This window comes from Choloepus didactylus, chromosome 18 (genome assembly GCF_015220235.1).
Source record: "Choloepus didactylus isolate mChoDid1 chromosome 18, mChoDid1.pri, whole genome shotgun sequence".
Taxonomy (NCBI): domain Eukaryota; kingdom Metazoa; phylum Chordata; class Mammalia; order Pilosa; family Megalonychidae; genus Choloepus; species Choloepus didactylus.
This window is the reverse complement of record NC_051324.1, coordinates 13,493,569-13,565,375: the sequence shown is the minus strand read 5'-3', so window position 1 is coordinate 13,565,375 and position 71,807 is coordinate 13,493,569. Positions and strand designations below refer to the sequence as shown.

The following is a 71,807-nucleotide window of genomic DNA, read 5'->3' as shown; positions in this document are numbered from 1 at the left end:
ATACACAAAAAGAATAAATAGAAGTTGGAAACAGAGTGAATGCAAATGGAGGGAGAAGGGGAAGAATATATGACACCATCTGGGTGGTGGAAATTGTAAGTTTCTGAATTGGGGTTTAGTCCCACGAAAGCATAAGGACCACCTCAGTAGACTCAGAATTCTGGAGGGACACACCCCAAGACATCACGAAACTCTCCCAAAGCAAAAATGTCAAAGTAGTATGTAATTAACTCCGCAAAAGGCAGTAAAATATAATTTCCTGATACATTTTGGGTCTGCTGATGAGACCGAAGACCAAAAGATCTCAGTGGAGGTTGAAGTTGGTGGGCAGTTGACCAGATTCCCATGCCAGCTGTGTGACTCCTCCTCCCATATCAGGCCAGCTCAGTCCCTACCAAGCTGCAGCCTGGCCTCTGCACCTCTGCCCCACTTTCTGACACCACTTTCCACATGTCATCAGTGCATCAATGATCTTCCCCATGACACGCCCAATGGTCCCTTGCCAGTCTGTCTCATTTTAATTCTCTAGAGCATGTGATACTCTCCATCACTGCCTTCCTGAAATGTTCCCTTCCCTTGGATTCTGCTTTGTGATTCTAAGTTGGATTTCCCTCCTATCTCTCTGAACATTTCTTCTTAGGGCCTTTCTCTGGCTGGTTTGAATTTTCAAGGAGGAAAATGTCGGAGACTGCAATAGAGGAAAAAAATATCTGGCAGTAAACAGTCCAAACATCTTTTGCCTTGGAGCAACTAGAGCTGCATGATAATAAGTGCCTGCTGTGATCTGGAATTGGGTGGATGGTGAGTTCATCTGGGTCCAGCTGCTTGTTTGAACAGTGACCTTCTTGGTCCCAATAATAAATGCAGACCCAGGCTCAAGTGCTATTGAACACGTCATCATTCCCACCCACCCTCTGAGCTGCTGGAGGTGGGCGTTGCATCTAAATCATCTGGGTCTCCCACGTGATCCTAGCACCAGGTCTGGTAGGTGGTGTTTATTTATTTACTTTTATTTATTTATTTATTGCAACAAGTTGATAATTATTGCATATACAGAGGGGAGGATGACACAATCTTGAATTAAAAACTAAAAATATGCTTCTCCCACATCATGACAACCTTCCACCTATTTTTCCACTCTATCTCTCCCCACCCATATCCTGCCTGCACACCACTAAAATTGCTCCCATAGTGATACGAAGGGACCTCCCTCCAGGTCTTTGCTCCTCAGTGCAGCCATTTATCTCCTGGCCCCCCACTCCCTCATCCAACAACGATCAGCTCAAAGGCCACTTCTTTCAGGAAGCCTTCCCGGATTCCCCAGCAGAAGCAACCAATTGGTCCCTGAACTCCCCTAGCCCTCTCTCAATCTTTTTCTGTATCTCTTCTGGAGCATGTATTACTGCCCCCTTGGTCATATTTAATCGCTGCTTGCTGCTTATATACTTCCCAACCTGACTGCCAGTGTCTTGCAGCAAAGAGTTTGTTTCAAGTTATGCTTCACATCAGTAGTTAGTCAATGATTTGAATATAGTAGGTCCTCAGTAAATAGCTGAGCAATAAATGGGTACGAGTGGCAAACTGGGAAAAAACCTGCTATGTTCTTAATAGCTCCTATCCCAACCTTGTAGTTTTGGAAAAGACAAGAATGAAATCAGTTTTTTATTGAATCCATTTTCTCTTTGCAGAATTATTTTGTGGTCTCTTTCATTGGGCCAATTACATTTATGTTGATGAGTTACGACAGGCGAGGACCCACTTGCATGGATTACTGGGTGCTAACTATGTAATTAGCGGCTGTCATCTAGGGGGGGAGTTGTTGGATATTTCCATCCGAGAGAAACACATTATGATCCATAAAAAACAATGAGAAATGATAATTTCATTTTTATTGGTCATTTAAAAACATTCATGATAATTCTCCCCATGCTTAATAGGCATATGTTTGCTTCCTTCAAAATATACCCATAAACTTGTTACAAAAAAAACCATATTCTTACATAATTGTTCTGCCTCACTTCCATAATACAAACCTAAATGAAAGGCTTTCAGAGACGGGACATGTGGAGTTCATAAAGGGCATTCAAACAGGTGGAGCTTGTCACCCTCCAATCAGCAGGTCGGTCCAAAGAACCTAGCCAGGCTGGGTACCAGATGCCACATTGTCCTCCAGCCAAGGGAGTTTTCACACCTGAGAGGATTTATCCTCTGTTTTATGTTTAAATTAGAGAATGATGAGCCCTGGCATCCTGTACCCATCCATTTTCAGGGCTAATAAAGAGAAGGTCTGAAGTTTTTTACAGGGACCTGAACTCCAAGTCCAGGTCAAAAGTAGACCATGACATCATAAATGTTAATGACATGAGTGAATGCTCTGAAGGCTGGATGGAGGGATGGATAGATGGATGGATGGGTGGATGGAGGGATGGATGGATGGAGGGATGGATGGAGGGATGGATGGAAGGGTGGATGGATGGAGGGATGGAGGGATGGAGGGATAGATGGGTAGAAGGATGGAGGGATGGATGGATGGATGGGTGGATGGATGGAGGGATGAATAGACGGATGGATGGATGGATTCAGTTGAATTGTATGGGACTTCCCACATTCCATGCCTTGGGTTCTGGCAGAGCCTGCACACCCCACTGCCTTTGGTTCCCAGCTCTCACGGAAAGGGGATCAGATTCTTGAACACCTGGGGACGTGGCGGCAACCTCCAGAGACAGCCTCTCAAGTTCTTTCATGTGCTTCCAGAATCACCCTAGGAAATTATTTCAGTCTTCCTTACTGGAAATTAAATTCTCCACAGGAAGTGAGTTGCCTTTTCCTTTTTGCTCCTTCTAGCCCTGCAACTCTGTTTTCTTGTCCCTGATCAACCTCTGGCCCGGAAGTCCACTTTCCTATCAGGTGCATGGATGAAGACAGAGATTAAGGAGCCAGTTGGCTGCCTCTCAGAGGGAGGAGCCCAGCCAACAGGCCTTCGGGACATGCTGGTTTCACTCCAGAAATGAAATCCACACCTTTTTCTTGTGCTTTGAAGCACTTGGAAGCCTGACAAGCCGTCCAAGTGTGTGTGCATGTGTGTGTGAGAGACTGTCTGTGTGTTCCCATGTCTCCAGAATTCTCAGTGTCTGAGGTGATGGGAGGAAAGGGTGATACAGGGACCCCTCTAGGGCTTGCCCTGTCCTTCTGAGAGTCAGGTGAGGCTGGGGTCAGCCAGGAGGCAGGTGGGCCAGGCACCTCTCTCTTTGCAGAGCCCGAGTCAGTGTGGCCCCTTCCTGAGCTACACATGTCTTCCATGTGTTCACCATCACCCAAGGCTTCTCTGGGACCGAGACCCAAGCCGTTCTTCCCACATTCCTACACCAGCCAGGTCCAGCACCTGTGACTGCCACGAGCAAAGCCACTGCCATAGCATGGCCTCCATGCCTGCCACAGCCTGCTCCCCCTGCCCTGCTCCTCCAGCCCCCTCTGTCTGCCCTCTCTCTTGCTTCTTCTTTGCTCTCTTCAGGTCTGCAAACATTTCCTGTCTGTACTGCTCTCTGAGCCTACATAGCAGCCTTGACACTGTGTTCCTGTTTGGAGGGTCATGCCAGGTGCATGAATGAACCAGATTTGCCCACCCCTACCTGCCTGGGCACAGCTGTGGGGTCTTGTCCTTCTGAGGACAGTCAGAGCGTTATCCTCTATATCCCTTCGGCACATGTTTGGAATGGCCCCACTGGTGTGGTCTGTATAATAGGGATTTTCCTGGGTGGGAGGAAGGCAACTATTGGATGGGATGATGAGAGAGAACATTCACTATCATCACTTGGTTTCTAGAAAATACCTTGCCTTAGTCAATGGAGAGGATGGTTTTTTAATCTTTGTGTGATTTGCTCCCCTAATTGCTCATTTGCTCGTTAATGTGTTTGTTAACCCAACAAACGATTAACAAGCACCTAATGAAGCCAGTGGGTCAGAATGGTTGGCTTGGGAACCAGGCACCCTGGCTTCAAATACCAGCTCTGCCATTTCCACATGACCTCTCTGAACCCCCATTTCCTTGGCTGCTAAATAGGGGCAAATAGACTATCTGCCTCATGAGATTATTGTTCCTGAGGTTTAAATAAAAGCATATTTTAAACCATCCATCAATGTTTGCTACTATTACTGTTGTTGAAGTTGTTATTGGTACAACTTGTTGGTACTATTACTTTGAGGCAGGTGTTGTGGGAGATGCTGGAGAAACAGGGGTGGGAAACAAGTTCTGTGATTAAGGAGCTTACAGTCCAGATACAAGAGGAAATATGGAAATACCAATGATGGTTAGAGGCAGAATAATGGAAATTGAACTGCAAGGATTTCTGAGGAGAGACCTATTAATTCTGCCCGGGTGGAGAGAGAAAGCTCCCTGGAGGAGGCTGCTCTATCAATTTGGGCCTTGAAGGATCTTTGACTTTGATGGCCAGATAAGAGGAAGCAAGTCATTCCAAGTAGATAGAAAAGCCTGAGTGTGGACAAAGGAGAGTCAACTACCTGGAGTGGCTGAAGCATAATCAGAGAGGTAAGAGCCACAAAAGGGATGGCCACGTGGCCCGGCTGCAGGGGGCCTTGAGCGCCAAGCCAAGTGGGGGCATTTGGGTTTTATTCTATTGGCCATGGGAGCAATTTGGGTATCTGAAGCAAGGGAGCAATGGGGTCTGATCATTGCCAAGGGTAAAACTTGCCATTATAAAAATAAACATGCTTACTCGGGGCTCTGAGAAAAACTGGCAGGAATTAGCAGCCAGATTTCAATTCTTTGCCTGTGTGGATCTGTTTCCCGCCACAGTCAAAGGGTCCAAGAAGAATGATGCCAAGGGGGCCGCGGGAAGCCTCATGTTCAGAGCCGGCAGCCAACTTGTGCTTACTGGGGGTGATGAGGCAGGGGAGGTGAAGAAAAGATGGGGTCTGCTCAGCCCTTAGCACTGCAATGAGCCCCCGCTGATCCCCATAGCCTGTCTTAGAGATCTGGGGAGATCGTAGATGTGAAACCATGGCATGGAGTAACCAATGACCAAGCAAGGTAGAGCCAGATGGACTTGAGTCCTATCCTTTTAACTAGCTGTGTGACCATAGGAATGCTTCACCTTTCTGAGGCTTGTTTTCCTCCTCTGTAAAATGGGAATATTAATGGTGACTAGTTCTCAGGGTCATTGTGGGACGTTTCTGGCATGATGCTGGGGATGCAGTGAGTGTTCACTCAGCGGTAGCTGAAAAGAGCCTGGAAATGCTCAGCACGTAGGCCTTCCAACCTCCCAGCACCCCTTCCTCCCTCTGTCCTTCTAGCCAAGTGCACCAGTCTGTGACCCATCCAAGGACTGGCTAAAGAGGAGCAGGCAGGACGAGTGCAGATCCCTGCCTTGATTCATTTATCATCAGAGAAGAACAAAGCGTAGCATGCATTTTTCCACCACTTCCTAAGAGGGTAAAATATGCATCATGTATCTTTTCTTTTCCAGGACCTCTGAAATTTTAGCTATAAATGGTAAAAACACATCAATGAATTTCCCCATGAATATTTATTGAAATAGCACTTTTAATACGGAGCCATTTGAAACGTGAACCTCCAAGGAAAATGCACTTTGTGCAGCCATTGATCTTAAAATATTTACTATGAATATGCTCATCCTGGAAATATTACACCCTGCATTTTATTATTTGTTCTGGAGGAAATTGCAGGGCTTTGGCCTAGATAGTTTTTACAAGCTGAACAGTGTTGGCAAGATGATCGTCTGGGCCGCATTCAACTTTCTTTCTTTCCAGCCCTTGATTTGTTGGGTTCTGGCAACTTTTCCAAAGATGTCTCTGGGATTCACAAACATCTAGATAAGGGGGGCTAAATATACACTTGCTAACAGGTGAGCTCTGAAAACAGATAATCAGAATCATGGGCCTTGAGCGAGAAGGAAGTTTAAATGTCCAATGCCCCACTTATACGTGAAGATGCCCCTAAACATACTCTTAAATTGGATGCCATTTCTCAACCCAGCCATTGTATTGGTGAAAGTGGAAAAAAGCAGTAACTTCCAAAAAGTCAGAAGGATGCTGTGACAAGTACATTTCATATATTTCTGGTGGGAAGATGAATTGCTCCAGATATTTTGGAGAGCAGGCTACCAACAGCGATTAAAATTTAAATTTCACATACCCTTGGAATCAACAATTTTGCTTTTGAGAATTTGTTCTATAGAACTAAAAGCAGCAATGTATAAATGGACATGTAGAGTGATGCTGTTTGCAGCATAGTTTGTAGCGGCCCCAACTAGAAACAGCCCAGACACCTATCAATAGGGAAATGTGTGAAATGAATTGTTCCCTGAATCTATAGATTGGTGGTCTGTATTATACTAAATGAGCGTTTTTGATTGCTCATTTAAAGCTAGCATGTATTAATATTTTAAGTGCAGTATTAAACAAACACAAAATAGAAAATTTTAAAGACTGACATAAAAATAGAGCTAGAAATTTGAATATTATTTTCCTTGACATCTATTTTGGAGACCACAACTAAAGACTTATGCTACTATTGCTAAAGGGATGAATGTGGTACATCGTCTAATGAAAAAAGCAAAACAAAAATTTTGCATTGTATGATCACATTTTTGCAAGCAGAAATGATTATTCTTCCAACTTTTTACTCATATCAGCTTTCATATATTATGTGAGTATAGAGAACAGCATGAATAGATCACACCAGGCTGTCACTATTGGTTACCGTATTGGGAGGCTGAAGAGGAAAATGGAGAAAGGAAGGGAATTGGGGGAAAATAAGACATAAAGAATCGTGTCACAATGTGGGAAAATATCAAAAAAGAAGAAAGTAAAATTCTATGTATTACATCCATTCAGACAGGTAAACAAGGAAATTAGGCAATGAAAAAGGACTATTAAAGCAACAGGGACAAAAGGGAGTATTTTTTAATTCAGTGCACAATTGTCTTGGATTTGGGTTGTCCTCTTAATATTAATATTGTTAATATTTGATATGTATGATGAATAATAATCATTAAAAAGGAAAATAAATGCTTATCCCAATTAAAACAAAACAAACACTGAGGAACAATGAGGGGCTGTCCTCTCAAGGCTCTTTCATTTTCGAGTAACGGAAGCCCACCCAACTGCTTCAGCTGAACACAGGGACAGGGTGGGAAATTTATAAAACTCGGAGTGAGTGGGCCAGCCAGGCGGGACCCAGGCCCTGGAAAGCCCACTCTTACCAAGACGGCTACCATCTTGGTCTCTCTCTCCCACTCTCTCTTTCTCACTCTCTAGGGCTATTTACTCCTAGATTCTCCTCCTCTCAGCACATGATGCCATTCTTTGTGGTCTCTTCTGGTCAGCTCTCTCTGCTTCTGCATGCCCAGGGCCAAACCTGATGGTCCCACATTGACATGTCCTCACTTCAGACAACGTGCAGACTGGCTGGTGTCTCTCAGGCCCGAGTCCAAATGACCAGGAGAGAGAATCTGATTGCTCCGGCTCAGGTTGGACAGCCCCCAGAGGTTATGAGTTCCAACCCGGCTGTCAGTGCCAGCCCCATGCTGGAGCGATGGCTCTCAGAGAAGGGGTAGAGTCTTCCAAAGCTGCATACCCAGTTAGTGGCAGAGTCAGTTCTAGAGCCCAAGTCCCCTGGATGCCAGGTCTGGTGATCTTTCTGCTCTTCAGAGTTGTCTCATTCTCTTCATACAAAGACTGGTAAGGGGAAAGAATTGTTCAGCGATGTGTGGGGCTGGGCCCAGCAAGAGATGTCAAAGTGGGACATCTATGTGGGAAAAGGACAGAGCAACTCCCAGACCAGAATGTGGCTTTTTAAAGGAGTGAAAACAGATGAGGGTGTCTCTGGACTATTTCCATCTGCTGTTCTTCTGTGATCTAAAATCTGCATAAGACATTTTGCTTGTGGCATCCACAGGCCTGGGAAGCTCTCGGATCTGAATCTTTGCTATTGTCTTGTGCATAGAGTATCCCCTTCCTGGGCTTGTCTTTGCCTGACCCTGAGCAGGGTATCAATGCTGAGATGAGAGAAAGAGAAGGTCCTGGTAGAGTCTGGCTGGGACCAGGGGAGCCGTGATGGAGACAAGCCCTGCTCAGTGTTCCGAGGGGGTGGGAGACAGAGCTCAAGACATTTCCTTTATCAGAGTATGATGAAGTCAGAGATGGCCCTACTGCCCTTGGCTACTGGTCCGTTGGCAGGGAAAATTGAATTATAATCCTAACACCCTTTGTACATCTGGAAATTTGTCATAGTAATTAAATGCTAATAAGGCAAGGGAGATTAAATGGATAGTTTCCTTAAAGACTACACTCTGCCACCCAAGGTCAGGTGGAAATTATAAGTAATGTAGTGGTGTAGTCAGATCACTCCGGCTGAATAAATGTCACGACTAAAGCAAGGAGTCATTCAGTTTTCTATATTTGAACATCTCATTAGAGTCTGTGTCATTCAAAGACATATTGGGTGGCAGAAAGGTGACATTTAAGGTATCTTATGAAAAGCCAAGCCCTTAATTATCTGATGGAGGTTAATGTGGTCTTGGAACAGGGGGAACCTGAGTGGAACAGAGAAGAAGGGATTATGTCAAGATGGGCCTCCACAGGAAGCAGAGAAGTGTCGTTGACATGGGTGGGCCCGTGGAGTGGCCTGTCCCTCTGGGATGTCTGGTTTGAGTTTTCCTGCCCTGCCGGTTCCCTGCCTGCCAGTCCAGGACAGTTCTTCTGGGTATAAAGAAGCAGGGCAGCAGTCCTAAAGGAGGATGATGATGGGCCAACAGAGTCTGCATCCCCAGCAATGATGTAGGTACAACCAGCTCCGAGTCTGGAGAAGCATCACAGGGGACACTGAAGGGCTGTGATGTGAGAGTGAGGCCAAGTGGAAGCACAGCAGGGTGCTGGGGCCTGTGGGCTGGGAAGGGCCTTCCCAGCTGGATACCCTCAATGTGAGTATGATGGGGAGCCCCTAAAATGGTTCCCAGTGATTCCTGCCTCCTAGTATTCATGCCCTTGTGTAAACTCCTTCCCTGAGTGGGGGCTGGACCTGGTGACTTGCTTCTCACAAAGACAATACGGTCAAAGCAATGGGACAGTACTTCTAAGATGAGGTTGCAAAAAAGTGTGACTTCTGTTTTGCTGACACTCTCTGGTTCTTCTCATTTGCTCACTCTGCCAAAGCCAGCTGCCAACTGGTGACCTGTCTGACAGAGAGGCCCATGTAGCAGAAGCTGGGGGTGGCCTCTGGCCAACAGCCAGTGAGAAAACAAGGCCCTCTGTCCAGAAGCTGGGAGAAACTGAATCCCACCCAACATGATGCGTTAGAGCTTGGAAGCAAATCCTGCTTGAAGGGCAGTCAGAGTCCAGGACATGGCTGGGAGTTCTGCCTTGGAAAGGTGGGGGTTTCCCACTGAGAGGGGGTGGAATCTGGGAACAGGAGTTGGCCCAGGGGTAACTATCAGGGTCGTCAGTTGGGGGCTCACACCTGGGGCAGCCAGGCTACTTGACTCCCGAACAATTCCCCTCTCCTCCCATGAACACAAAAGCACGACAATTTTAATGAAAGTCAAAACCACCAAAGAGAAAACAAATCAACAAATGGAAGAACTTACAGTCAAGGAAAGAGTTAATAGAGTAAGAAGTATATAGCATTTAGATAAGTATATTTAATAAAGTCAGAGACGTGAAAGGGTATCATATCCATGGAAACAACTTCAATTAGGGTTGTTATAAAAAAGCAATTGGTGGGGAGGGGATTGAAGATGGAGGATTAAGAGCAAGAGAGCAAAATTCTCCTCCATGAAAAACACTAGATAAAAGAAAGTACTCCAGAATAGTGGTTCCAGGGTTCCACCAGTTGGGCAGGGACTTATACATCCATAGTGATTGAGAACTTGGAGAAACCAAGAGACTGTGTTCAGAGTCATTTAAGTGTTTGATCCAGAAAGCCGCTGGGGAAACAGCAGCCAGAATCAGGATACTGTGGGCAGAAACTGAGAGACTGTGCTTGGAGACAGGTTAGAGTACAACCCAAAAGTGGCCAGGGATCCAGCAGCGGGAGCCTCAGTCAATCACGGTGGGGAGTGCCTTCCATACCCTGGGCACCCACCTCAGTATCTGGTGTCGGTGATAGCCCTTTGCACACCCATAACTAAAAGCCTCTGAGCCAGAGACAAGTCACTGAAGCAAGCAGATGATCGTGGAAGTGGGTAGTTTCCATGCCCTGAGCAGCCATCTTTGCAGTAGGCTGAGAGACACCCCTTCGCAGCGCTGTGGCAGAGAGCTTCCTTAAGGGAATTCAGGATCTGGCTGGCTTCTGATGGTGCACATTCCTCCTCTGCAGAAGCCTGCAGAGTACGCACCCAGAAGCAGGGGTGCCACACGGAAGTGCCAGGAGCCCTAAACCAAGCCCAGGGACTTGTGGGCCCAAGGCAGAGGGGGACTGTGGGGAATCAGAGCTGAAGAGGTAGACATGTGCTGCAGCCCCAGGGTACTCCAGCCACAGCCCTGAGAACAGCTGGGAGTTCTGGGTCTTAAAGCCCTCTTCCCTGCCAAACTGCACAGGGCATGCCCCCACCCGCAGGGCTGGTGGTTCCCACTTCACATGGAAAATTGGTGCACTGATTGGACATCCACACAGTTTGGACCCCCATTCATTGCATAAACAAAGTTGGGGTGACCTGGATTGAGGGTAAGAGGTGGCTCGGGAGCACCATCTGCTGGTAGGTCAGGGAAAGTGCACTGCACCAAGCTGTAGTTCTGTCAAATTATAGATAATTGTTTAAATAAGTCTGAATGTCCTAAAAGAACCCTATCAAGATAAGCAAATGCCAAGAGGCCAAAAACAACAGAAAGTTTTAAAGCATATGAAGAAACCAAAAGACATCGATAACCCAAATTAAAAAACCAGAGGAGACACAGAACTTGGAGAAATTAATCAAAGTAATCACAAACACCAAGACCATGGCGCAGGATATATAGTACATCAAGAAGACCCTAGAAGAGCATAAAGAAGAATTTGCAAGAATTCAAATTAAAAAAAAAAAATAGAGGATATTATGGAAATAAAAGAACTGTTGATCAAATGAAAAAGATTCTTGATACTCACAGCACCAGATTAGAGGAAGCAGAGGAAAGAATAAGTGAACTTGAAGAAAGCAGGTTGGAAAGTGAAAGCAGAAAAGAACAAATGGTGAAAAAAATCAGAAAATTTGAAATGGATCTCAGGGATATGATGGACAACATGAAGTGCACAATATAAGAATCATTGGTGTTCCAGAAGAGGAAGAGAAAGGCAAAGGACTAGGAAGAGAATCCAAAGGCATTGTTGAGGAGAACTTTCCAACCCTTCTAAACAACATAAATATGCAAATCATAGACACCCAATGAACTCCAAACAGAATAAATCCAAATAAACCCACTCTGAGATATATTCTGATGAGATTGTCAAATGCTGAAGAGGAGCAAGTTCTGAAAGTAGCAAGAGAGAAGTAATTCACCACAAACAAGGGAAACAACATAAGACTAAGTAGTGACTACTCAGTGGCCACCATGGAGGTGAGAAGGCAGTGTATGACATATTTAAAAGTCTGAAAGAGAAAAATTGCCAGCCAAGAATTCTTTATCCAGCAAAGCTTTCCTTCAAATTTGAAGGAGAACTTAAAATCTTCACAGACAAACAAATGCTGAGAGAATTTCCTAACAAGAGACATGCCCTACAAGAAATACTAAAGGAAGGCATACCAGCTGAGAAAAAAAAGAAAGAAGGGAGAGGTTTGGAGAAGGGCACAGAACTAAAGAGATTCAGTAAGGGTATGTTAAAGGAAATACAGAGAGAGAGGAAATAATATATCTGACAAATAAAAACCAAAGGATAAATGGCTGATTCAAGAACTGCCTTCACAGTAATAACACTGAATGTGAATGGATTAAACTCCCCAATTAAAAGATATGTATTGGCAGAATGGATTAAAAAATATGAACCATCAATATGTTGTTTACAAGAGACTCATCTTAGACCCAAAGACACAAAGAAATTGAAAGTGAAAGGACGGAAAAAATATTCCATGCAAGCTACAACCAAAAGAAAGCAGGAGTAGCAATATCAATCTCAGAAAAAAATAGACTTGAAATGCAAGGATGTCATAAGAGACACAGAAGGACACTATATTCTAACAAAAGCGACAATTCAACAAGAAGAAATAACAATCATAAATGTCTACGCACCCAATAAAGGTGCCCCAAAGTACATGAGACAAACATTGGCAAAACTGAAGGAAGCAATAGATGTTTCCACAATAATTGTGGGAGAATTCAGTACATTACTCTTTCCTGTTGATAGATCAACCAGATAGAGGATCAATAAGGAAACTGAAAACCTAAACAATGTGATAAATGAATTTAACTTAACAGATATATAGAGAGCATTACATCTCATATCACCAGGATACACATTCTTCTCTAGTGCCCAAGGAATGTTCCCCAGAATAGACCATACGCTGGGCCATAAAACAAGCCTCAATAAATTTAAAAAGATTAAAATTATTCAAAGCACATTCTCTGATCACAATGGAATACAACTAGAAGTCAATAACTATCAAAGATTTAGAACATTCACAAATATCTGGAGGTTAAACAATACACTCCTAAACAATCAGTGAGTTAAAGAAGAAATAGCAAGAGAAATTGTTAAATATCTAGAGATGAATGAAAATGAGAGCACACCATATCAAAACTTATGGGACACATCAAAGGTGGTGTTAAGGGCAAAGTTACAGCTCTAAATGCATACACTAAAAAGGAAGGAAGAGCTAAAACCAAAGAACTAATGGGACAACTGAAGAAGCTAGAAAATGAACAGCAAACCAATCCTAAACCAAGCAGAAGAAAAGCAACAACAAGGATTAAAGCAGAAACAAATGACAGAGAGAACAAAAAAAAAAAAACAATAGAGAGAATAAGTAACACCAAAAGTTGGTTCTTTGAGAAGATCAATAAGATTGACAAGCCCTTAGCTACACTGACAAAATCAAAAAGAAAGAAGACCCATATAAACAAAATAATAAATGAAAGTGGGGGCATTACTGTGGATACTGAAGAAATTTAAAAAAAATCGTAAGAGGATACTATGAACAACTGTACACCAACAAACCAGATAATGTAGAGGAAATGGACAATTTTCTAGAAACACATGAACAACCTAGACTATCCAGAGAAGAAATAGAAGACCTCAACAAATCAATCATAAGCAAAGAGATCTAATTAGTCATCAAAAAGCTTCCCACAAATAAATGCCCAGAGCCAGATGGCTTCACAGGAGAATTCTACCAAACATTCCAAAAAGAACTGATACCAATCTTACTTAAACTCTTTCAAAAAATTGAAGAAAATGGAACACTACCTAACTCATTTTATGAAAAGAACATCACTCTAATACCAAAATCAGGTAAAGATGCTACAAGATAGGAAAACTACAGGCCAATCTCCATCATGAATATAGACGCAAAAATTCTCAACAAAATACTTGAAAATTGAATCAAAAGATACATTAAAACAATCATACACCATGACCAAGTGGGATTCATTCCAGGCATGCAAGGATGGTTCAACATAAGAAAATCAATCAATGTAATATAACACATTAACAAATAAAAAGGGAAAATTCAAATGATCATCTTAATAGATGCAGAAAAGGCGTTCAAGAAAATCCAGCATCCTTTTTTGATAAAACACTTCAAAAGGTAGGAATTGAAGGAAACTTCCTCAATATAATAAAGGGCATATATAAAAAACCCACAGCCAACATAATACTCAATAGAGGAAGACTGAAAGCCTTCCCTCTAAGATCAGGAATGAGACAAGGATGCCCGTTGTCCCACTGTTATTCAACATTGTGCTAGAAGTGCTAGCCGGAGCAATTCGGCAAGACAAAGAAATAAAAGGCATCCAAATTGGAAAGGAAGAAGTAAAACTGTCATTATTTGCAGATTATATGATCTTATATTTGGAAAACCCTGAGAAATCGATGATACAGCTACTTCAGCTAATAAACAAATTTAGCAATGTAGCAGGATACAAGATTAATGCACATAAGTCAGTAATGTTCCTATACACTAGAAATGACCCAACTGAAGAGATGCTCAGGAAAGATTCCATTCTCAATAGCAACTAAAAAAATCAAGTACCTAGAAATAAACTTAACCAAGGATATAAAAGACCTATACATAGAAAATTACACAACTTTACTAAAAGAAATAGAAGGGGACCTAAAAAGATGGAAAAATATTCCGTGTTCATGGATAGGAAGGCTAAATGTTGTTAAGATGTCAATTCTACCCAAATTCATCTACATATTCAATGCAATTCCAATTAAAATTCCAGCAACCTACTTTGCAGACTTGGAAAAGCTAATTATCAAATTTATTTGGAAGTGAAGGATGCTTTGGATTGTTAAAAACATTCAAAAAAGAAAAACGAAGTGGGATAACTTACACTTCCTGACTTTAAAGCTTACTAAAAAGACACAATAGGCCAAACAGCAAGATACTGGCACAAAGATAGACATATAGATCAATGGAATAGAATTGAGAATTTGGAAATAGACCCCCAGATCTATGGTCGACTGATATTTGATAAGGCCCCCAAAACCACTGAACTGGGACCTAACAGTCTCTCAACAAATGGGGCTGGAAGAGCTGGATATCCATATCTGAAACTATGAAAGAGGACTCCTACCTCACACCCTATACAAAAATTAACTCAAAGTGGATTAAAGATCTCAATATAAGAGACAGCACCATAAAACTCCTAGAAGATAATGTAGGAAAACATCTTCAAGACCTTGTATTAGGAGGTTGCTTCTTGGACCTTACACCCAAAGCACAAGCAACAAAAGAAAAAATAGATAAATGGGAACTCCTCAAAATGAAAAGCTTCTGTACCTCAAAGGAATTTGTCAAAAAGGTAAAGAGGCAGCCAACTCTATGGGTAACAAAGTATTTAGAAACCATCTATCTTTCAAAAGACTGATACCTTGCATATATAAAAAATCCTACAACTCAACAATAATAGTACAAACAGCCCAATTATAAAATAGGCAAAAGATAGGAAAAGACATTTCTCTGACAAGGAAATACAAATGGCCAAAAAACACTTGAAAAAAAGGTTCATCTTCACTAGCTATTTGGGAGATGCAAATTAGGACCAATGAAATATCATCTCACATGAATTAGAATGCCTGTCATTAAACAAACAGTAAACTACAAATACTGGAAAGGATGTGGAGAAATTGGAACTCTTATTCATTGCTGATGGAAATGTATAATGGTACAACCACTCTGGAAGACAGTCTGGTGGTTCCTGAGAAAACCAGATATCAAGTTATCCTTCGATCCAGCAGTTTCACTTCTCGGTATATACTTGGAAGATCTGAAAGCAGGTATATACAAACATATTTTCACACTGATGTTCAGAGAGGCATTATTCACAATTGCCAAGAAACGGAAACAACCCAAATATCCTTCAACAGATGAGTGGATAAACAAAATGTGGTATATACACACGATGGAATACTACGTGGCAGTAAGAAGGAACGAGGTCATGAAACATATGACAACATGGATGAACTTTGAAGACATAATGCTGAGTGAAATAAGCCAGACATGAAAAGTGAGATATTATAATGTGAACTCTGTGAAAAACGTAAAATAAATATTTTATATTGTAGAATGTAGGGGACCTAGAGATAGACAGCAACTAGTGAAGAGGGAACAATAATCTAGTAAGAACAGATGAACTATTGAGGGTAATCTCAATGTTATGGGAATGCTCAGGAAAGACTGTGGTTTGTAAATTTTCTTGGGTATGGTAGAAACATGTTGAAAGCAATGTAGTTATTTTAAGTTATTTGTTTTTCTTATTTCTTTGTTTTGTTAGGGTTTGTTAATTTTCTTGAGGTATGGTAGGGACATGTTGGAAGCAATGTAGTTATTTTAGGTTATTTTTTTTTTCTTATTCCTTTGTTTCATTTTGTTTGAATTGTTTTTTTTTTTTTAATTTTTTGATAAAGTAAAAAAAAAAAGCTATTGCATTTTTAAAATTTAGCTTCAACGTAGTTTTCTAGGTTGTTTTTCTTATGCCTTTGTTTGATTATGGTTTGTTAATTTTCTTGGGTTATGGTAGGAACATGTTTTAAACAAAGTAGTTATTTTAGGTTATATGTTTTTCTTATTCCCTTTGTTTTGCTTGAGATGTTTTTTGTTTGTTCATTTTTCGATAAAATTTACAAAAAGCAATTGAAGGTCAAAGGAATAAAAAGATAATTATAGAAAACAGGTGGGTTGAAGAGCAGAATGTACACAGTTAAGAGAAAATTAGAATTTTTGACCAACGAATGGAAGAATTCTCCCAGAGCTCAGAACAATGGGATTGAGAAATGAAAAGTATGAAAAGAAAAAGCTGCAATATGGAAGTTAGATCCTTGGATTACAATTTCAGTGTAAAGGGATGCCAGACTGAAGGATAAGAGGTGAGAGAGAGCAATATTTAAGTTAAAATGTATAATGTCCTAAAATTAAGAAAAGAAGTCCATATATTGAAATGCCCCACTATGTGCTGAGAAAGATAACTACAAAGAGCATGGGGCTGGCCAGTATAAACAGGAGATGTACCTTTGGTTCCACAAATAGATGATTCTGTTAATGTCCATGTGTAGATTCAGGACATTAGTTTTCAACTCACTGTTATGACATGGATGTAACCTGATCCTCCTGGATGATGTTTCAAAATATTCACTGCATTCAATGCAATCCAATGGTCAACAGTGCCCTGTAGACCACAAAGAATCTACTGGTCTCTGTACTTTTTCCATATTGGTGGTGTGGTGGACAGAGTCTAAGGTGGTCCCCAAAGATCCCCACTTCCTGGGGCTTGTGTCTAACCAGTAGACTATGGCAAAGGTGATAGGGTGTCATGTGTGTGATAATGCTGTGTTATATAAGAGTCTTGAAGAAGCAAATGGCTGTCTTGTGGACTGCCCACAGAGAGGCCCACAGGTCAAGGAATTGTGGGCAACCTGTAGTTGCTGAGAGCCTTCATTCTACTACCCCAAGGAACTGAATTCTGCCAACCATCTGATGAGCCTAGAAGTGGACCCTTCCCCAGTTAAACCACCAGATGAAAACATAACCATGATTGCAGTCCAGGGAGACCCAAAAGCAGAAAACCCAGCCAAGCTGTACCCAGACTTTTGACCCACAGAATGTGTGAGATGATAAATGTGTCTTGTTGTAAGCTGCTAAATTGGTGGTAATTTTTTATGCAGACAATAGAAAAAATGAAGGCAGGTGATCCTGGTGAAGTGTGATTTCAGCCTTGGATACAATTTGGATGGCTAAAGACTGGGGAAGGAAGGAAGTATCTGTGCCCAGTACCATCACTCTGTTCCCCCTGCACTTCCTCCCAGACACATACAGGTGTGTGTCTTGCCTTCAAAGTTGGGGCAGATTACTACATCATCTGGATATGGTGGCTCTGACTGTGGGAGGAGAGCTCTTCACTTGCAATGCTGTAATTCAAAGGGCAGGTGTTTGTCAGCAGCTGACTCGTGCCCACAAGCACCTGAACTCCTAAGTGCATTCACCTTGCTGCACCCAGGCCCACCAAGGACAGATGCCTACCGAGATCTTAGAGTAACAAGCCTTTTTGCAGCCAGGGATGTTTGTGATTAATGACAAAACTCTGTGTCTGTCTTTTGGTACATTATGGTCCATCTCTCTAACTTCACGCCTTTGGAAAAGCTTGGTCCCTCTAAGCAGGTTGTCAAGTACTGGGGATCCTTGGTAAATGGGCCTTAAAATTGATCTCAGGTGCCCAAGAAAAAGTACTTTGGCAATGATCGGTGGTGACATTAAGGGACCTCAGGAGTAATCGGGTCATTAATGGAAAGAGCACACATTCCAATCCTAGCTCCACCACTCATTCTCACTGCATGACCTCATGTGAGTCCCTTCCTCTCTTTGAGTCTCATTTTTCTCCTCCATAAAGTGAAAGGGTTGAACTTTGGGCAACTGAATCTCAAAAACTATTTCCTTTTCCCACCAAATGGCAGGAATAATGTCCATCCCACTAAGGCACATGTAAGATATTATCTGTGGAGCTTCCTCACCCATAAGAACACTGTTTACTGTGATCACCTGCAACACCTTCAAATCATGGATGTGTTACTCCTGATGCCTGACCCTGAAAAGATGTCTCAAGCACTCAAGAAACCTTGGAAAGTTCTTTCCTTCAGTGCTGGCTTATGTTTGCAGCATCACCTGGAACTGTTTCCATTTTAATTTGACATCAACATTTCTCATTTTATGTAAGCAATTATGCACGTTAGTCTGCTCATATTTCTCATGACAAGGACCCGGATTTCTGCAATGTTTCTGCAAAGTGCAAATTCTCAGGAGAAGCCCAGATCCATAATCAGTTACAAAAGTGAGCACCGTGGGCAAGTATACTCACACTGATTCCCCGGGATATACATCTCATACAAACCTCCGTCCTACATACGGTATTACAGTCAGACATTCCTAGGAGAGTTCCCTGAAGATAGGGACCACCTATAACTCCCTTGGTTTCTGGCACACAGTAGGGTTAAAGACGGAAGCACAGAGAAGGGGCACTTCCAGTGGCATTACTCCACCCCTCCTCCAATGGCAGCAATTTTAATTCTGCCCCAAGCTTGTGTCCACTTGGCAAAAACAAAACTGTGTGGTTAACCTCCTTAGACAGAATTACTCAAACACGTCCCATGAAGGGGTCTCAGCCCCAATCCAAGTAGCTTATCAAGGCATTCCTTCCAAAGCCACATCATATCCTCCAGGAGAGGAGTTAGCGAATACAAGTGCTGTGCCTTTACACTCATTACAGATTGGTATCCCTGTCTTCTCACAGCTTCCTTTTGAACATTTCACATACCTCCCCGTTCCTATAAACAGCAACTTTCCAATCCTATTAGGAAAGACACAGCTAAAGCATATGCCAGGCTGAGTTTCAGGCTTTATCTTCATGGGCCAAAGAGATGGAGAATGTCAGAGCCCCTTCAACTGGTCTTCCAATCCAAGCCCCTGGACAATGCTTTTGGCTGTAAGTAACAGAAAACCCAACTCAACCCAGCATAAACAATAAAGGGAATTTATTGGCTCATGTAACAAAGCAGTCCAAATTTATAACTAATTATGCAGGTGAGGCTTGATCCTGTACTGAAACCATGTCAATAAGCACCTTCTTCCTTTCTGCCTCTTGACTCTCCCTTCAGTGGTTCCCTTTCATGGCCCCAGGATGGCCACCATCAAGACCCAGGATTACCTACTTCCTCTTCTGCATCTGGCAGGGGGGATAAAAAAAGTCCCATTACCCAGCATTCCTAGCAAAAGTCCCGAAATTCACTCTGGCTGCTCCAGCTCAGATCACATGTCCACACCTGAACCAATCACTGTGCCCAGAGAGATGGGTTCCACACATGACCTGCTGGGAAAGGAAATGGGAGTGGAGAATGGATACTGGGGATACAACCTATGAGGTATACTACCTCTCATTTTGTGGATGGGAAATTGAGACCAGAGAGGGAAATGCCTTGTCCAAGATCACAGAGCAGAGATGGAACCACGACCCAGCCTGTCTGCAGATCCTGTATTCTTTTCACTCCATTCTACTGCCTATTTTGTTCCATCCAACTCACCCAATGTTGAGCAGTGATCAATGTGAGGTCAGACCAATCAACTTCTCCCCAAACGTAAACAAACCACTTTGTAGGCATTGCATCTCAAACACTTCCAAAGACTCTCCCTCCCGTCCAAACAAACCTGTGCCCCAAAAATCCTTGCAGCCACAAGGATCAACCTCAGCACTTCTTTCTCCCTCTTCTTGGGGCTCCCTAAGAATCAAGTAGCTCCACTACTTTGAAAAAAAATATGAATTCTGGTGTGCAAACTTTATTGCATATTCATGCACTCGAAATCTAATTTTAGCTGCAAGAAACTTCATTATAAGATGTTCACATAATTAAGCAGCTTTCTTCCTAGTGTTTGGAAGCCTGTCTATTCTCTCTCGTTTACACATCACTGGGACTATCAGAATGTGTTTTAGTTTCTTAAAATTACATATTTTCATTTTTCCAAATTGATCCACAATGGGAGATGAAATCCATGAAAATTACATGCTTTCAATACAGGTCTGTTTAACTCCATATCCTGGCTGTTAAAGTTGCAATCTGTAGCCAGTCAGGCTTTCACTGTTCTTTTCTAATTGGTTCCTGATCCATTTGCCACCCATCTCCACTAACTACAGATCAGTGTTTACTCCCTGGCTGGTTGGGGCTGTATCCTCTTTACTGAGAAGCTGGGAGCTACAAATAAAACCTAAGCTGGAGAGAGACAAACGGAATTTTCTGAAAGGAGTGACAGGTCCTCCTTCCTGGTTCCGATGAGACCACCTTCGGAGGCAGACCTGGGATGGGGGCTTCAAGGACAAGCAATGGCAGGTGGGTCATTGGCATCCCCTTACTCAATCATGCCAGGCGTCAGGTGCCTCGCTGTGGGGAGTGACTCAACGTGACCTGGATGAAGCCAGACCCCACACTTCTATTCATCTGCACTCCTGCTAAGGTGCACGGCAAATTACAAGGCCATCTGAGCAGACTGCATTCCTCTTGGAAGGAAGTGAGGTCTGTGGGCCCTGAGCAGCAGTGATTGGATCAACCCATCTTTCAGGAGGTAGATGCTGCTCTCCCCCGACTCCTGGGGTGCAGGGAAAGCCCAGGAGGTCATGGCCAGGCTGCAGTCCTGGTGAATCCTCTGTCCTCACCTTTGCTTTTCCCAGCCTCCATGGCTGCTGAGTCTTCTTCTGTGAAGTGAGAGCCCGAGCTGGAAAGACAGTCTCAGGAGGAGGCCAGAGCCCTGTTCTCCATCAGTCCAGAGCCTACTGTCTCTTTTGAGACTCTAGGGTTTGCTCTAGGATGCAGCCCCCCTGCCCCCATGCACTTCCAAGGCAGGGTGGGAATTTCTCAGTGGGTTTCAACTCAGGAGAAATGGCGTCATCAGGGCATGTCACAGACTTGAAAGTGGATCCTGAACAAATATTTATAAAGACCCTGGCATTTCCAGCAATGAGCCAAGTGAAGTTGTGGGAGAGCCAAGAATGGTCTCAGCAGCAGGTGGGTTTAGGGAAATCTCAATGGAAGGACTTGGAGGCACCAGGAACACAGATGCTCAAACCCACCCACTGGCAAAATCAAAGGCTGGGGAAGTGTCCCTCTGAGGAAGGACAGCTCCCTCCTGCATGCCACACCCCCTGCTCTCAGCCACCCCCTAGGGGTCCATGGCATCCCTCTAGCAGGTTCCCTTAAACCACCCTTTCCATTCTCCCTGATGCAGCTCGGCTCTGGCTGAGGGGACATTTCCCAAATGATCTTCCTAGAGCTGGACCAAGGGGCCCAGCCAGGGTTACTCCAGGCCTGGAGAAGCTGCAGATGGGTTCTGTGGCTTCCTGAGCACAGGCCCACCCACCCGCCTTTCCCCTTTAGATGTCAGTGTGCAGCCTTAGTTACTTTGCCACCCTCCCCGCTTCTCGGCCACCCTGGGCCTTGCTCCAGGGCCGCACCCACACCCTCCAGACCTGATCCCCACAGTCCCCACAGCACTGTGAGGATTTCCCTGAGGCCCCAGCAGACTGGCGCACACACACTCCTGGCTACTGGATGTGACACCTTCTCCCCCAACTACCCCTGAGACTGCAGGCTTCCAGGGGGGTGGGGGTGGGGCCTTCGGTGTCCATCTCCCCTGCTGCGGCCAGCACAGGAGGAACTGGCGTCTGCTAGCGTCCTTCTCTTAGTTGAGGAAACGGTGAACATAAGGGAAAAATGTCAGCCTCGCAGAAAAAGAGACGAGGTGTGGCAAACTGTGAGTGACAAGGCAACGGTGACAGGGATGGCGGGGTGAGTCACAGTGAGCAGCAGGCCCCGCCGCCCAGGTCGGGAAGCTGCGGCCACAGCCTCCCCACGGGGCCTGCTGATGGGCTCTGACGCTCTGTCTCCTCATGACCTGCTATGGGCTTAGGCTCTTCCTGGTGCCAGCCCGGGACCCTCAGAGAGCAGGGGCCTGTCAACATGGGTTTGGCAAAGAGTCACAGTGCTCCCTAAGAGCGTTCCTCCTGGCCCCCTCATGCCCTCCCCAAGCCTCCTCCCGTTAACGTATGGGCCCACTCTGCTAGGGGTTCCCTGGAGGTCCAGGTTCAGCCCCACTATTTCCTTCTCCCTCACCCTGCTTCTGGGGCACAGCATGAATTGCCAGCTTACCCCAGGACAGTCAGGCAAACGAACCCCATTCCAAGGTGCACAGATACCAACAGGTCAGAAGGGGGTGGCTGGGGTGCACAGAGCCTTTAGCAGCCCGCCCTGAGGTCAGGGAGTGTGTGTGGGGAGGGGGTCCACCCTGCCCACGGTGCCACCAGCCCACCCACAGAGCAAGGGAGGCGAGGCTGCAGAACTGGCGAGCCCACCGTCACGCCACACACATTTATGGAATGTCAGACACGTGGTCAGGGTGGCACGGCCCAGCAGCAACAGTCAGCAGCCCCCCACCATCCCTGCTGAGAGTACTGATTCCCACCCAGTCCAGCACCCCAGAGTCAGGGAGGTGAGCTTCCTTCAGCGGACCCTGAAATCCATGCTGGGAGTGGAAACAGGAAGTGTGGGGCCTCAGAGAACCCGGATCACGGGACTATGTGTGAGGCAGACAGACGACTCCAGAAACACATAACCCGGCTTGGGTGTGCGTGTGTCTCCGTGTGACTGTGCTTGTGGGTCTGTGTCTCAGTGCACCCCACCAGAGGGGCTCCAGTGTGCCGCTAGGGGCACAGTGAGCGTGGCATGGTATGTATGATGCGTGGATGTCTGCCTAGGCACATGTCCGTTTGTGCCCATCTGGTGGCTGTGTGTGCACGTGTGGTGCTAAGGGCTGGGGCTGCCTCCCTGTGGGTGAGGCAGCAGCCACACATGGCCCCATCCAACCCTGTGTCTCTGAGGCCACAGGCCCACACATGCTACAGCACACGTGGCACGGCCGTCCGTGGAACCAGCCTCGGCAGGGGCGAGCTGGGCCTATCATCTGGGCACGTACTCTCGGGGCAGCCCGGCCCAGTTGTGGTCACGCAGGGCCTTGTCCACTGTCCGGATATAGCCGTTGATCAAGTCCCTCATCTCCGGGGTGAAGGGCTCCGGGTCGTGGGGCCGCCGGCCACGCCGCCGGAAGCTGCCCTCCTTGTTGTTCTCCACGCAGAGCAGCCGCTCCTCGCTCACCGACACGTTGAGGAAGGCCACCATCTCCCGCAGAGTGGGCACCAGGCTGCGCCGCAGCTCCTCGTAGTGCACCACCAGCAGCCGCTTCCCGTACTTCAGCCAGTCCAGGACGTGCGAAGACCACCACGATGCATAGCTGTGCACAAAGTCCGGCCACTCTGAGGAGGGACAAGAGGGGCGGGAGGGCAGGGAGTCGGGGTGGGCCCCCGCAGGGCTTGTTCCCCGTGGAGAAGCAGCTAGGATATCCCGTGGCCAACCCACCCAGAATCCCCCCGAGAGGAAGACCCTTGAGACATAATGCGTGTGAAGGGTTAACATCATTCTGGGCTCAGAGGAGACCAAGACCTGCCCGGAAGATGGCAACCTCGACCTCAAGTCTGCCTTCCCCCAGCAGCGTTTCCTTGGAAGCACCAAGTTAAGACAAATGCGGAATGCAATGTGCCAAGAACTGGTTCTCTCGCTTGCATGCTATGAAATCCTTGATCTTTGGGACTGTACCTGGATTGGGAGAGCTAGGAGTGGGACCCCAGATCTCAAACCTACAAGGTAGAAGATGCAGGGGAAACCAAGACTGTGGTTTCCATCCATTGAACCACTCACACCTTGATCTAGTTCCTGGCAATTACGTACATCCAATGTGGGGACTGGGGCCAGGAAGTGTGGGTGCAGGTAACTGCTGGGCCTGTGAGGAAGTGAGGATGCTGTGCTAAATCAATGTGGCGCTTGATTAAGGCTTAATGGCGTCTGGGAATCTGATGACTGGAATTTGAGCCTGTGACTGGGCGGATACACAATGAAGCCACAGAGAGGGGCAGCCTCAAACCTTTGCAAATGGTCTGCTGCCTGGGATTTCTCATCCAGCAGATTAAGACTTTAGATTTTTGGGGGAGTGTGGGGGGACGGGTTGTAGAGGGGGGGCAAATGTCAAGAATTATCTCAACAAAAGTTTCTATCATTGGGTGCTTAGCATGCCTCGAGGGCTGTGGGAGGCCTTGGTTTTCTCTCATCCACCCCACAGCCCTGTGAGGTGGCCCTAAGGGACCCCATTTGCAAGATGAGAAAACTGAGGCTGAGACGGAAAGTGCTGCACCCATCTCAGGCTCAGGTGGCTTGTGAATCGGCGTGCCTCTCGTCACCCAATCAGCCTGGACAGAGCCTTCCTTCTGAGAGATTTACTTTTACGTCATTTATCACACTGTCCTGTATCTCTTTTATCCCGGGCCCAGAGGCTAGGCTGGGAGGGCCTTGTGGGCGGAGACTGTGGCCTTTCAGCCTGGGTCCTTGTGCCTTACCCAGTGCCTGGCACTCAGGACATCTTCCGTGAATGTGCATCAATGGACTGACTGAACGTGGTCAGCCACAGTGGGGAGCAACCAACCTGGCCCAGAACCAGAAAATTTGGGTTTGAGTGCAGGCTCTGCCACCTGGGCCACCACACGCTGCACTCACTGCAGCTCCCCTTCTCTCATCTGGAAAGCAGGAGTGAAGGCGATTACCCCACGGGGTGCTGTGAGGGAGAAGCAGTTTAGGAGGGGACGAGCACCCACTGAGCACCGACAGTGTACTGTGCACACACATCACCTCGCTGATCCTAGGTGCCCCCACTAAGTGTAGTTTATTGCCCCATTTTATAAATTAGGAACCTGTTCTTGGAAGTGGAGGAGGGTTTGAGCCCAGGTCCATATGGACCCTTAGCTCCGTGTGAACTCCAGGGTGTGAGCAGGGATTGAAATGGGTGTAGATCATCATTCTTGCCATCAGGCCTGGTGTTCCACGTAAAACACTAAGATGCCTGGCCCTGAGCAGGCACGGAGGATGGAGAGGTGAGCTCAGATATGGGCACAGAAATCACAGGCCCTGGGAGGATGGCCGCGAGTGCACGTGTGCATGTGTCATCCCCGGATCCCAATGGGCATCGATGAGCCCCACCCCGTGGGCCCCTCCCATTTACCTCTGCTCTTCCAGTTGCGATCAGCCGCGTAGCCCAGGTGCCCGGCACATTTCCTGTTGAATTCGGCCATCAGAGACCGGTAGGGGTTCCGGATCAGCAGGATGGCTGAGTCAAACATCTCGATCTCCCTCCTGCCACTCTCGTGGGTCTTCACACAGATGGTGCGCCGGCTCCGCCAGTGGTCCTTTTCGCCCTTAAACCCTGCCCGTGAAAAAATGAGGGGGCCCCCTTGGAGGATGGTGTCTGTGAGCCCCTGCTCCCAGGGCAGCCGACAGGTCTGAACAGTAACCCGGAACCCTGAGGGAAAGCCAGCTAGGAACAGAGGACAGGCCCAAGGATAGCACAGCAGGAGGGCCACCGGGAAGGCCCTGGATGGTTGACAGGGGCGGCCACTGGCGTGACCTGGGCAGGAGGCATCTACCAGTGGGAAAAGGTTGTGTTTGCAAGAGAAAGGAAATAAGGTACCTCCTGTAGATCCGCAGAAGTCAGGAAGCAGAGAGCCTAACCATGGACACTGGAGATGCATACATTTTGGGCAATTTTGAACGAACCTCACAAATAATGAAAGATGCAGGCATAGCCAGATGAAGAGACTGAGGCTCAGAGTGGGGCATATGACTGCCCAAGATCATACAACATAATGACAACAGGATCTCTCCACACAGCTTCATGTCTCACTTTGAGACTCCCAGCTCCTCACCATCTCTCCATGGGGGGGGAGATGACTTAAAGGCTCAAAGACTTTAAGTAGCTATAGCCCATCCCCCCACCCCACCCTGCTCTTATCCATGGTCCTATAAAAGGGCTGCAGCCTTGCATATGAGGCAGTTTTCTACATTGGGCCCCAGAGTGGGTCTGGCCAGAGTCTCATCCACAGTGTTTGATCCCAGCTGTGGGGACTCCATGGCCAGTTTCTATGAACAGAGCCCTGTTCCCATTAACCAATCCCAAAGCACTCTTCTTCCTGGGCTCTTTGGAACAGGAAGGCCAGGCTCTACCCATCCATCCACAGTCACATATTTATCAACAAACATAACTGGGTACCTTTAATATATCAGACTTCATGTCAAGGATAAGGGGATAAGACACAGACCCTTAGAGTCAATTAGGGGAAAAGCCACATAGACAGCCAAGTACAATACAGTGCATAAGGGTGTATGGGAGCAAAGAGTAGAGGGGATAATCTGGAGGATGTAGTGGGATGTCACTGAAGGCTTCCTCGAAAAGATGTCAACTGCAACTAGTCTCCTGGTCACAGCCCAACATTAGCCCATGTCATGTATAAATGCTACCATTCAGCTCTGGGGATGTGTTCCATGAATACTCACGAGCTTATCTTGGGCTTCTGTAAACATGGATCCTTCCTCCTCCCCAACCTCCCCAACTGCCCCATCCCTTCATGAATGGCAGGAAAGCATCTATATCTACAGGTAGCTAAAAGGGATTCTTTGATGCCTGGAAGATGCAGGTTTTTGAATCTGAGACTCAGTACATGCCTCAAACTCAGCTCTGCCATGGCCCCAACACCAGAAGCCTTTGCTTTGCTTCATTCTGTCAAACAGCTAGGCAGTTCCAGGAAAGGGAGAATCAAACCATGGGCTGAATCAACTTGAGATCTGGTCTTTGACAACCCTGAGACGCACTACCTCAGCCTGTTCTGATGACAGCCATTCTGACTTGTGGCTCAGCCACATTCACTCACTACAATCTGTCTGGCATGGGCATTGCCTTGTGATTTTCTGCATGTGGGTGTCCTTGCCTTGTCAATGCTCTGTGGCCAGTGGCTACTAACCAGTCCCATTAGGCTTGAGGACATGCTGGATGATGTCAAAACCTCTTTGTGGCAGTGTCACCCCAGTCCTTACACATGGCTGTTACAGCCATTGGACCATTTAGCCATAAGCTGACCAAACAGCAAGCTGTCTAAGCTAAAGGCCTTCTAGATGAATGAGGCAGGTGACCACAGCCTGGGCACGGTGGGTGATTGCCAGGGGATGAGAACAGAGTGCGCAGGATCACATGCTTTGTCTGGCCAATTCCCCCTCATCTGCAGGTTTCCATAACCCTTAAGACTGCCAAGGAAGACGGGGCTGGGTTATATGGACAACCTTGGCTTCTTCCCAACAAGACAAGACTGAAGCAGATAATTCTAGAGTCCACTGCCAAACTTAGATGTTTCCATTTTCTCTAGGATATTGTACCATCTTTTCCTAAGCCAAACACTAGTTAAGAAACCCAGAGGAAATGTTGTATCACTTGACAACAGAGAAATATATTTTGCCAAACTTAGATGCCACTTGACTCGTCTGAGGCTCTTAGTTCTTAAACAACACAGACTCGAGCCATTTAAGTTAATTTACTTGGCATAATGAGGCCTCTAATTTCTACAGGGGAGAAATTAAAAACATAAAACTCTTGAAGATTTTTGGACCTAATTTTTTTTTTAAACATTTTGATGAGTCATCCTTTGTCTCAAAAGAGTCAAGGAGTGAGCAGATTAAGTCAATCTCACCTAGTTATTGAGAGTTAGGAAAATTAAGGGAAATTAAGAAATGTTTATAGAGAGGGAACCCAATCTTCTGGCCTTTCCTTCATGTCCAGAACAGGTTCCAACTCCTGCCCTTCTCCTCCAGTGTGGCCCTAGGGCTGGTAGCATCATGTCACCCGGGAGCTTGTTAGAAAAGCACATGCTCAGACTCCAGACCTGATGAACTGAATCAGTGTCTCTGGGGGTGCAGAAGCCCTCCAGGTGAGTCTTCTGCACACTAAAGTCTGAGAAGCTCTTACTCCAGTGCTCTGAGGAGCTCAGCTGGCAAAGTAAGTCTGGTCGTGGGGAGCTGCCTTCCTCCCACCCTGAAGATGTAACTTACCCTTGTTGTAGAGGGTTCCGTCAAAGTAGTAGCTCCCTGTATAGAAGCCAGTGGCGTGCTCGATGAGGTGTCGCGCCCACGTGTTCCCAGCTCCCGGGAAGCTTGACAAAGCTACAAACACTTTGGATTTGGTGGGCAGGAACCTCCTGTCTGTGCATCGAGTGTCTGAAAGTCCAGAAGTTGTCTCAGGTGACTCAGAGAGTCAAAGCTGGAGTCCCCTAGATGGGAACTGATGACCCAAGACTCCCTTTTAATAGATGGGGAAACCGAGGCCCAATGAAGGGAAGGGATTAGCCCCCTGTGTCTGGGCTGCACAGGTCAGTAGCCAGCCAGAGAGAGCCCCAGTGACAAGGCCTCCCATGCCCCAGTGCAGGAGCAGGGTGGGAATCAGGCACCCTGTGGACACTCAGTCCCAGTTTTGTCTCCGTGGCCACAACCATACTCTGGCTCCCAGCAAGTCGTGGATATCTCTGGGTTCTCCAAGGGAGGCAGGGGGGGTGGCAGCCACACACTCAGGGGCAGCTGACAACAAGCCAGGGCTGGACTAATTTCAGGCAAGTAACTTTTCCACGGCTCATCTTCCTTTCCCCAGGGCTGTTGCAAGGAGCACATGGAGTCAGCAGGTGAAATCTCCAGGGTACCCAGGGCTGTGATAAAGGTGGTAATGTCCCTTCCCACTTGCTCTTCCACCTGACACCAAGGACAATGCCCAGGGCCTGGACACAGCCCAGAGGCCTTAGTGGTTCCTGGTTCCTGGGCTGGCTCTGAGGCCTCAGAGGTCCCTGTGGCCACTGGGCTCTTCGAACTGAGCCTGGGGTCCAGCCTCCAGAGAAAGTGGAGGTTTGCCCACTCCTTATCCCCTAGGAAGCAGGGTCTTTATCTAGACTCTCCCCTCACCCCACAACTGCACACTCAGCCATGACTGGCACCTCCAAATCCTGGAAGCTCTGCCCTGACTCCCGGGCCAAATGCCACGGCCAGTAGTCAGGGCCCTGAAGCCCTGGTCCACCTCTGGGAAGTGCTGGCACTTACCTTGCACAGGCGTCTGGTAGACTTCGCAGTAATCCCCCAGCCTCTGTGTTTCCAGCTCCTGGCCACACAGAGAGTCATCCACAGCATCCCGCAGGTTGAACTGGGGGGTGGGGTAAGCACAGTAGCACTCCCAGCCCCTGAGGACAGCCAAGGGGAACTCCTGCAAGGGAAGGAGGAGAGAACGGAGCCTCTCAGGTGAACAGGAGGGCCATGCCTCCTACGGTGCAGGTACCCGGAAGAACACGAAGGGACGGACGGTAAGTCGTGTGGGATGCACAGTGCTAGGCTCCGTGCCCAAGCCCAGGGCCGACAAAGCTCAACCACACAAGGTGTCTGTCCTCAGGTGGCTCACAGTGGGTTGTGGTGACAAGTGAACAGTCACAGTGTGATTGGTACAATGTCCCAGGGGTGGGCCATGCACAGGAAACATGGAGCAGAGCCTGGCACAGTGCCACTGGGGCTGAGGAAGGCTCTGGAGAAGGTGATGCTGGAACTGGGCCTTGCAGACATCTTGGAGGGTGTGAGGAGGGCCAGGAAGGGAAAGGGCACTCTAGGATGCCAGCGGGGTTGGCATGAGTGACAACGTCCCTGGGTCAGGGTGGGATGGGTTAAGGTGGCTCAGGGTGTCACACCTTTCAACCAAACAGACCCTGAGCCCCAAGTGAGGTCCACACCAGGGAAGACTGGAATTCCCTCTGCAGAAGGCCAGAGCCCTGGTGTGCCAAGCCAGCCACCCCCCTGCAAAGAGACCAAATCCAATCCCAGGGCGTGAAGTCTCACTGCAGCAGGGTCCAGGGCACAGATTCCCAGTCATCTCTCCAAAGACAGGGAGGGTGGGGCAGCACCCACGGAGCTCAGGACAGGTCCCTGCAAGGCATAGGAGAGGGAAGGCACGTAGCCAGCTCCTGGCAGTCTCTTAAGAGGTTTCTTGTTCTCTCTTGGGGAGGCCGCACCATACAGAGGCCCCAGTTGGTGCTCTGGCGTCCGGAGATCTGCATGTGAATTCTGGCTCCCCAGCTGGGTGATTTGGGGCAAGGTATCTAGACTCCCCGAATTTCACCATCGTCAAAAAGTAATAAAATCCCCCTTACATGCTGGTGACACAGGCTAGAGGAGCTGGGTTCCAGGGGCCCAGCCCTGGTCTGGCGCCCAGCAGGTGCGCTCACAGAGTCAAGGGCCCTTTTCACCTCCTCATCCCATAGGCATCAGCCAGGGCTCACTCGAAAACTCACCCACCCGTCCTATCCCTCGAAAATGTTTGGGGTGCCTGTGACGTACCAGGCCGCAGGTGGGCCGTTTAGCCCCACTTCGTCTCTGCCCCGCCCTACCTCTTGCTACCGTGCGTGGGAGGAGAAGCCTTCTCACCGCTAAGGGAAACTCTGCACAAACCTTTTCATTTTGTGCCGACAGCAAAGCCTCATAAATAAAAAAATAAATACAGGAAAATCAACGGCATTTTCCTGAGCGCACGGCTTGGCAAAGCCAAGGACCTCCGCACTCAGAAAAGACAATCGACGGTGTCTCCGGCCAAGGCAGGGCGGATGCAGAGCCAGGGGAGGTTGGCTGAGGACAGCGAGCAGGAGGAAGTGCTGCTGGGCGGTGACCCCCCCCTCCCAAAAAAAAAATATCTGGCTGTTCTGGTAAGCACAAGTTGGCGGGGGCCACTCCCCTCTCCCAGTTGCCTGGCAGCCCTCCACTAAAGCCCCAGCACCCGTCCTCCTGCTGCTTCAAGGCTCAGGGGCAGCCTCACCTCTGCCAGGATTCTCACCAGAGCCCGAACCCATGTCTCTCTTGCAGAGCTGAGCTGCCACACTGGGCGCCTTGGAGAGGAAATCCGTTCATGCCACTCACCCCCACGCCCTCCATGCACATACTATCCTGTTGCACTATCTGCTTCCGGAGCTCAAATTCCCTTCTGCACGGGGACAACTCCTACATTCTAAGGGGCCATAAGCAAGTCACTGCCCCTTCCTCCAGCTTGTAAAATGGACAGATTCCAGGGTCCGTCCTCCTAGGAGAGTCAGAGGGTCTCATTTCTCTTTAGCTCTCTCATTAGCTTCTCACCCAGCACCCACCCTGAGGGTCCGTGGGACTAGCCTTCCTGGGAAGAGGCCAGAGACTCAGATCCCTCTCAAGACAGGGGACAGGGTAGTAAGTGGCTCAGGTGTCCGTGGGCTCCCCATCCAGCAGGACCAAGAAACAGCATGGTAGAGAATGTTCCAGGTTCATAATCCAACAGAGCTGAACTCAAGTCTCCAGTTCCTAGTTCAATAGCTGTTTGCCATTTGCCCATTGCCCAGCCTGAGCTCCGGTTGCCTCCTCTGTAACCTGGGGTAATAATATCCACTGCAGAGAGTTAGAAGATGAAGGGAGGATGATGCACATAAGGAGTCCTGGCCAGTGTCCAGCAGTTAGCAGGGGCTCACCTATCCTTTTTCTTCTTCTCTCTCAAGACCCTTCACTGTATTGGGACCCAGTCCCAGACCACCCTCCCAACACTCAGGGTACCCAAGAGCTGGTTTCTTCAAATCCCTTGCTTTGGCTCCCCCCACAAGGACCCTGAATCTCAGATCAAGCAGTGGTCTGGTGTCCCTCACCCAATTAGCCCCTGTGGTCCTCGAGTCTTGCTCAACTACATAAAGAAAAGACTTGCATTGCAGACTCAGCCCTGGCCACCATCAGAGCCACAGGGACCCTCACTGCAGCGGCAGTCGCAGCCCCCGTCACAGATGTGGGGCTGAGCAGCTGGACTGGGCAGTGAGTGGCAGAAAGATCCCACAAGTTCTTCACCTTGACTCCATCCCCACGGCCCCCAGGCCACTTCTCAACAGAAACCAAAATCTGTGACCTGACCCACAAGCATGGCACAGCTGGCTTTTCTGAAAGAAGTTCTGCTGCTGATGTGAGTGAGTGCACGGCAACCACAAGAACTGCAGCCTCGGGCCCCTGCCGCTGCCATCCTTCCTCTCCCACAGAGCCCTCCTGCTGCCTCTCTGCAGGCCAGTGCTTCCATCACAGGCAACAGCAGAAACGAGCAGCCACCTGCAGAAGACACAGCAGTCTCTCCTGCTGCCCGCACTGGCTTTTCTGGCTGCTCCATGAACCTCAGGGTCTTAGAAGTCCCTTGTCGCCTGTATCTGGAATATTCTTCCCCCAGATACCCTCATGGATCTCCCCTACTTTCTTCAAGCCACCTTCTCTGGGAGGCCTTCCCTGGCCACCCCATTTTACCTTCACTGATACAACCAACCCCTTGACATGCTCAGATTTTTTTTTAATTGAGCTATAATTTACCTTGATGAAATTCTCTGATCTCAAATGTACTGTTCCATCAGTTTTGATGAATGCATATCAAAATGCACGGCATTTCCATCCCATCAAAGGTTCTGTGTGCCCTGCCCAGCCAACCCCTTTCTCCCCCAAAGCAACCACTATTCCTATTTCAGATCAGTGTGTCTATTCTAGAATTTCATATATATAGTATCATTTGGTACATATTTGTGTGTGTGTCTGGCTTCTTTCATTCAGAAAAAAAAAGTACTGTAAAAATTCATCCACGTCATTTTACATATGAGTAGACTGTCTCTTTCGATTGCTGCGTAGTACTGCATGTGTGGATATGTAACAGTTTGTTGATCCGTTTGCCTGTTCACAGACGTCTGGATTTTGTTCCATTACGAATAAAGCCAATGTGAACATTCTGGTACAAGACTCTTACTGAATAAGTATTTTCATTTTTCCTGGAAAATACCTACGATTCCTGCTTCAGTTTTCTCCATGGCACTCATCACCCTTCAAAGTACTAAATATTTTATTTCTTGGTTTATTGTCTCTTTCCACTACAAAGTAAGCAGGAACTTTTGTGTTTGGCTGACTGCTGTATTCTTAGTAAGCAGTATCTAGCCCATGGTAGAGGCTCAATAAATGTTTAATGGATTAAAGAAAGAAAGAATGAATGAATGAACATCCTTTTCTGGATCCCAACTCTGCCAAAAGCTATTGGCAACACCCTTGGGTATGTTCCTTCTGTTGGCAGTCTGGCCATTTCACCACTGTCAGGAAAAGAAAGTCTGCTCCATCGTAGCAGACTCGCCCCAACATCAGAAACCCCAAGGGGGCTCTGCCATCCTGGGATTCCTGTTCAGAGGAAGAAAATTTCCCCAGCTGGGAGGATCTGCTCAGGGTACGCTGGCTCTCTCCCCCTCCCAGCCGTGGCAGTGCTGCCCACGCTGACGCCTCACAATCCTCAGTCCCAGGGCTGGACACAGGCTGCCCCTGCCCCTGACCCAAGCCTTTTTTGCTGCCTTGAGTGGATTAAACTGTCAAGTTTCCATGTGTTTGCAGAGCAACATGGGAACTGCAGACAGTAATGTGGTTTTATTTATTACAACATAACCACTTCAGCAAGAGCACTGGATTCTGAAAACACAGAACAATTTTTCAGCCCCGTGGGGATTTCTAGGACATGATTTCCATAAAAGTTAAATATTGATGAATGTTATCTCTCTGCCAACTTCCCCGCTCCCTGCCCCTTCCCAGGAGGGAGAAAGAGGAGGAGAGGATCAGGGAAAGCGAGGCAGAAAGAAAAGGAGAGAGCGATGATGAGGAATCGTTTCAATCAAACGGAGGGCACGTTAAAGGGGGAGCCGGCTCCGTGCGCATCTTCGGACAGGGTGGACACTGCGTCCAGGCCAACATCGTACCCAGCCTGAGCCTGGGTACCCAGGATTGGGGCTCGGGTGGGGGGTGGTGAAGGTTCAGGCTGTGCCGGGGGTGGGTCTGGGTCCGAGGCCTGGGAGACATTCAGCTGGAGCCACGTCCGAGTTTGGCAAAAGCAGGGCCCTGTGGGAGGTGGTGATGGAGGGTGGTGGCAAAGGAATGACATTCCAACAGGCAAGGAGTAAGGTCTGAAGTCAGGGCCTCTAACAGATTGGACCATCTGGGCCTCAACTGCTCCATTTTAATTCTTCCTAGAGCACCTTTCTCAGTATTTCCAGAAATAACCAGAGTTACAGAGATTTCAAAGCTCACAGAAGGGGAAACTGAGGTTCAGAGGCAGGAGATAAACTGATTTCCAGCCCATTAGGGTTAGTGGGAACAGAAGCCAGCCTTCTGGACCTCCCCCATTCACAGCTTTGCCATTCCACCACACTCAACTCCTTTGGAGGCAAGCATGTAAGTGTGATGGAATTTCCTGGGAAAACAGGATGGAGGTTTTAGCTCGGACTAGTTTCTTGTCTTTACAGAAGTTTTCCTCACTCCAGAGCTGGGTTTGGACATTAAAGATACAAAAAAGGAGAGGAAATGCCCTTTGAAGGAGGCTACCGGGAGGTCCCCATCTGAAAGGGCAGACTTCTGCTTTCAGGCAAATGTCAAGTTGAAAGAAAACACCTCCCCCAGTACTGAAACTGAGGGCTGTGTTTCCCTCTGGCCTAGTGCTCCTGGAGTCTGACTGCAGAGTCGGGGGCTGTTTTAGGGAGAGGCAGCCACTGGGAGTTAGAAACAGCCTGTAGTCAGGAATCCCTGGTTTTGAATCCCATTTGTGTGACTGTTGACAAACCACTGGGCATCTCTTGAGCCTCAGTTTTAGAATCTGTAAAAGGGGCACAGCTGAATGATGAAGGGCTCTGGAGTCAGACAGGTAAATTACGTTAAGATGGATTGAGTCTTGATTTCTCCACCTCTGAGGAGGATTTGAGGAATGAATGAAATGCACTTAAGGTGGCTTTCAGAGAGCAGACACTCAGCAACTTGGTTGGGACTGAGTTTGGGTGGGGCTAAATGCATGGGTAGGGGTAAGGGCAGGGGCTCTGTCTCCTCCCTCAGCATCTATTATTTTCCATGTAAAGAGCTTCCTTATCAGTCTCCATCCAAATTTCCAGCCTCAAAAGTGCTGGCAGCCTGAGAAGAGCAACTCTAAATAGGCACTGCAATATCCACCCCGCGGATGTGAGATAAGGCCAAGCATGATTGTCTGGGGCAAATACCAGGTAGAAAGCCCAGCTATGCTGGCCCCAGTGTCTCCATGTGGATGTTCTCCTGCATGGATGTTCCTCAAAGATCTGAGCCCCCAGACAGCCGTCCTCTTAACCCACCCCCAGACCCCTACATTCAAAGTCAAACATCCAATCAGAAAGAAGCGTGTGTGAAAGTCTGCATGGCATCGTGATCCCAAGGTGCCTGGATTCCTGCAGGCCTGGGAAAGGACTGGCTCCTCATCCTAGGAAGACACTCACACATCCCACACAACAAAGGAACTAGGGGCAGCTGATTCATAATCATCATAATCAGTTTCTGGAACACCTGCTACTTAAAAAATATAAGTTATGAAACCCTTTCATGATCACAAGCCACCAAAGCCTCATCACCACCTAATGAAGTCTTGTCATCTCCCCAACCCAATTTAGCAGATGAGGAAACTAAGTCTCAGAGGGTACCTGATTTGACCAGAATCACAGAATGAGAAAGTGGCAGAGCTGGGATCTGAACCCAGATCACTGCGACTCTAAAGCCTTCCTTCTACCATCCTAAGAATAATAAGTCTAGGAAGGTCACTTGCCAAAATGTATCAAATGTCTTAAAATTGTACATATAAAACGTACATATCCTTTGACCCAGAAATTCCATATTTGATAATACATCCCAAGGAAATAATTACAAAGGTGCTCAAAGGCTTATCTTCAAGTATATTTAAAGCAGTATTGTTTATGATGCCAAAAAAAGGAAACACCTGAAAAAAAAGTCCCACTGGAGACAATGGAATGTATCTGCCTCCATGAAAGCCAGAGCAAGGCAAGGAAAAATGCTCATGACATATTAAATGAAAAAAAGGGAACAAATATACATGTAAAGAAAGAGTCAATTTTTGTAAATCAAATCCCATATATATCTATATAATAAAAGGCCAAAAGCATGTACACTAATAACGAAAAGGATGTTATCCATTGTTTTATCTAAGGTGGTGGAATTACAGGTGAAATTTTATTTTTGCATTTCCCAATTTTCTAAACTTTCTAAACTAGATGTGTACTATCTTTGTAACCAGAAAACAAACAATAAATGCCCTTTTAAAAAAAAGCCATACAGTACAATATCAACAGGTTTACTACAGACTTTATAAGAATCTAAAGCAGCTCCGTATCAGTCACACACTGGAATAATATTCAGCGGCGTTTTGGCAAAGGGAAAACTCTTAATATCTAGAGTTAATACCACAAACCTCCCAGACCCTTGCAGACCCTTGATAAAGACATGAAATTGTTGGCTCATGGAGGCAACGAGTCCACACAGGATAGCCCGCATCCATGGGGATCCAAGTGGATTTATCAAGAACAGCTGCCCAGCAGAGAACAAACAGGATGCATGTTAACATACCCATTTTCATCTCACAGGTGGCCAGAAAAGTCAATGGGAAAACATCCAGGTCATTAATATTCTGCACGAGAACTTACACCCCCAAAAAAGGCTGAAAGAGGGTGAGAAAGGATAACCCCTCTCTCCCTCCTTCGTCCCCTCCCTCCAGTGCCTCAGTAGATCACTAACAGTTGCTGGAGAACAAACCTCAGCTCAGACAGTATCGTAACTGGTAAAGCTTTGAAAATTAGTAACCTGTCTGCAGATGCTGTTGGATTTCACTCATCATCCCCATTACTGAAATGCACACTCCCACAAACGGTCTCTCTACTTACACACAAATATCGGGCTTCAAAATTAATGAGCCCAGATCCGAACTGGTATCGATGAAAATATCCAAGCTCCCACTCTGCTCATTCTCACCTTACATCTAAACGAGGGAGGCGATAGGATCTTGGGGGCGACTGAGAATGAGCAGGTTTCCATCCATCTCCAATACAATTGCAGAAAATTAGACAAGATCATTTTACTGGGTTTTAAAAACACATTACATTGGTCAAGTCCCTCTTGTTGGCAGAGAGTCAGATAATTAAGAAGCTGATTTTGCCCAAAATGCTATTTCTCTGTCAAACTGCACTCTCGGAGCTCCCCAAATCCATTTTTGCAAACTAGCAAAAAACAGTAGAGATTTTTAGCTGAGGCCACAAATAAATCTTAGATGGTGCACAAAAGTAGGGGTGCTGCAGAGAGGGCTCCCCCTTTCTTTCCACTTTCAAGCTCCACCTCCCACATCTGCTGCTCCCAACCCCAATGCCTGGCCAGCCCTAATTAAGCCCCTAGCCCCCACTCCCAGGCCTAGCTCTGCCCCATTTAACATTCTACTGTGAGCATTTTTCCATCATAACAGTCTTTGAAAACATTTTCAATGGCTGTATTATCACCCGCTGTATGGCCGAGGCGTAATGAAACCCCATATCATAGAGCATGGGAGCTAGATGTTCAGTCAAATTAGGAAGGGATGAAGGTCTTCAAGGATGACCCCATAGCTTCCATGTTATGGGCCTTTCTGGGGAGGAAGCGCTTGGAGGTTCAACACAGAGAAGCACAACTACCATTCAGAATCCCCAAATTCACCTCTCTCACCCACTCCACAGAGTTCAGAAGAGAACACAGAAAACCATTCCCTTCAAATAGGTCCCTGGCCTCCGGAGGCCTGAGACAGATGAATTTCCACCTGATCTTGCATCCATCAGGCCTCAGCTCTGCAGGGAAAATTGGCTTCTTCATCCTCACCAAAAAGTTGAACAAGGCAATCACTCAGGGTTAGACCGTGGGAAGGTGGGCCAGACCTGGGCATTGCAGAGCCAACAACAAGCAGGTCCCCTGGGACAGGGGTTCTCAACAGGGGTTTTTGCCCTTCAGGGGACATTTGGCAATGTCTGGAGACATTGTGGCTGTGGGTGCTATTGGCATCTACTGGGTAGAGGCCAGGGATGCAGCTAAACATCCTACAGTGCACAGACAGACCCCGCAACTGGCCCAAAACATCAGTAATGCCAAAGCTGAGAAACCCTGCTCTAGGGTGAAGTGAGAATTCCAGATGCTGTAGAGCTGAGAGTCTAAAGGGTTTGCATTCATGTACGCCAACATCCAAAGGATGAGGCATCTGAGAAGCAATGGGATAGACTGTGAATCCAGAGCTCACTCTGTTGGGTAGCTGGTGGTTTTCTTGGATAGAATGACACCATGGTATCATTCCTGCCCCATGTGAAACCCCTAATTCCAGGGCCAGGTCATGGGTTGGCCCCTGTCACAGCTGTGGCTACAGCATCTCTGAGGATGACCCTGAGGTCTGCTCTCTGAGGCTGCCTCCCAAAGAGGTCCACATAGAACCCCCTTCCTCCACTTTCCAGGGCTTCTTCCCCACCTGAGAGCCATTCATCCTCCCAGTATTTCCCCCGTCTCCTTCCACTGTGTCCTACTTGTGGATTCTGCCCCTGCAGCATCTCTCAATTCCACTCCCCCTTTATGAGCTGTCATCCACTCTCAGCTTCAGCACTTCCTACCTACAGCTGCCAGTGCCATGTACTTCACATCATTCCCTCCCTACCACACCATCAGTAGCTCCCTCTTACCAGCTAAAAAAAAATTCTGAACTTTAACCAGGCATCCAAAGCCCTTTGCAATTTGCTCCAGCCCTATCTTTCTCACTGCCATGTAGCTTTCCACTCTGGACAACCGAGCTGCTTTCCACCACCTTGCTTCTGCTCAGCCTCTTGTTTCTGTATCCTCCTGAGATGGACTTGTAAACCCCTTACCCACACTGCCCCATGTCCTCCAGCTCCAACATGTTTCAATCTTGCTTGCATCTGAGCCTCCCCCAAAGCTTTCTGAATCCCCTTTCAAGCACTGACCCTACTCTGCCATGCGTCAGAGTTTTCTGAGTTTCTATCTTAGCCCTGTTCCCGCTGGGGGCTCTACCTTATGAGTGGGGCTGGGTGCCACCCACTGTGGGCTCTAATGGCACCCAGCACATCACTTCACCCACCATAAGCACCAGTACATGCATTTTGCCAAATCCCACTAAATGCATTCTGCTGAGAACCTAATTCCAACTTCCAAGCTGGAAATGATGACTGGGCTCCTCACAGCTGCAAAATTCTGCGGAAGGAAACAATGCGACTTGAGGAAACCCCCACCCACCCAGCCCCAACCAACAAACCCAGGAGGCGTGGAGAGGAGAGGAGCTGTCAGCACAGATTAGGATGCCTGTGTGCTCGAGGGCAAAGGCCCTGCTGGGAACCCTGGGTGTCCTTTCAAAATTGTTCTGACCCGAACACTTTGCAGCAGCCCTGGCAAGAGCTCGAGCAGGAGAGAGCTACAGGTGCCAGGGTGCAAAATGGGCAAAGTGGCACAAGACACCGAGAGCTTGCAGGTACCTTTTGGGACATCTCTGATGTGAAATTGCAGCCATCTGGCTTTGTGCCAAGAAGTATGGGGAGAGGCTGAAAATAAGAAGTTGAGGAGTTTTTAAGTCTTTAAATTCTGCATCTGTAACCACACCCCACTCCCTTGGTTCTGATGAGCTGGTCCTGAGGGGCTGCCCAGGAGGAGGGGCCCCCAGCATTTCGGGGCATCAGCCTAGACGGCTGTTTCAAGTCACCCTCCCAGAAAGAAGGGTCGCCTCCTAAAATGTGCCCATCCCCTCTCACACAGTGCTGATGGCCCTGTAAGTTGGTCCAACTTCTACCAGGGGCACTTTGATGAAGTTGACAAAGACACAGGCTCTTTGACCCGGCATTCCCTAGGGATGTTATCACATCCTAGATCCACTCAGGCAAACCAGTCTAGGGACAAAGATAGTCAGTTGCAGAACTGTTTGTAAAAGCAAAAGGGGGGCTGGCTAAATAAAATAAGAGCGAGAAAGCACTTTCTGCACTGATAGGGAACCAATGGAGACAGACTGTCAAGTGAAAAGAGTAAAGTCTAGAAGATGCGTGTGTCCCTGTAGCATCTGCGGGCTTTGTAAAAGAGCAATGACACAAGACATGATGGCTGGACTATTTGCAGAATCTCTGCTGCCTCCTAGGAAGGAAACTGGGTGGACAAAAGAGGGGTGAGAGGAAGACTTTTCCCTCTACACCCTTTGGTATCATTTTATTTTGTCCCATGGGAACACAGCACCTACTAAAACTTAAATTACAAAAACCCCGGGACCGCTGCCTTGCTCCTGGCTTCTTCTCATCTCTCCCATCTTTCTCCTGTGCTCAGTCTTCCTCCTTCCTCTCTCTGTCACACAAGAGGTGGCAGTGTGTGGAAAGCACTAGATGCCCTGTCAAGAGCCTCACGTGCATGTGCTCACCTCTGCGAGCCTCTGCTGCCTCTTGCAGCAAACCAAGATCAAAACATCTCCCCCCACGGAGCTGCTGAGAAGACTAAAGTAGATAACCCGTGGGAGCTCAGTGCCCGCCACAGAGGAGGACACCCCCATATCTGCCGAGCCTGAGGGAGGCCGCCGTCCGCCTGGTCTGCACCATCTGAGTCCCTCTGATTCTCATGGGGGACCTTTCCTGAGAACTGCTTTGAGCTGCAGGTGCAAGGGAAGCCCCGGGAAGGGCAGCCTGTTTCCTCGCAGGTGCAAGTAGGGCCCACCTGGGAGGGGATGGGTGCTGCATCTACCCACGGCTCTGCTGCTGTGAAAGGGTGAGGGGAAGAAGGCATCCCGGGGCCAGATGTCTGTGAATAAATAAAGCTGCCTCCTCAGCTCATGGCATCGTGTCCTGTGAGCCTGATGCCCAAGACATCCTCAGCAGTGGCTTCGGAATGTCAGTGATGCAAGAGAGCCATTTCAAAGGATGTACTTGTGCAAGAAAGGAAAGGAAAGGCTTTGTTCTTCATCCGCCCTGCAAGGGAAGCATCTTGCGTGAGCCGAGGAGCATGGGAAATGGGGGGAGGGCAGCTCCCAAGGTTGGGGTGGGGTTGGGGGACACGGTGGAGGCTGTGCTTGTTTGTGTCCAATCCTGTCTGCTTCCGTGGAAGTCCACCCCTCCACCCTTCGAGCCACCAACAGGCTACAGAGCTGGACTGGCTGAGTTCAAATCCCGGCTCCACCACTTACTGGCTGTGTGACCTCAGGCAGACTGCTCAACCTCTCACTGCCTCAGTTTCCTCACTTAGAAAATGCAGATGATAACTAACCTTATCCATAGGATGGTTATGAGGATTGAGTGAGCTAACACATGGAAAGAGTTTGGAACAGTTACTGACGTGTGATAAATAAGCGGTAAATGTTAGCTAGTCTCCATCATCATCATCATCACATCACCCCACCACCACCCAGGGCTCTCCACTCTCCTTAGCCTTGGTCTGTTAAGCTGTCAAGTATCACAGGCCATCAGCAGACAGCTACTAAACCCAGCACCTCTGGACCAGTGCCAACCCCCAGCCGACTGCCCCCTAGGGCCATTTCTGGAGCATCCACTGATCTGGAGACTGCTAAGCTCTAGCCCAGGACCTCAGTGCCCTCTGCACACAGCCTGCTGGGTCTCACCAGCCTGGCTCCCCACATTCCTGGGCCTGCCTTCTGCAAGCCCCATTGAGCCTCGCCCAGCTTTCCCCAGCCCAGAGCTAACATGCCACACCGGGGCACGGGCCTCTGGCACTCAGCCCAGCCCTTGCACAAAGTCACACTCCACTCATCGGCCAGGGCTGGATCAAAATGGGCACGAGCGGAACATGGCCCCTGTCATCAGAGTCACAGCCCAACGCTGCCTGTACAAATAACAGAAAACCCACCCACTGTCCCCAAGGCCCAAGCCAGCATCTTCTTACTTCTAAACCAGGTGAATCTAACATCTGAAACTTGTGCTAGAAGCTCACATTGGGAAAAGGCATGACCTTCCAGCTTTACAACCTCCATGGACAACTCCCCACCCAGCCTCGAATCCCCGGTGCCAGCTCTGGGCTCCCGCCCTGATGTCCAGTGTACCTCCAGCCTCCCACTCTCCTCTCTCTGCAGCTCCCACCCCAGCTCCAGGAGTGGACAGCTGAGCTGAGCACAGGCCCCGACTCCCACTCTGGAGACCACTGCACATGCCAGATTGGGAAATTATAATTGGTCTTACTTTCTGGGAACAAAATCCTGAGCAGGTCTCCACTGTCACATTGGCCTGTGTCAGGGAGTCAGGGAAGGCATGAGTGATGTTCTCTGGCAGCCTGAAGCACCCGCGGTAGGTGATGGTTCTCCCTGCAGGGAAGAAAATGGGTTTCTGGTGAGAAATGGTGCCCACGGTGGTTGGCGCCCGTCACAAGGGCAATCACCGGCTTCAGATCCTGAAGTCAGTGTGAATATACTCCAGAGGGGCAGCTTTGAGGTCAGAAGGTATAAACTGCCCAGGGCGGGCTGCAGCCAAGCCACGCCCCTGATAGAAGCCAGACGTCAGAACCTTGGTCTCCCAAGGGCCCACTGGGATGTAAACTGTTGACCTTGGATCTCACTTCTCCTACCAGTTCTCCCGGGTTTGTGTCTGTCCACCGTCCTCCCTTTCCCCTCTCGCCCTCCCTCCTTCCCTCTACTCCTTCCTTCCTTTCTCTTTCCCTGTTTCTTCCACAAATTTGTATATTGGACACCCTTCTGTGTGCCAAATTCTGTACCAAGTGACTGGAGAGGCTGATATTCTGGGAAATCCTATGCCCTTCCAGAGCATGCATTAAAAGAAAAGTAGACTTGGAAATCTGAAATCCTATCACATTCCCACTCACTGGGCCATCAGTCACACCACTGCTTTCTAGCAAGATCTGCCTCTCTCTAACCTTGCGCTCCCACCCAAATTCTAGGACTACTCCAGAAGCCCATGTCGCCAAGGAAGTCTCCTGCTAAATTTTTCTGCAGACCTTCTAGTGGACAAGTCTGGTTCCCTGGTTGGCTTCCTTGGTGTTGAACATTCTGGAATGTCCCAGTACCAACTGCTCAGATTTCTTCCAGACTCATCAGAGTTTCCAGGTCGGCATCCTGATTCTCATCTCATGCTGGTTTTTACACAAGGAATCTCCCAGCTCCCTCGACCTGCCGCTTCTCCTTGCCAGCAGCGGGAACCATCTTACCAGTCAGAACCACGAAGGACCAGGCTCTGGTCCTCAGCCAGCTCCACCAGGGTGGGACAGACACAGGAGAGTCAGGCTCAGGGGCACGTGGCCACGTGAGAGCCGATCAGACAGGCAAGACCAAGGAGGAGGGTGACAGGGTCCCAGTGAGTCCAGGCCACAGGGAGGTCAGCAAGGGGCTCCAGAGCAGAGCTCCTGTTGGGAGAGCTGCAAGTGGGCCACTTCTGCCCTGACCCTGACCCACAGCTGGTGCTCAAAAGTCCTTTCTAAGTGAACTAGAGTGAACAAGATGATGCATGTGAAAGCACTGCATAAACTGTAATGTGTTAAAACTGTGTGAGCTGCAGGAGGGGGTGGGAGCAGCAGTCTCTAAGCTTCACCGATGCGACCGTGTGGGAACAGGCTGTCACCTCGTGCAGTCTATTCCACACCTTTCTCCCTCACTTCCCAGATGAGAACCTAACGGCCACTTAGGGCAGAACAACTTATCCAAGGTGAAACCTTCAGCTACTGCTCAGAACCCATCCCTGCTCTGCTCACATGATCTCTTCGCATGCTCCTCGCTGGTTAGAAGCTGCAATTGAAGAGGAGTGGTCACCTGGTCACCTCTGGGCAGAGATCCCCCAGCCCCTCCCTCCGGAAGACAGCAGGAGAGCCAAGAGCAGCTGCACGGAGCTCCCCAGCCTGCCTGCACGGGTGGCCGTCAGCCCATTTTCAGATTAGCATGATGGTGGGACTAGCTGTCTCAAGATCTAGGGGCTGGCCTCAATGTTTTGACCATCTGTTTCTTAATCAATGGGCAACCTGAAGCAAAGCAATTATCTCCAGAAGCTGAGGAGCGAGCAGGCAGGAAGGGCTGGCAGGGCAGCCCACTATCAACATATAGGTCTGGTCCTCCTGGGGCGTTAGGGGCTGGGGATCATGGGAGGTTAATGTTGTTTGATCCTAGAAATATAAAAGGTCTAAAAAGCCAGACTGCAGCAGCAGTTTGGTCATCAGGAAGCCTATTTGGATGGCCAGGTGACAGGTAAGCTCCACCAGGACAGGACTCTGTCTGTGCACCACAGCAAAGCCCTGTGCCCGGGACAGGACCCAGCTCTGAGCAGGTAACAATGAACATCTGTTGAGTTAATGAACTCATTAACTAACCCAGAAGGTAATGAGCGTACTCTCAGTGTGGCCACCCTGTCCCAAGCCCTCTATCCGGACCTCCCGGTTCCCAGGCACATCTGTCTGCACATCTGAAGCACACGAGCAGCCTCGCCCCTCCCAGTGGCAGTCGGCCAGGGCCGAGCCCCGAGTCACCCTCCCTGTCGCTCTGACCCCACACCCAGGCCAGTACTGGTCTTTAGTCTCACCCGTGGTTCTCAGGGCTGGGCCACAGAGCCCCCTCTGCAGCCGTGACTTCCCACCTGCCACCTCTTTCCTGAGCTCTGCCCTACGTGGGGACTCATCCACTGGCTCTCCTGAAGTCCTGGGACGAGGACCATGTCCAGAATCCGTGGTGTTCATGGCCCCATGTGCCGGGACCCTGGGCTCTGTGAGCTTCTAGCATCAGTAGCCCCACCCTTGCCAGTGGTGGGGGGAGTTCCCCTCCCTGTCCTTCTTCCCAGCTCGATCCTTCCCAATCACGAAAGGGGTGGCCCCTGATATGTGTGAATCTGCACAAACCCCTTTTATAAAGGAGCTTTTTGTCACCAGACAGGTGGATCTGGTTCATATCCTGCAATGAAGACAAACCTGAGTTTTAAACTCATCTAGTAGGTCCCCTTCATCTGTAATCTCTATTTGCTCACTCTTTTGGCTGAAATTCTGGGAGGTCCAATCTTGCTGTCTGATGCACCAGCTTACTCTCCCTCATGGTTGATTATTTCCTCCTGAGCTTTCTGATTTTGAATTGTAACCTCGTCTTCAGAGGGACTTTAGCCCCTGGGGACCCTGTACAGCCTGGGCTGGTGATTTGGCTCTCTCGAGATTTTGTATTTGCCTCTTCCAGGTACCCCCAGGTGACTGGGGACCCCCTTTGATGTTAGAGCTCTCAAGACTAGGCAGATAGTATACACTTGAATGCCAAAATTCATGAAAATGCAAGCCTCTGGTTACAAAATCTTAGGAAGATTTTAAATTTTTCATCCAAAGCCCAGGTCAAAACAGACAAGCTTTCTTTTTTATCTCCCTGAATTGGTGGGTGGTGAGTATTTTAAATCTAAACTTTCATGAATTATACCTCAATAAATTGAATCTCACCTTTATGCAGCGGTTACAAGACAATTCCCTACTCTGAAAGGCCCACGGTCCCTTTTCTGTCTTGCTTGGGCACTAAAACCTAAGTCCCGTGACCACTTCCCTCCGTGGAGCCCCAGGGCTGCACTGTATCCTCTCTCTCACCACTGCAGTTAACTCCCTCTTCATTTCAGGACCCCAGGATTCCCTTCCTTTCCTCCAAGTTCAGGTATGCATTTAAAATAATGGTTGTTAAACATCATCCAGCACTTCTAAGTGTTTTATAGCTAGGAAACTTTCAGATTATCTGGCCTGCCACATTGCTAGAAATCTCCATCTGCCTCTGCTGTTTACAAACAGACTGGAGCCCAGAGAGGGGAAGAGAGCTGCCTGAGGCCCCCCAGCGTGCCTAAGGCACACCTGGGCCTAGACAGGTTCTGTCTCCTGCAGGGGACAGCGAAAGATGCACCTGGATCATGAACTTGAACTCTACCCCATCCCCCCACACCCCCACCATGAACCCATCCTGGGAAAGCAACAGGAAGGGAAGGCACAGGCTCTGCCCAGGGAGTCTGGACAAGGGACAGAGGGGAGGGTGGGGAGCTATTAGGGAGTGGGAGGCAGACAGAGCTGAGGGGGAGGCCGGCACACTCACGCTTCCTGGAGCCCGGCTGCAGCTCCTCCACGCGGTACACGGAGAGCCGGTCCACACCCCCACACACTGAGCCCTTCTCCCCCTTGCACTCCTGGCTGCACTCCTCCAGCCCGACGCTCACGGCTGGGAGCCGGTTCCCACAGTAGCACTCGGCCCCGGCCTCCAAGCCGGCGTAGACGTAGGACCTGCAGGGACAGCAGGACCTGGTGTCATTCGGGAGCATGAGCCTAGTGTAGGCTGAAGTTGCAACAGCACAAGGTTCTGGGTTAGGGAAGGGCAGCTGGATAAGGGCCAGGCTTGAAGCCATAGGATTTGGCTGGCCTCCGGGTCAGTCTTCAGCCAGAAGTGTAGGGCACCTGGCTAAGTTTAGGAATCGAGACTTTCCTTTGGGATATACTAATTTAATCAGCCCCATCAGTCCCTCTTGTCAGGCCTGAGCTTTGCCCCGCAGGTGCTGTCCCTGTAACAGGCTGCAGTAGGTCTGAACCCATGTGGGATGCTGGTAACCAGTTCTCAGGGCAGAGGAGGGAGCCCTGATCTGCAGTGTTTGCCAATTTCTGTGGTGTAAATACTCCTACCATAGTGGATTTCAAGCCACTAACATTTTAATAACCAGCTCAAAACATTCCTGAAAATTTCAAAGTTGCCTCTGCTGAGCAGCCTGAGCCAGCTCCAGCACATCACTGGCTCCAAGCGCCTTCCAGAACCACCACGTTACAACAGGCCCCGCTGCCCACCTACCTCCTCCAAAGCCATTTCTTTACCTACATTACCCAGCTTCACTACTATAGGTGAAGAAGGGTTGGAAATGGAATCTATAAGGGATTTTAACTATAGAAGGAGACCAACATCTTCAAACTCTCGTCTTAATGGATCTAACGTAAAAAGCCCAGACTGAAAACCCAAACACGAGCTTCTGGTCCCTGTTTGGTCACTTACTAGTTGTGAGACCCTGATCATGTACTACCTCTGTGCCTCAGTGTCCTTGACTGTTAGGAGAATAAAAAGGAGATTGTGTCAGCCCTGGCTTTAGTTTTATCTAGACTGTGAAGCCAACGTGAGCAAGGACCCTGTCTTTTCCTTCTCTAGCCTCAGTTTTTCTAACTATATAATGGGGATAAAGTAATTGTGCCTAGCAGAGGGCAGTGAGAATTATATGTGATTTAAAAATGTGAAAAAATCTTATGTGGTAGAAATAAATCAAGAGGACCACCGACCAATTATCTATATTCCCCCACCAGCACCCCCCATACACACACAGAACTGTAAGTGCCTTGAGGGTAGGGACAATTACTTGGCACAAGACAAATGGCCGGCATTACAGGGTGAGCTGTTAGTGTCAGAAAGAGCAAACCTTGCTCTAAACACAAAATGGAAAATAAACTTTTCCTATCAGAGTTAGAAACATCAGAGAAATCTGGGTTAAAGCCCTTTATTTTATTTCAAGCATATGAGTAAACCGAGGCCCAGGGAAGGAAAATAATTCAACAAAGTCACACTGTGCATCCCTAGCACAGCTGAACTAGAACCCAGGGCTCCTGACACCAGGCCCAGTATTTTTAGAGAACCCCAAGCCAACCCACCAACAAACTTCCTTTGTTGTTGATAGCTGGGAACTGATCCATGGAGGTTTAGTTATACTACCAGAGGCAGCCAGGAGCCAAGGTCTCGCCTGCCTTGTTCTGGGGCTGGCCCTTGAGTTTATTTCCAGTGCAGTCCATAGTCCCGGGCTCCGGCACTTACCGCTCAGCACACGCATCCTGACAGTGGGAGATGGTCATCTTTCGTAAATCGTAGAACACAGCCCCCTTCAGGGTTCTCTCCTGGCCGTCATCACTGAAACACCCGACATACGTGCCTGCAGGGAGGGGAAGCCCGGGGCAGACTCAGAGTCCTGGGAGAGGGAAGGAGGGGTCCTGCTTGGAAAAGGCCAGCAGACCCCCAACCCTTCCGGGTCAACCCGCCTCATGTGGAGGCCAGGGAGAGAGGCCGCAGTCCAACCTCCCCAAGCACCAGGGCCCGGTGGGCCTCCAGACACCGCGGCGTGTTCACTTCCTGCCCCTTTCCTTAGTGAATGGCCCACTGTCCACACAGACTCCCCAGCCGGGAACCTGCAGTCAGCCTGACTACCACCTTCTTCCATCACCCCTAACTCAGCAAGTGTGAATAATTACCTCCCCTGGCACCATCCCCTGTTCTTCATCCTCTCCCTTCCTATGCTCCGAGGTCTCATCACTTCCTGGCCTCCATGGCTTCCTGCACAAATACCCTGACAGACAAGTTCTCTTGCCTCCTTGTGACCCAGAGGGAAGAAATTCATTATGGAAAGACCAACGTTAGTCAATATAGGGAAGATCTTTCAAACAGGGACAGCTGTCTCAAGAAAACGATAGGCTGTTGCAGGAGGAAGTGAGCCCCCCATCACTGGAGGTGTGTAAGCAGAGTCTGAACAATTGTCTGTTAAGAGTGTAACAGAGATGTCCTATGCGGGAGCCAATTGGATCAGGGGATGGCTGAGCCCCCTTCGCACCCCGTCTGGAATTTCTCTGCTCTGGAAGGGGACACTGGGGTGACATGATTCTCTGAAGCAGTGGCATGCTCACCCACTGACGTGTGCACCACTGGGAGTCTATGGCAGCCCTCACTGTCACCCGGAGGGAGGAAGATGTCTCCCAGAGAGGCCCAGGGACGCTCGGGGATGTGAGCACAATGTGAACGTGTCAGACGTGGAATGTCATGCGCACCACAGTGTTTTCACAGAGCGACACGTTGGGAATTTGCAAACACGCAATCACACAGTCCCCAAACTGTGAATGCACACCCACAATAGCTGTGCTGAGATCTGGATCCGACACCTGTGATAAAGATGTTGCAAATCTCCCCCCAGTGTCTGCCTTCAGCTCGAGGTCTCTGAAATGTCACCTGGAGAGCGCACCGCAGCCTCCGGGGAAATCAGCTTGTCTCCGGGAAGGAACATGCCCAAGGCTGCCCCACAGTCTACCGGCACCCCAATGGCTTTTCTGTCAGGAATAAAACCCTGGTCCCCCAGGTCTGGGGGCTCCCTGAGGGCAGGGGAGGCTCGTTTTTGCTCCTGCGGAAGCCCAAGTGCAGGGGCCGCCTGTGGCTGGTTGGGAGGAGGGGGCAGCCAACACTCCTTCTCTGAGCTGAAGGGACATTTCCATCTGTGCTCCCCACACCTCATCCTGCCTCTGACCTGGGCTCAATTATTTCAACTTTCTGTGCCTCAGTTTCCTCCACTTTCCAACAGATAAATGCCCACCCTGCTGCCTCAAGCTCATTTCTCCCGTCCCACTGAGCTCCCTGCTGCCACCCTCATGTCCACCCTTTTGCCTCCTCCCGGCCACTCCAGCCTTCTACAGCCCGTCCTTAAGGTCTCTGGATTCCAGAGCTGTTGTGTTTGAAAAACTCATCTGTCACCCAAATCCTTATCATTAGCTCTTGTTAAAAATCCTTTATACCTGCGTGTCTGGTCTCTGCACATGGCTTTCCCTGTCTAATGACCGCACCCCACCCCATCTCCATGGCTCACTAGGGATGGGCACACTGTCAGTTTCCACAGCTACTTGTCAACAGTGGGTTTCAGCTCCTAAAATCCATTACCAATATCTTCTGAAGGTGCAGGCTAGGAGCAGATAGCCCGCATCTAAGGAGGGGATGCTCCCGCTCACTTCCCATCCAGGGCCAGAGTTTAAGGAAGGCGAAGCAGAGGAGAGGGACCAAGATGGTGGAAGGGGGGGCAGCTGGAATCCCTGCCCCACAAGGGGGGTTGAAGGACCCACAGACGCTCAGACTGGAAGACCCCGGGGACAAGAAGGGAGCACCACCCAGGTTCTTCGGATGTCTGCCAGAGCTTGTCCACCTCCCATACTAGGTGTACCACCCCAGGACTATCCAACACATGCACCACACACATGGTGCAGGAAAGGCACACAATTAAACCCCTCTCCTGGGGCTGCCTCGGACCCCAGGCCCTTGCCAGCTTCACTCTCTCTTTATGGGGTCTCAGGACTTCCGAGACCACAATGGAAAGCTATGGAAAGCTTTCACCTAGGTCTGTGAGCATTGTTTTCTTCTCGGCCTGCCTACTTCATGAAAGGAAATAATATTTGAGAAATTGCTGATGTTTTGCTTGGCAAAGAAGAGATTCCATTATAGGTTTCAATTAAACATCCAAAACACAAGCCCAGGGGTGGTGAAACATTTATCACTGCAAATGGGGAAGTTAACCAAAAGGCTCTAAAGGTGCCTGGGTACGAGACCCTCGGAGACTGAGACCTTGACGTAGGCAGAGTGGATGGTAACAGCCTTTGGGAACAGTCAGACTTAGGTTCAAATTCTGGCTCCGTCGCTGTCTGGCTGTGTGACCCCAGCGTGCAGCTTCCCCTCTCTGAGCCTCAGCTTTGCCATTTGTAAAATGGGGATATGGAGCCAACTCTATGGGGGCTGTGGTGAGAACGCCATCAGGCGACACTTACAAAGCATGGCTAATGTGAGGCGGGGCATATAGTTAGTGCTCAGCAGCGGCTGTTTAATTGTTCATGTATCAGTATTAATAGTAGACATTTGAAAATCACTTTACTTCCCTGAAACGCCATTTCTCCATCATTAAAATGGCGATAACATCACTTACATCCTAAGGCTGTTTGAAGATTAAATTAAATGAGGTAACAGATGTCCATCTACACAGCACCATGCCTGCCACATAACAGATGTTCAAATAAATAACAGCCTTTATTATTCCGATCACATGCTCTAACCCGGGACCTATGGGATGGTGAACCAGTAAATACTAGCAGAATGAACATATTAATAAAAGAGAGGAAAAAACGGTCCAAAGCAGTCAAGAGGCTCGGGTTATTCAGAAACAAGGGGAGGCTAATGAGTTACTGGCTGACCATCTGATGGGGTCCACCAGTCTAGAAAAGACACCCCGGCTCAGTTTGTGCCCACGGTGGTTGAAAAGGTCTGAGATGCACATAGCTAAGGAGATGGGCCCTTTTATTTTAGGAAAATAACGAATGGCTCTTTTCATTTCTCGACAGAGACAAGAACGTGCAGAAAAGAGAAGAACTTCCGAGGGATACACTGGGACGCATTCTGAGGCGGATTTATTACTTTCGGCCGAAATGGAGGTGACGTCTTATTGTCTGTGACTCCGCATCTGTTCATTTGCACATCAAAATGGACAGGCTGCGAGGCTATTAACGATGGCTTTGGAGATATTGGAACGCCATCAGAAATTACTATCAATAAAAAACAAACTGGCTACGGAGAAGTTACTATTTTTCCCCTAGTAAACTTACTGACATTTTATTCCATTATGGACGTGGTCCAAGGTATAATGAAATGCTCCGTGATTGATGGTGCCTCCTGCAGCTTCGGCGGCTTGCGGATCCCCTTTTGGGAGCATGGCCAGCTGCCCGGGCCGCAAAGAGACGCCCGCTTTGTCTGCAGCCCCAGCAGCTGTCCCCGAGGGCCGGAGGGTGGGCCACTTTCCATCTATCCCGCCGGCATGGCTGTGCAGGAGGGCTGGGGGCTCCCAGAGGGTTTTCAGGCCAGTGCCCTGTCTTCCCCCTTTTCTGGGAAGCTCTCCAGCCACGTGACACCACAGTCCCTTGCGCCCTTGGTTTTCCTATTCTGCTGGGAGAGCAACCCTGTCCTTCAATCCTGAGGGCTATTCAAAATATTCAGCAACCTAAGGGGACACTGACCACTCAGAATCGCTGCCCTTAGGCAACCAGGATCCTGGATGCCCCTGCTGGGCTAGGCTTTAACCCTTTACTTGCTGGGTAACACAGAGGTTTGGGGGTCACTGGGGGTGGGGGCAGCCAGAGTGTAGAGGGCACCCTGGGACTCAGAGCAGTAGCCATTCACCAACAAGAATGGAAATGTTTTGACATTCTAACAAGTGATAGGACCATACTGGTGTTTGACAGCTGAATGTCAGTCCTGCTTACACCTAACCACAGACTCTCCAGCTTTCACTGGATCCCTTTCCATCACTCCTTTAAGTGACTCGGGACATAGAAAGGAGTGCCCATTGGTCCTCTTGGACATACACACCCTACACCCAGGGCTATAAATAAGTCACCCTGAGCCCTCCCTCTGCAGGGCAGTCACCCTGAAATTGAGTTATAAGGACCAGTCACTTCTATCTAAAGAGCCCACAAGCCCTTTGCCCATTCCTCTACTATACCTCATTTGGGTGCTTATCTGATTCCACCATCAGACTGAGCTCCTCACAGGTACAGGGACTAGGACACAGGGAAACTCATGCAGGGATGCCCAGTAAGTGTGGGTTGAGAGGGATCACGGTTGACTTGCCCAAGGCCACAGAGCCATTGGGTGGCAATACCAAGAGAGGGAGCCAGGTTTCTGGTTTCAAAACTTGTGATCTTCCCATGCCTTCCTCTCAAGGAATCCATATTGACTTTTGTCAGCCATTTACACTTTAGTCTAAATGACTTACACCTGCATAACCTGCCTAGCAACCTGTTTCCTAGTGTGCTGGGGAGAGTTCATAGAAGTCACACCTGTGTAAAATGAGCTCTATGCTCCAACCATACTTTCTACAAAGGTTTTCTTCCTTAGGCAAGAGAGCAGTTCCCCTGTGACTTAAGAGTACAGGACTGCAGAGGATAGAGATATGAATGCTGGGAAGCTGAATGAGCTCAGTCATCACCTAACAACAACCACAACACTCAACAGACGCTACCTGCTGAGCCTTCAGAGAGAGTCGGTATCACACAGTGTCCAGAACCCCGACCTGGAGCCAGACTGATCCCACACTGGAATCCTGGCTCTGCCACGTCCCAGCAGTGTGACGGTGGCAGACCCTGCCAGTGCCCTGCCCACGTCTTTGCTCAGGCCTTGCCATTCAGTGCATGACGGGCTACACTCTGAGATGCATGTTCCACTCTGCCTCCCAGTCCCCAACTGGATTAATTAAGTTCCAGGAGCCTTGATAACACCCTTTACAGGTTATCGACCAGTGTCTCCTGGGACTGCTTCCCAACTATACCACATTCATTTGCATCCTTGTTTCAAGATTTGCTTATAAGGAACCCAAGCTTAAAAAGTGACTTAGGACAATTTACATAATGACTTTGGGCCTTAGTTTCTTCATCTGTAAAACAGGAATATAACAACAATAGTACCTGTAAATAGGACATTTACAGGTACACAGTAAACGCTATATGTGTTAGCCATTTTTATTAAAAACCAGCTGCCATTTACTGAGTGCCAAATAATAAACCAGGTCCTCTATCCCAGAGGTTCTCAAACTTAAGAATGCATCAGAATCCCCTGGAGAGCCTGTGACGGCACAGATTGCTGGCCCAGCCCCCAGAGCTCCTGATTCTTCTGTCTAGGGTGGGGAGGCCTGAGAATCAGCACTTGTGACAAGCTCCCAGCTGATGCTAAGGCTGTTTGTCTGGGACCCCACTTTGAGAACCACTGCTCTATATCATCACATTTAATCGTCACAGTAACCCTGGGGTAGGTATCTGAATCTCCATCTCAGAGGGACGTGGAGAAGTTAAGGGACATTCAAGCTGAGCTCAGTCACTTGCTCACACGTGAGCCACATGTAACTCCAGCTTGTACATGAGCAAAACTCCAAAGGACTTCCCATCACAGGCCCTCCAGGTCCCCTGCAGGGCAGAAGGGAAGGGGCAATCTGTGAAGACTGTGGTCGGCAGTGCCATAAGGGCCAGAGAAAGAGGACACCGAGACCATGACAAGCACGGGGCTCCTGGGACAGCTCCCAAACAGGCCGGGGAAACCAAGACTGGCACCTACCGTGGTTGCGGGCGGATGGCCTGAGGGCCTCGGGGCCCAGGGCGGGTGGCCCCTGGGGGTCACCCATGAAGTGGTGGAACCAGTGGCGCCGCAGCTGGCGCAGCTCTGTGTTGCGGCTCCGGAGCCAGCGAGGTCCGGGCCGGGGCCTGGCCAGGGGGCTCCGCAGGACGTCCACGCCAAGCAGCAGCTCCGGGCTGACACGAGCGTCGTGCAGGGCCCTGCTGTCCAGCAGGCCCACACCCAGTGCTACGGCGGCCACGGGCAAGGCCTGCAGGGGGCCGGGTGCCCGGGGACCCGGCGGGAGGGCCACGCGGGCCCGCTGCAGCAGCAGCAGGCTGCCGGTCATCAGGTAGGCGGCCGTCAGGAAGAAGAGCAGGAACTGCGTTCGGCGGAGAAACTTCTGGAGTCGGAAGAAAGGTTTGGCCATGCCCCTGGGTGGCAGGGCTCCCGGTTGGAGCCCGGGGACGGCTCCTAGCACCCAGGTGGGAGGGAGGCCAGGGCCTCCGCAGGCATCATCCCTGCATCCTGTCTCTCCTGGGAGTTACTGTTCCTGCCCCGTTTCCAACAGGCATCCAGATCGCACCATCACTCATGTCTAACAGCCACCAGATGCTGCAACTGAGGCTTCTGCCCGAGTGCCAGTGACTTCGCCATCCCCAAGCTCCTGGCTGGGAGATCTGGAAGGGCGGAGAAAGAGCACTTAGATGCAACAGGAGGATCTACCAGCCCCTGCTGGGAGCCCCTTCTGCCCCAGGGCCAGGGCACACTTCCTCCTGCACACAATTTACCAAAAGGACCAGCTGAGTTGCAGGAGCACTAGACCGAAAGGCACATTCGAGTCCAAGCTCTGCACCCACTGGCTGTGTGACATTGGGCGAGTTGCTTAACCTCTCTGGTCCTCAGCTTCCTCATCTGTGAAATACTGACAACTCCCCTCCCCTCAGACTGTAGTGAAGATCCAATAATGGCTGCAGGAACAATGAGAAGGAGGGGGAGGACGAGGAGCAGCTTTTTACTGAGCCCTCACTATGTGCCAGGCTAAGTGTCTCACACATTAGCTCACTTGATCCTCACACCAATCCAACAGGGTAGATACCGCAATATCCTCATTTTACAGATGAGGAGACTGTGACAAAGGGAGGTGAGGGCACTTTCCCCAGGTCACACAGCTGGCAAACAGTGGGGCCAAAGTTTGAACAGCCTGCCCTCAGAACCACACACCCGTCTACTCCATGCCCGGCCTGTAACGAGACCCCACTATGTATGAATGCACTGAGCTCAGGGCTTGAGTACACAGCAGGCGCTCAGTACACATGCCTGGGATCTGGTGCCTGCCAAGGGTGCAGGGGACTCTGAGCTGTTTTGGAAAGTGGCTGCAGAGGCTGGTCAGCTTCAACCTAAGAGGGGCGTGGGGAGGAGATGGAGGCAGTGGGCAGACACGGCCTTCCCCGGCCTCCTGAGCACCACTGGCTGGCAGCAAAGAGACAGGAGAGCATCCAGGCTGTGCCGCACAGATGCCCAGCACCTAGTGAGGAGAGAGCGGAAGGGCCCTCTGAGCGGCCTTCCATGGGTGCCTCCATCACCCAGGCCGCGGCTCTCACACCGGGCCTTGGTTCCCACCGGTGGCACCTCTGAAGCTGGCTGCTCGGTTCGGCAGAGGGTGCCGCAGCTGCCGCGGGCCGAGCTGCTGTGTGAGCAAGGCCTGGAGAACAAGGGTAGGCTTGTCCCAGGAAGAAAGGCCCCTTGGAGCATGACTAAGCCACTGCCCGTGACAAACGTGGCCGGGACCCCTGCCAGGCCCACACGGCAGCTCAATGGCTGCTCTGTGCGCCGGGGACAGCCAGACGGGTGTGAGGGGAAAGACAATGTTTAGGCTCTGGGGGCCTGGCATTCCAGGCCACAGGAGAGGTTAGAGACTGGGGGAGAAGATCCAGAGAAGATCACCATGGCCCCTCCGGATTAAATGCTGCCAAGGAGAGTGCAGATCTGGGAAGGTGGCTTCGCTGTTCCTCTAGGCTGGAGGTAATCAGTAAAAAAAGGCTGAGTTAAACTCTGAATCAAGAAGCCATTTCAGAGCAGGTCTCCAGGGCTTTTATTTTCCTCTCTAAGCCGGTGTGCCAGGCCACCCCAGCCATCTGTGTCAGATTTGTAAAACCAAATAGAAAATCCCAAGAAATCCTGACTGATCTCCTGCCTCCAGCTTTGGCTCCTCTGATCCATTCTCCACAAGGCTGCCAGGTGATCCTCAAACAAATCTGATCATTGCACTCCTCTACTAAAAACCCTTTTCAAGAGCCTCCCATGGCTTTTGGTATAAACTCCAAGCTCCTTAGCATGACAGACAAGGTCCCCTTCGTGATCCGGCTTGCCCAGCCTCATTTCTGACCAACCTCTTTTCCTTTGGCTTCCCCAACATGCACACACACAAAAACAAACACACATACACGCTCTACCGTGGTCCAGTAGAGCCACCTGCAACCAAAGCACATCTGCCTCAGCGCCTTCGCACACACTGCCTCTTATGCCTTCTCCTCCCTCTTCACCTGGCAAATCCCTCTGTATCCTCCAAGCCTCAGCCCAGGTGTCACCTCCTCCGAGAAGCTTTCCTTGACTACCATCCACCCACTGGGTTAGAGTCCTCGCTGTCTCCCCCCAGCCCATGCTGACCCCTATCCCAGCACTCACCATCCGGGACAACTTGTCAATCATCCCCGCTGCATGGGGATCAACTCAAGGCTACAGCCTTGCCCTGGTCCTTTTTGCAACCCCAGCCCCCAGCGTGTAGATGATACAGATGCTCAATGCTTTTTGTTTCTGAATAAATTCTCTAAAATGAATGAGAAGATAGATGAATTCATGGCCGGATCCTGACATCAGAAACCTGCTCCTGGGTTGGGGGATCAGGATGGGGGTGGGAAGTCTTAGGGCACAGTGAAATCTCAAACTCTACTCATCCAGAGCAGTGGAAGCTCAGCTTGAAATGCAGAAAAGATGGTGCAATGCCTTGACACAGCTTAACAGAGTCAAGTCCTTCAAACGCACAGAAGTTGACGAGCATGCCTGGGCTTTATGTGCGAGCATTCCTATGTTGGGATTCCACCAGGTGTTGCTAAGCCTGTCCACACAGGTGTTTTAGTTAGGAGAGTGGAATTCTGTCAGTGAAAACTCCTATAAAACTAGAATAAAATGAGAGGGGGGAACTTCTGCTGTAGAAACAAAGTTTCTGATGAGATGGACCAGAAAGGTGGGGAGGGGCGTGGATCAACAGTGCAGAATTTTGAAGGTAAGATGCCATGGGAATATGCATTTTGTATATAGGTTTTAGAAGGAAGTTGATCAGGATTCAATCGATCACACCCGGGTTCCCAAGGCCCTCCAGAAGTCCTCTTCTGGAGCAACTCCTCCCCACTGGGGAGGTGGGTGGGGGGACAGCTGCCTTCAGGCCAGAGCGCCACGATACAGGATGCCACTCCAAACTTTTCAAACTCTAAAGCTGATTCCCAGCTCACACAGAACATCTGCTGCAGGTTTGAGGCATTCATGCCCAAAGCACAAGGAACTGGCCACCTAGTCCTCTGATGCCTCCGATCCTGGGCCTCCCACCCCCTTCACCACCATCATTCCATGTGCTGATCATCCCCCCACTCTCTGCCATGCCCACCCCTTCTCAAGGCTGGGAACCTCTCCAGGGCATAGGTGACACCTGCGATCTCCACGTCCCTAGACCCCAGTGCCCAGCTAGCAGGCAGGGATGGTAAATGAGTGGCTGAACCCAGGCAGGGATGGTAAATGAGTGGCTGAACCCAAGAGGTCACCAGCAGGCTGGGAGAGGCAGAGCCTTTGTCCAGGGGCTCACACCTATGGTATGATGTGAGTCAGACAGCAGAAACAGCCAACACCAGGGGGGTGTCTACCCACTACCTATGGGCCTAGGAGGCCAACAGCTGTGCCACTGCACCCCAAAGCCAGAAGGGCCTCCATTACCGCAAATCTACCTTGGGCCAACCATTGCACACGGGAGGCCCAGGTCCCTCACCTATTAAATGGGGTAAATCAGCAATGCAATGGGAATTAAATTAGGGAGGGCATGGAAAATGTCTCTGTTGCCTGCAGATTGTGGCATGCATTGGTTATGAATGGAAAGGAGACAAACAAGGAAGAGCTACAGGCCCGCAGCAGGTTCGCCACTGGTGAAATAAAGTCTCAAGGGGCCCCTCACCTTCCTTCTAGCCCCCACTCCCAGGGGTGGGCACAATATTCCATTTTTGCTGGAAGCTAATCCCCTCTGCTAAGACTGCCATCAGCAATTGCTTTATTTTTCAATGCCACCATATATTAAGCACTTACAGCATTAATAAATGGGTTAGGCTGGGTATTGCCATCATTAACTCCACTCAAGCCTGCAAGGCAGATGGCCTTAATATTCCCATTTTAGAGCCGAGGACACTAAAGCTCAACCCAGTGAAGCTCATTGCCCAAAGCCAGGCAGATGGGCATTCTGACCCAGGCCACCTGGTTCCACAACCCACCTTGTGTCCACCAGCTTCATGCCTCTCTCCCATCTCCCTCATGCCATCCCTCCCTCTCGTGACTTCACACCAGGCAAGATTTATTCTTGAAAGGAGTTGAGTGTGTCTGTGTCAGCACCTTTTTGAAAACATGCCAGACCAAAGCTCCCGAGGACGATGTTGCACATGGCGCCCCTCAAGCCAACCTTCCAGACACCCCGATGCGGGTAAATGCCCAGTTTCTGGGGCAGCTGGGAGGCAGCCTCAGGGCCCCTCTCTTCCTTGGGGATTCTGGATAATTTTTCCCTAAGACGTGCTTCTCACACAGCACCTCCCATCATGGAACTGTCCAAAGTGCTTCCGGGGGAAGCTGGTGGCCTCCACAGTGGGGGTGGGGAGAGCGGGCCTCCACCCCAGCCTGAAGTTTGGGTCTTGTCAGAGAGGGAGCACCAGGGCTGAGGAGGAGCTCAGGCTGGACACCCAAACACCCACTGCCCTGCCCTGTGGCCTCCCAGGAAGCCCTAGAGTCACCCTAGAAAACTGCTGGGCCTGGAGGAAAGGGAACCCTGAGGTGCCTCTTGGGAACGAGAGAACAACAGGGCAAAGGCCCAATTCTGGGAGGTCTCAGGGAGGGAGGCAGGAGCTCAGAGCAGATGAGGACACAGAAATCCTGAGCTTTTGCCTGTTACTCTGTTGCCACCTAGGCTCCAGGGAAGCAGCCTGGAGGCAGCTGGGAAAGGAACTGCTGGATGGGCAGATGGAACCAAATCCTCAGCCGGGCTGAGGGTCAGGCTGGGGCATCAGAGAGACTGAGCAGGTGAAGGTAGCAGCGAGAAGGCAGTGCCTGGGGCCTGGGAGCTGGAGAACAGAGCTCGGAGCTGGCCCAGGTCTGAGCAATGGCCGCTGGGTTCCCTCATGTGACTCCACCTCCCACCACCCCTGGCCAGAGAGGACAGGCAGTGGCAAATGCAGAGAGAATGACTCCAGATGTCCCCAGAAGCGTCTCAGCCCCCCAGGGCCATTGCAGCAAAGGCTGCAAACCTCCGGGGACTCAGAGCTGTGCACACTCAGCAGGGTGAGAATCTAAAGACAAAAGAACAGGGCCCCACTGTGTCACTCTCCAGACAAGGGGCTTGGAGCCCCAGCCTTGATGACTGCCAGCCCTGGGGGTCTCAGCCTCAGGAACTCAGCAAAGCCACACCTGGGAGTCTCCAGCCAGGTTCAGAGTTCCTGGATCACCCCTGCCCTGCCTTCTCCCACCCCTCCAGTCCCCCTGCCTCTGCCCTTGCTCAGCCTCTTCGCCTGTCATCTGTACCCCACACCCCTCTCTGGGAGGCTGTCCCTTTCCAGGAGCCTAAGAAAGCAATCTTTATAACCTGAAGAACTAATAATGCTACAGCTCGCAATGGCTCCCCAGGGCTTAGGCAACCAAGTCCATATTCCTTAACCTAGCATTCAGTAGCCCTTCTTGGTCCAGTCCCCCAGGAATCTCTCTAGTCCCTTCCTCTCAACATTCCTTCCAGAATCCTGTCCCAGTCAGTGTCCCCTGGCCAGGGTGAGATGCTCCGTACCCCCTCACACATGCTCTTCCATCAGCCAGGGATGTCTGTGCCCCATCTCAGGGCTCTGAAATGCTTCTTGGCATCAAGGCTTGGCTCCACTGCCACCTCTTTCATGAAGACTTCCTGATCCTTGGAGTTCCCCGGAACCCAGATGGCAAGGCCGCATGCTGCTATGATCTGTGCCTGGGTTATTTGTTCCACATTGGGTCAGGGCAGCCTCCAATGCTCAGGGCATGCTGCCCTCAGCTCGGGATCCCCCACACCTCTGGGTCTAGAAGGTTGAGAAAGGGAGCAAGGCACTCACTGAACATAAACCTGCAGGATACAAGATCTGGAATAGGGGGAAGCGATAGGGTCCCTGCCTTTGAGGAGGCACGTCTCTTGATTTTCTGAACTTTAGAAAATAAGAGAAAAGGTCCAAGGTCTTGAAACAATGTTGCCAGAAAGGTATAAAACATAATTCCAAAGTCAAAATTATTTAATGCAAAGGGGGGAGAAAAAAAAAAGCCATTACATCAAACCAACTGCTGGGGTTCATATAGAAAAGAATAAATTTTATACACCACATTGGAGATCGCAAGGTACTTTCACACACTATCAAGTGTGTAGAATGAATGAACAGATGAACAAATGAATGAGCAAACTTCCACAAATCTGTGATGTCACACTCATTGTCATCCCCATCATGAGACACAGAGAGGGCCAATTAACTTGACAACAGGCAAACAGCTCTTGCGAGACTGAACTCAGGTTTTCTGACTGCAAGTTTGTGGTATCTTCAAGGGCTTCATTTGTTCAGTACCAGGGATGGAGACCCTTCTGCATGTCGGGCACCATGTTGGGGCTGGGACCCTGCGGGGGCTGGCCTTCTCCCATTTAAGTCGGGAGATCTGGAGCCTGCCCCTATTTGAATCAGCCAATCACAGCCTCTTCTGGGTCATCTTCGGGCTGCCTCTTTTGTTCAGTTTCTGTGTTTCCCCACTCAGCAGTGAACCCTTGAGGCTGTCTCAGGCCCAACTCAGGGTCTGGCATGTGAGTGGCATGCAATTCCACTGGGTGATTTGGATAAATCTAGGTAAGCGACTGGAGAGCCCAAAATGAGGCTTACCCTTCGTGGGCTCTGCCCACCGAGCCTGCAGGCACTGTGATGGGGGCTGACGCTACGGGAGGGGGCACGAGACACCCTGGGCATCCTGTCCTCAGAACCCTCTTAGCCCCTCATTCTGAGGCAGCCACGCTCTGGTGGGTTAAGCTCTCCCCAGGGCTTTCCGGCAGCAAGGGAAGGAAAGCAAAGTGGAACACAGAGGCCACTGTGAAACAGCTACAAACAGGTACACCGTATTTTACAGCTGACAAGTTAATCCAGCCCATTCTTCCACCTACTTCTCATCCACCCCTAGACAGGTAGGACAGACACAGACAGGTAGCAAAGGCAGTAAAAGCTGCACACGACCAGTAATTTCAAAGGTGATATGTCAACACGGCAATTATGAAAGCTATGACAGGAAGAGATCAGAGGAAGCGGTGGGAAAACATGACCATGAGGCCCAGGGAGAAGGCGGTCAGAGGCCAGGCCTTTTACAAACAGGTTCACTCACTCTTTAACCAAATAAGCAGGGCCGCCTCGGGCCCAGTCAGGCCCCAGATGTTAGGGGCCAGCTCTGCCCCCGCTAGTGGCTATGATTATCACTGGCATCTTATGGATAAAAAGACCCAGAAGGTCTAAAAAGTGCCAAAGCCCCAAAGTCCTTGGCCTTAACCTCAGCGGAGCTTGAGGGAGAGTCCAGGGGCCTGGTCTCACCAAGGCCTGGGTGGGAGGAAAAGCTGCGAGTGTCTACAAAGAGAATCACCTCTGAGAGGCCCTTCTCAGGTCCAGGCCCAGCCCGGAGGCCTGGATTCCAGTGACCTGGTGGTCTGCTCCCTAGTGCTCAGCCAGCTCTGCGACTCGCTCTCTAGTGCTCAGGTGGAACTGATGGGGCTGGAGGCTCAGGCTTTAGCAGGCAACCAGCTGGTGGCACAGCAACCCACTCTGTCTGGGTAGGCAGACAGCAAGGGGCAGGAGCTCTGGACCTTTGCCTAATCCAGGCTTCTTTTCCCTTCCAGCCAGACATGCTACAGAATAGGGACAGCAACCTGGAGGGCTCCAACCCCACTGAAAAGAGGGACCCTGCACCCTCACTCCCAAATAAGGCATTTTTTCAATAGGAGCTGGAGAAATGGTCGGGCTAAGGACAGGAGAAGGGTGCAGCCCCAAGTGAGGGCCTCGGAGCTTTTCCCCAGGAAGATGAGGCTGCCAGGCTCAGCCCATCAGCCCCAGCACCTGCCAAGCCTCTTTCAGCCACTGAGCATACGTGCGTCTGTCAGGAGACGAACACACTTTGGTCCACTTACAGACCAAAGCAAGCTGCTCTGCCTCAACCATCATGGAAACCCCTGGTCTCCAGTGGTCACTGAGGCACCTTCTCCAAGGGGCTTCTGAAGGTCAAGCTACGTGAGACAGGGCATGCTTAAGAGAAATAAGCCTCATTCTCCCGTACCCCAAGGAAACCTCTCTCCTGCCTTCTTCCCAGCACTTGCCACCATAGGGTGGGGGGGCCGATGCTGATAGGATAAGGCCAGCCAGCTTTTTGCCTCCTCTCTTTAACTCCCCACAAGCCCTCACTTCCTGTGCCTGCTAACATTGGCAATAAAGAGGAGAAAAGAAGAGGCCCCCATCTCCTGATGCCAGAGATGGGATCCCAACGTGGCAGAGCCCAAGTGCCTCTGTAAACTGAAGCATGCTGTTTCGGAACAAGAGGGGTGATGGCGTTCACTGTTATTAGAAAAGTACAGTGGAGTTTCACATGTGTCCATCCTGGGACCAGCTGAGGACTAAGCCAGCGTGGGCAGCAGCTGTGGTCCAGGGCAGGGCCTGGGGGGCTGGAATCCTTACATCCAGTCTCCCCACCGCTCATGAGAAAGGACAGCGATTCTCCCACCTCCACCCCACCCAGGTCCCCATCTCCCCACGGGCTAGGTAATGCTGGGCAGGTAGTGACCAGGACACAGATGCTCAGGAAAGCAGTCATCCAGCGAGGTTACCCGGAGCAAGAGACCCAGCCACTGGCGCTTCTGAGTATTAAACAACAACAACTACAACAACAAAAACACAATTAGCCTCCAGTCGTGAGTCTCCATCCAGACCCAGGAAGACGCAAAGCTCTACCTCAGGGAATTTTCCAAACAAAATACATGTTTCTTTTTTGCTTCTGCCTCTATTCAAGTTCACCAAGAGACAGGAGAAACCCTCCGCTGACCGGAAGCCTGGCTGGGTAGCGGAACGAGGAGATGCTGCTTGGTAAAGGTCTCCTCCAAGGAGGCAGGCAGTGCGCACCCCAAATCCTGCCCTCGCCTCCTTCCCGGGCCCGGATCCGCAGCTCCCTCCCGGGTTGCTACCCCTTCTCCCTCCAGGAAACGGACGGTTTCTCAGGACTCCAGGATGGGCACGCAGCTTCTAAAACCTGCTGGCGCAACCCTACGCTCCCACCCCCACACCCCCTCCATCCTGACCATTACGAAGCGCTCGCACATCCGCACATCCTCCCGCTCCTCATCTTACCCAGCGAAGCTGCCCCCAGGCCCCCGGAAAGGCGCCCCCCGCAAGCCCGCCCAGAAGCTGGAGCAGGTGCAGCCCCTCCGCGCTCCCGGACGCGTCTACACAAACTTGTTCGCCCGTGGCTGGGGGAAACCCTGCTCTCAGCCCGCGCGGGGGTCCCGGCCTGGGCAACCGGGAGGCAGCACTCACCCGCGATCCCGGACCGCTGGGGCCCCCGGCACCGGTGGCCACGCGCCCGCCTCCCCGGGGCGCCCAGCCCGCAGCCCCGCAGCGCCCGGAGCCGCTGCGCCCCCGGCGCCCGCACACCCCCGGGCCGCCCGCGGCGAGCGGACAGAGGCGCCCCCGGCCCAGGGCGCCGGCCGCCTGGCTCCCTCGGGCTGCGGCCGTCCGGGGTGCGCGGCGGCGGCGGAGCGAGCGGGCGCCGCGCGGGGAGGCAGCGGCGGGCACTGGGCGGCGGGCGAGCGAGCGGGCGCCCGGCTCTGCACATGCTCACTGGCGCCGCGGAGGGGCAGCGGCCGGCCGCCGCCGGGTCCTAGAGGCGCCCGCCGCGGCTCGCCGGGAGGGGACCCACACCCTGACCCGGCCGGGGGACACGCACACGGGCCGCGGCGCCTCGCGCCACTGCCACGCAAAGAAGCTGACACCCACTCTCTTCCACACGCGCCCAGCAACAGCCTTACTTACTGTGATACACGCACGCGACCGCATCGACAGCCACACACACACACGCGTATACAAACGCACTGGGCGCTGCCACACACGAGCACGCTGCCACACTCAGATGCAAACAGTGGCAGGCGCACACTGACACAAAGACACACTGAGAATCCTATTTCACAGACAAATACATTGACAGCCACACTCCCATGCACACACGCCCTGGGCTCTGTCTCCCAGAAGCAAACTGTGATCCTGTGACAGGCGCACACACACACCAACACACACACTGCCACACAGTTCTTCACCCTGATCCAAACACAGAATCAGACACACACTGGGTCACTGTCCTGTAGAGATCTAAACACTGACACCCACATTCTTGTGCACAGACACACACAGCTCTGCCACACACTCACAAACAAGCACATACAGGAATGCACACACACACAGTCTGATACAGTTACTCATGGAGTCACTACCACACGGACAAACACACTGACACCCTCTCCCCTGCCCACACATACAGAGCTCTGCCACCAGCTTACTACACTGCCCCACATGACACAAGCAGCCACACTCAACACCCAGTGACAGACCCACACCTTGACACAGTCACTCACAGAAGCAGGGGCGCATTCCGGGGTCCACTGACACGCTCTTGTTTAGACACACAGAAGGCTCTGACACACACACACTGAGGTGGACATGCACTGATATAGTCACGGCTATACAACCACACTGCTGTACCCAATACTCCTCTTTAAGGGCTGGATCCAACCTTCAGCATTACCCACACACACACACCCCACCCCTGCTCCCCAGAAGCCCCAAGCCCCAGTGTCCACCCCTGCCCTGCCGGGTGCACCGGAGGGCTCTGTCCTCACCCAGGGCTGCTGCTGAGATGCTCAGAGAGGCTGAGGCCCCGCAGAGGCCGAGGGAGCAGGTGGCTGTGGCCCTAACCCCGTCTTCCTGAGACGGAGTTTCTTGCCTCCAACTCCCGCTAGGGGCAGAGCTGCCTGGCAAGGCTGAGAGGAGCCCGTTTTCAACAGGTGCGGGACAGGCAGGGAGAGGAATAGTCTGGGACTGTTAGGAGCCCCGTTTATGTAGGTCAGTCAAGTGGCTCCCGGACGAGAAGAGACTTGCTTAAGTTCACCCAGTTAGTCAGGTGAAGCGCCAGGATTCGAGCAGAGTCCACACCCTCAGAATGAAGGCTGAGGGTGCTGGAGTCCTTGAGTTATTGAGGGGTGCACAGAGTGAGAGACGGGCCCTGTGTCGCCCAGCATTCCTAGCTTGCAGAAAACTCCTTCTCACATGCATGTCCTTCACAAAATGTGAATATTTGTGCTGTTACAACACAACACAACAATCCACCATGCACTTTTACAATGCTTTCCAGGTTCAAAGCCCTCCCCAGAACCAACGACCTCATTTGCAGAACCCAGTGCAAAATGACATGTGGGTTCCTTGTTCAAATAGTGTTAAGACTTTCAAGATGATGACAGCAGAACATGAAGCCAAGCGCCAAGCCCTTTGAGTACAGGGCCCTGTGTGACTGCACAGATGGCACATCCATGAAGCTGGCCCTGCCCTCAGGGACCTATTGTCCCATGTAAAAGTCACAATAATCCTTCAGTGTCTTCATATACCCAATTACAGATGAAGCTCCTGGGGCTCAAAGGTGGATGATTACCCCAGGCTCCCAGCAAGGAGGGCAGGAGCGACTTGAGCCCAGCTCCTGTGGAAAGCCAGGCACTGCCCCCCAGATGCCTCTCAGTGGGGGAGGCCACAGCTGCCTCCAGCGAAGAGTTGCCTCCAGGAAGTCTGCCTGATAGGCATCTGCACTGCCAAGCCTCCAGGGTAGCGTCCCAGGCCCTGCGAGGGAGACAGGCAGGGGCCCCTGCTAACTCTGGGCAGAGATGTTGAGAAAGGGGGTGCATACGAGAATCCATGAAGTGGCTGAGAAAGGCTTGGAAGGCGCAGCTTTGGCCACCTGCTGGCTGTCAGAAAGGCCAGGGGTGTTTCAGAGCGGGGACCAGGCCCTCCTCCCCAGCAGTGGTGACAGATAAAGGGTCTGAGGAAGCTGGCATCACAGGATAATATCTCTACTGAGGAATCTGATGATGGGAACGCTGATTCCTTCTCTCCATGCTGCTCTCATATTCCACCTGATGTTTCCTGTTCTGTTGGTGAAGAACCAGTTATTCCTTCTGATACAGAAGCGTATTTAACAGAACTTTTACCTAAAAACACTCAAGTACAATTTCCAAATGATAAAAAGTGGAAAGGCCTTACTATGATAACTGGAACAGATGATTCATATCCTTCAAGTCCTATATTGGAAAATTATACTGAAGGAGATGCTAAACAGTTAAAAAAAAAGCTGTGAATATTTTCAAGAAAGCAGAAAGGCCATCTCAATCTTCTTAGGTATAGATAACTTAATCTTCTGGTCCTCTGTGAAAACAGGATGGAGATGCATCTTGTTATTTTAATCATAAATAAGTCTTAAATAATGCAGCAAGGTTAAATACAGTACTAATAAAATGTATGTTTATCAATATTATGTAATGGCTAAACTAATCATAAAATAGAATGAGAAAACTATATTTAAAGTTAGAGACAAACAATAGTAATCTCTTTTCTAATTTTTAGACTTTGCATAAGTAAAAGTAATGCTCTTACAGAAATCATAGCTTAATTAGTAAAAATATTATCAGTAAAGTCTTACAAGCATTCAAGACTAAGTCTCTGATAATGTAGAAACCCTCCTTTGATCTTTGACCACTTGTGAATCAAGACACTTTGCTTCAAAAGTCACTCATACTCATGATGCATCATTTAATGTAAAAATAGAATATGACTTAATTAATGGTATTCTGAATCAAGATACTATAAATTCTCTGTAACTCAGACAAGGGGGAGCTCTCTGATCTCATGTCCAGCTGCATCTGGAGGACCAGGGGCTCCCAGGCTTGGTAATGTATCAATTAATTTTTACATTGTAAATTTATTCCTTTTACTTTAAGTGCTCCTTTAGTAAAAATGTGTTAAAATTGAATTCTTATCTTGAGTGCTCTTTACTTTTAAACTATTGTCTGTCCCTATACCCGTTTTTTTTATTAAATTCAGTTTTATTAAAATACATTCACACACCATACAATCATCCAATGGTATACAATACACTGTCCACAGTATGATAACATAGTCATGCATTCATCACCACAATCTATCTCTGAACATTTTCCTTACATCAGAAAGAACCAGAACAAGAATAAAAAATAAAAGTGAAAAAAGAACACCCAAATCATCCGCCCCATCCCACCCCATTTGTCCTTTAGTTTTTATCCCCATTTTTCTACTCATCCATACACTAGATAAAGGGGGTGTGAGCCACAAGGTCTTCACAATCACACTGTCAACCGTTGTAATCTTCATTATTATATAATTGTCTTCAGGAGTCCAGACTGCTGGGTTGGAGTTTGGTAGTTTCAGGTATTTACTTCTAGTTATTCAAATACATTAAAGCCTAAGACGTGTTATCTATATAGTGCATAGGAATGTCCACCAGAGAGACCTCTCGACTCCATTTGAAATCTCTCAGCCACTGAAACTATTTTGTCTCATTTTGCATCTCCCTTTTGGTCAAGAAGATACTCTCAGTCCCACGATGCTGGGTCCAGATTCATCCCCAGGAGTCATATCCTGCGTTGCCAGGGAGATTTACGCCCCTGGGAGTTGGGTGCCACGTAGGGGGAGGGCAGTGAGTTCACCTGTCGAGGTGGCTCAGTTAGAGAGAGAGAGGGCCACATCTGAGCAACAAAGAGGTACTCAGGGGGAGACTCTTAGGCAAAATTATATGCAAGTTTAGTCTCTCCTTTGCAATAACTAGCTTCATAAGGGCAAGTCCCATGATTGAGGGCTCAGCACATCAAACTGCCAGTCCCAATGTTTGTGACAACATCAACACCAGTCCAGGTGAGGATGTCCAACACTTCTGCACCTTCCCCCAGATCCTTGGGGCTGGGGAGGGGGAGGCTGTAAATATATTTTTTATCATCTGCCCAAATTACTCTGGGATGTGTCACTATTTCACTCCAGCCTATACTAACCTACCATATCTCACTTCCTATTCAAAATTCCATGCAATTGTGGTGTTTGGACAAACCGACTGTAGAGTTGTACCGTTTAGAGAATTTAGATAATGTACCAAATAGTTATCTCTTCCCTTGGTCTTGTATGGAAGTTGAAGTTTTAAAACACAGTTGGTTTTGACCTTTACCCTTTGGCCTGGCTTGCCCTGGTCTTAACCAGACCTGCTTCATTTATATCACTAATTGAAGTCTGGATTCTTTTTCAGCTTTTATTTTTTTTTAACAGTGGCTGTATGCACTAATGCTGACAGTCATATCTGCCGAGCTCTGGCTCTGAGTTTCAGGTGTCTCAGAGATACCCAGTGTTCTAGAGACCAATCAGGTTATACACTAAGGGATCAGCATCTCAAAGTTTAGAGATAGGCATTACAATTCAGGGATAGAGTTAACTGCTGTAAGAGCTTACAATCTAGGGACTATTACAGTAATTACGTCCATGTTAGGCTATGTTCTAAGATTCAATTCTGAATTTACACATTGTAGTTAGTCCATATTGGTGAGGCATTAAAGTGTTTGCCTTTATTTCTGGTGTACTTCACTCAAATACTGTGTACAGGATCCATTCACCTCGTTGTGTGTCTCACAGTTTCACTCCTTCTTGTAGCTGCTCAGTGTTCCACTGTATACGTACACCATAGTACACCATTCCATTCTTCAGTCAATGTACCCTCAGGTCATCTCCACCCTTTGCAAATCATGATTACTGCCTCCATCAACAACAGTTTGCAAATGTCCATTCATGTCTCTGCTCTCAGATCTTCAAATGACATACCCCATAATGAGGTTGCAGGACCTTTTGGACAGTGGACAATCAGTTGTCCATGGTATCATCATAAAGTTGTACATTATCACCACAATCAGCACTTGAACATATTGATTACTACAAGAAAAATTTTTTTTATAGCAATAAGAAAAAAATGATAAAAAGAAAAATAACATGTCATACCATACAATATAATAGTAAGGACAGCAAATAACACCACTACCAAGAATCCCATATTCCTCCCCTATATCCCCCTCTCATATACATTTAGCATTGGCATATTGCCTTTGTTACATTTAATGGAGGTATATTACAATGTTACTGTTGACCATAGACTTCAGTTTGCTTTGATTATGTTTTTTCCTGAATACCATCCCTTTTTCAACTCTCTACATGGTTGACATTCATTTGCTTTCCCACATGCAAAAACATTTTTGTATTTGTATATTTAGTAACAGTCATTGGCCACTCCAGTTTTTGCCAAGTTATACAGTCCCAGTCTTTATCATCTATCTTTATCTCTGGTGTCATACATTCTCCTATCCCACATCTTTCAGCTTTACTCACAGACATCTTTGTTCAGTGTACTTACAATATTGTGCTACCATCACACAGTATTATGCTATCTATTTCTGGATCTATGCAATCAATCCTAAACATTCTGTAGTCCTTCAGGATCAAATGGCTGGTCTCTGCGCTCTTTCTATCTCCTGGTTGCCTGTGTTGTCAGCTTTTAACTCCCAAAGTTTGTTCATTAATGTCTGTTCATATTAGTGAGACCATACAGAATCTGTCCTTTTGTTTCTGGCTAACTTCACTCAACACAATGTCCTCAAGGTTCATCCACATTATTACATGATCCATGTCTTTGTTCTGTCTTACAGCTGCATAATATTCCATCATGTGTATATACCACAGTTTGTTTATTCACTCATCCGTTGAAGGACATTTGGGCTGTTTCCATCTCTTGGCAATTGTGAATGATGCTGCAATAAACGTTGGTTTACAAATGTCTGTTTGTGTCTTAAGTTTCAGTTCCTCTGAGTATATACCTAGCAATGGAATAGCTGGGTCATATGGCAAATCTATATTTAGCTTCCTGAGGAAACTCCACACTGTCTTGCAGAGTGGTTGCACCATTCTACATTCCCACCAACAATGAATAAGTGTGCCTCTTTCTCCACATCCTCTCTAGCACTTGCCATTTTCTGTTGTTTGGATAATGGCCATTCTGGTAGGTGTGACATGGTATCTCATTGTGGTTTTGATTTGCATGTCCTTAATAGCCAGTGAAGTTGAACATTTTTTCATATGTTTTTGAGCCATTTGTATTTCCTCTTCAGAAAAATATCTGTCCATGTCTTTTGCCCATTTTTTAATTGGAGTGTTTGTCTTTCTGTTATTCAGATGCAGGATTCCTTTATATATTCGGGATATTAAACCCTTATGTGATATGTGGTTTCCAAATATCATCTCCCATTGTGTAGGTTGCTTTTTTACTTTTCTGACAAAGTCCTTTGATGTACAAAAGTGTTTAATTTTAAGGAGATCCCATTTGTCTATTTGTTCTTTGGTTGCTCACGCCTTGGGTGTGAGGTCTAAGAAACCACCTCCTATCACAAGATATTTAAGATATTGCCCTACATTTTCTTCTAAGAGTTTTATGGTCTTGGTGCTAATGTTTAGGTCTTTGATCCACTTTGAGTTCATTTTTTGTATAAGGTGTGAGATGGGCATCCTCTTTCATTCTTTTGGAAATGGATATCCAGTTCTCCAAACACCATTTATTGAACAGGCTGCTCTTTCCCAGTTGCTTTGGCTTCACTGCCTTATCAAAGATCAGTTGTCCGTAGATGCGAGGGTCAACTTCTGAACACTCAATTTGATTCCTTTGGTCAGTATATCTGTCCTTATGTCAGTACCATGCTGTTTTGAGCACTGTAGCTTTGTAATATGCTTCAAAGTCAGGTAGTGTGAGATCTCCCACTTCGTTCCTCTTTCTCAAGATATTTTTGGCTATTCAGGGCACCTTACCCTTCCAAATAAATTTAGTTATTGGTTTTTCTATTTCTGTAAAGTAAATTGTTGGGATTTGAATTGGTATTGCATTGAATGTGTAAATCAGTTTAGGTAAAATTGCCATCTGTTCTAGTTTGCTAATGCTGTGGAATGCAAAACACCAGAGATGGATTGGCTTTTATAGAAAGGGGGTTTATTTGGCTACACAGTTACAGTCTTAAGACCATAAAGTGTCCAAGATAACACATCAGTAATCGGGTACCTTCACTGGAGGATGGCCAATGGCATCCAGAAAACCTCTGTTAGCTGGGAAGGCACATGGCTGGTGTCTGCTCCAAAGTTCTGGTTTCAAAATGGCTTTCTCCCAGGATGTTCCTCTCTACCAAGCTTCCTCCTCTTCTAAAGCTCACTCACAGCTGCACTCTGAGTTCTTTCTCTTTGAGTCAGCTCATTTATATGGCTCCACTTATCAAGGCCCACCCTGAATGGGTGGGACCATGCCTCCATGGGAATATCTCATTAGAGTCATCACCCACAGCTGGGTGGGGCACATTCCAAGCAAATCTAATCAGCATCAAAACGTCTGCCCCACAAGACTACTTCAAAGATAGTGGCATTTGGGGGACACAATACATTCAAACTGGCACACCATCTTAACTATATTTAGTCTTCTAATCCAAGAACATGG

At 49.1% G+C, this 71,807-nt stretch overlaps 1 protein-coding gene across 1 annotated transcript; it reads right to left on the bottom strand.

Annotated features, from left to right (window-relative positions):
- Positions 1 to 22,534: 22,534 nt before the first annotated feature.
- Positions 22,535 to 63,863, bottom strand: WSCD1 (WSC domain containing 1). The gene is made up of 9 exons (XM_037809509.1): positions 63,716 to 63,863; positions 53,862 to 54,538; positions 47,784 to 47,898; positions 46,041 to 46,225; positions 42,184 to 42,305; positions 29,207 to 29,366; positions 28,175 to 28,339; positions 25,305 to 25,505; positions 22,535 to 23,511 (listed from the first exon to the last, which is right to left on the bottom strand). Exons 2-9 carry the CDS (start codon positions 54,286 to 54,288, stop codon positions 23,159 to 23,161), a joined length of 1,728 nt encoding a protein of 575 aa, XP_037665437.1. The 5' UTR covers positions 54,289 to 54,538; positions 63,716 to 63,863; the 3' UTR covers positions 22,535 to 23,158.
- Between the last annotated feature and the right edge of the window lie 7,944 nt (positions 63,864 to 71,807).

Coding starts and splice junctions, on each gene's coding strand:
- WSCD1 (XM_037809509.1), bottom strand. CDS start 54,288: ATGGCCAAACCTTTCTTCCGACTCCAGAAGTTTCTCCGCCGAACGCAG. Junction 46,226..47,783: donor CAGGATGCGTGTGCTGAGCG/GTAAGTGCCGGA, acceptor CTGTCCCTGCAG/GTCCTACGTCTACGCCGGCT. Junction 42,306..46,040: donor GCAGCCGGGCTCCAGGAAGC/GTGAGTGTGCCG, acceptor TCTTCCCTGCAG/GGAGAACCATCACCTACCGC.